Source organism: Nuphar pumila, chromosome 10 (genome assembly GCF_984573655.1).
Source record: "Nuphar pumila chromosome 10, dmNupPumi1.hap1.1, whole genome shotgun sequence".
In the NCBI taxonomy this organism is placed as follows: Eukaryota; Viridiplantae; Streptophyta; class Magnoliopsida; order Nymphaeales; family Nymphaeaceae; genus Nuphar; species Nuphar pumila.
This window is the reverse complement of record NC_143258.1, coordinates 105137982-105210070: the sequence shown is the minus strand read 5'-3', so window position 1 is coordinate 105210070 and position 72089 is coordinate 105137982. Positions and strand designations below refer to the sequence as shown.

Sequence of the window (72089 nt, the reverse complement as noted above, 5' to 3'; positions counted from 1 at the left end):
CCTTTTTACTTTCCTAGTAGGTTTATGAGTGTCGTCTGAATGGGCCAATATCTGATCCATTTTCGTAATCCCGCCTCAAACCAGGATCTGAGTAAGATCTGGTGAGGTAAGGTTGAATCTGAATCCAAAATATAGCGGTAAGACTGGATCTGGTAAGGAAAGATATGAAACAAGTACTTTACATGAAAAAAAAATGTGATTGAATTTGATTCAAACGTGAATTAGATCCAACCAAAAATACTGATCCAAATCTGTAAATAATTCAATTTAGCAAATTTGAATCTGGACTGAATGCACATTCTGATCTTTAAGGATCCAAATCTGAAAATAACATGCCATATCCATATCAGATATCTGACTACATCCAATCCACCGGGACTCTCCTTAGGCGAAACCTTTACAACAACAACAACAACAACTACAACTACAACTACAACTACGCCTTCATCCCAAAACAATTGGGGTCGGCGATATGAACCAACAAAGAAAATCATTATGGGTCTTCCACATGAATCCTTCTCCTCCATTCATTTCTATCCAATGCCATGTCCTGGGTGAGGTTCAAAGCATTCATATCCTTAGGCGAAACCTTTAAACTAACAAAATAGTCTTATTCATATCTTAATGAAGCCTTGTAGGGCCTTGCGGGTCGGTGAGGGTTCGGGTTGCAGAATTTTATGCTCCTAGCTAGACTTGTGTCCATAAGCTCGGTAGGTCAATTACCCAACATGGTTTAGGTCACTAACTTAGGTCCAGTTTCTCCATGTATAAAGTACTAAAAAAGAAAATCAAGTTTGGTAAATTATAAAATCACTTTCTTCTGGATTCTACATTGGAGCACTGTTACATTCTGCATACTAGGGAAACTGCAAAAGATGTCCATGTTCCCAAATTGGACAGAAGTCCCCCACAAACAAACTAGACATTAATGAGCTTTTGGACCAGATATATAGTGAATCAATCCAAAACATCTCCACCCAACTTATGGCAAGCAGAGGTACAAAATTTAACACCCTTGCTGAAACCACAGTGAAAGTAGGTCAAGTAAAAACTAAAAGAGTACGTCTCGGGGAATTGATTCACACACAATCTCTACACTCAAACACGCACAATATAACCTGGTTCAGATCAGTATGATCTTATGTCCCTGGAATCAACACTTCCACACTGTGACGGGTCGTTCTCTATTATAATGTGAATAGATAGAGTACAGGGAGCTGGCCATGGATAATGACTTACAAGAGTTGGCGATTTTCAGAGTGTCCTTGGATGACTCCATTTGATTAACCATAAGAATCCCATTGGGATGGTTGGACGTTTTTTTCATGTTAAGAGTTCAAGAGCTTCATGACTTGACATCTCTCTCCTGTTGATCTTCAATAGGATGCTTGAGTTTTATCTTTCTTGGACTGGTTAGCTTTCCTGATTTTATCTGCTGGACTCCTTAATGGAGTGGGTCTTATGGAACGTTCTTGGATCTGAATTCAATAACTGGATCTGGATCTGATACTTTAACAAAAACAACCAACCAAAAGCAAAGCTAAAACCTATTATTTCTTTCATTTTCAATCTAAGTTTGATGGGTTGGTTGTATTAATTGATTGAAAAAGAACTGCCCCACTTTAATAAAGGGAAGGAACAGAAAAAGGAATCCAGACTAAATGTTAAAAGGTATGTTGTCCATTCAAGGTGGGGGGCCACCATCATGTTCTATGCCACAATTTTGATGCAAACCTACCAAAACACATTTGATGGGAGACATGGTATGGTTGGTTAAGGTAGCTCTGACAACCCCTGAAAAAACAAGCAGATGCTTCCAAATCTTCACACCCAATTGAGGTCACTCACACAGACTGCATTTTGATCCTCTTGTTGGCTACCAAATATCACATGAATACAATATTCATTTCACATCCTTTAGATCTTTACCTACCTGCTATTTTGGTATGATTCATGGAGCTCAATTGCAGCAGAAACTGTGTCTTGGTGGTGGTATATGCTTATCAAAAATCTTAGCTTTGAACTTGATAGTCCTAAAACTACAGTTTTTTAGAGTTATCTCAATGAATAGTTTTTTAAAATGAAAAATCCCACAACATAGGCTTATACATATCCATATATAAGATTTGCCCACAGGCACTCTCACGCCCAGCTAGGTGGATATATGGGCTTAATTAAGAAGTTTAAGCTGAGACACGTGTCAGTTTGATACTCAGGGTGTGCATTCCTTGCCGCAAGGCCAAAGCAACAGGCTCTCTAATGGCAAAGGTGTGGTATCAGTTTTTTTTTTTTTTTACTCGGAGAAATCGATCCAGGTGCAGAGACCTAGCCGCGCTGTCTCATAGGCAAGCTGGCTATAACCACATGTGTTTCGAACCCAAGACCCCCCATGATAATGCAACCTAAAAATATATCACTTTCTCACTTTCCAAAAGTTTATGGGATCAAGATGATTAATACTGGTCCTCAGAAAAAGAAAAATTTTCTGTTTAAATGAAATAAAAGACAGTTATGTTGAGGGGGGTGGGGAGGATGAAAAAGGCTATTCTTTCAACTCAAACACACTCTACTCTAGAAGAAAAGAAAGTGAAATTTAAGGATTACATTCATTGCATAATAAACATAGTCACTGCTCCAATAACAGTTTCCCTTACTTTTCTCTAGCAAATGTTCTGTCCTAACAATTCATTTTACATATCTTTTTTGTAGGGCCCACCACTGAACCCCTAGGTCCCACAAAAATACCACCAACAGTTGATTTTCCAAATCATGGGATAATGCAGACAAGGCCATGTGAATGATGGGCCATTTCAGAAAGCAAATGTACAAACTTTTAAAACAAATATACATTCATTTTTCTTTTCTCATATGTTACTGAGAAAGGTAATGTAGCCCATGGTACGTAGGCCATTTTCCTTCTCTAGAACTCTTTTTTTTTATGGTCACTTCTCTATAACTCTCTCCACCTTAAAAAATTTAGGAAACAACCGTTAGATTAAATGGAAAAAGAAAAAAAAAAGTTAAATAAGGTTGGCATATCTGAGATCTCCTAATTGATATTAGTTAATAACATTAATTAGATGGATGCCTCTAAATCTTTTGTTAACTTTGTAACATATTGAAGTTTTTTTTTATTAACTTAAAAAATCAAGTTAGAAAGCCAATTTTGTCACTTTATGGAACAAGCCATTTGATTGGGAGGCCCACATCATTTTTTCATATTTTTTAAACCACGGAATATTTTATTAAAATGTTGTACAATAAGACCCAAATCTTTACTGTTGCCACCTATTGTACGTGTCCCTCACATTATAGAAAGGAACCATATTTTAATTGAAGTGGTTGCTTTTCATAATTAACAGTATTAACTTAATTTTATCCAGCCCTCAAGACCCAAGTAATACATGGTGTTTTAGAGTTACTGAAATAAAAATATGTATTTCTAGTGGATTGGGTATTGAAGGCAATTAATACATGGGAAATTGATTGGTACAAGCCACCATTTATATAAACTTGACATGAATTTATTTCTAGTGTATTTTTTGAAAATTCAACCTTTCATATGTGTTTTCTTAACCAATAAATAAATTTTTTTGAGGCTTGAATGTATATGAAATTTCAATCCATTGATTTTTCAGGTTTTTGAAAACCTGCTCACATTTCATAATGAGTCTATTTCTACATTGTTGAGCATGTAAAACACATCCATATGATCTGATTTTACAAAAATAAAAATATGAAAAAATGCCAAAATAACGCATTGTCTGGATGTGGTTTGTTCAAACTCATTGCTATATATATGTATTAAATAAAATATGCTAAATAGGTTTTTCAGACATTTTTTATTTTATTTTTAAATTCTGACCATCCAGATGTGATCTATGTACTTGATTTTATAGGGATCAACTCATGAAGTGTTTGATTCCAAAATCTTTGTGGTTTCAAAAATACATGATTCAGGTGTGGATTCCTAGTAAATTAACCATGCCCCATACATTTATGGGGTCGAAACCGCGAAAAAAAAATGAAAAGGTCAAAAAAACCATTTAGCCGGTTGCATTTAGCACGCATGTATTACCCTATATATATCTTACTACTTAAAGATGGACATTGGTAAACCAACATAGTTGGCTTTAGAAACTTTTTTAAAAATACATAAAAGTTTTGTTGGGTCAAATGTTTTTTTATATATTCTAAACATATTATGTCATAATGCCCCCATCATGCAAGAGAGAGAGAGAGAGAGAGTAGGGGGTGGCTTACCAAAATTAATTGGAAGTTACCTAAAGTTATAGATAATTTTAGAGTTACTAGAAGAGAGTTTTGTGGGGAAAGTGTGTCTCAAAAGTTTCATGTACGTTTTTATTGAAGGGTACATCTAAAAATCTTGGTATGAGTTTGTAATAGGCATTGATACAAGACTTTTAGTATGTGGTTTTCTAGATGAAGGTAAGAGTTTCTGAAAATTAGATATCATCATTTATGTTATAAGATTAATAATACAATATATATTATGATAAAAGAAACACTAAGAAAACAAAACCCTAAAAATCAAAATATTACATAATTTCACCATGTATAACTATAACAATGGGCCAATGTCTCAAGCTGCATGTAAAAGCAAAATGTTTTAAGAAAATAACAAAAAAAAAATCTCAAGCTAATATGGTCAATGACGTAAAGGCTGCCTCTTGTAAGAATTTGTGAAAAGTATATGCATGATATCTTAAATGTATTCTCAAATCTCAGTTATAAAATTGATATAAAAAGTACAAAAATCAGGTTTAGATTAAAGAAAAATAAATAAAAAATAAAAAAACTAAAAAACACATCAAGCATGTATTAATGTTCATGCACATACGCTCTACTATATATATATATATATATATATATATATATATATATATATATATATATAGGGATAATATTGATGGATATCTCGCATTAAAAAGCTTAAGAAGAACGAACTGACATGGCTGTCAAGTAGTTATTGTATGACGGTGTCATTGCATGAAAGGATTTCTCTTACATCTAACGCTTTGAAATTTTTTTTAGATATAAATCTAACGCTTTGAATTAGTTCTAAAATAGACACCTTGCTTGAGTTTGAACATCACCATTTAGATAAAATATGCTACTTTTTTGTAGGTGAAAATGGTTTAAAACAAAACCTCCAATTATTCCATGGTTAAAGGGCAACCAACAATAGTATATAATAGGGGAAATTGGGAAAGGAGAGATACTTAATGTTGAACAATGGGCTAAAGGATGGCATCCAAATGTTTCCATGAACAAAACACTTACTCGCTTTAATTCAAGTGGTCCTCTACATTTATGCAAAGCATTTATCCAAAGCAAAGAAAAGCCATACTTGCTACTAAAAGAAGAACACTATACTTGATCAACACAAACTTTCATTAGACAAGGGCTCCCCTTGTGTGGCAGAAGCATTTAGTGCACGTCACCTTGTGTTGGGACCTTGCGAGTTCCAATCCCTATGGTATAGTTGTATAACTGGTAGGGGTCTGCGGTCAAATAAAAAAAAAAACTTTCATTAGACCTTCAATATTCAGTAAATTGTAAATGTTTCACTATAACCAAGTGTTCAGTTTTTTTTTGATAATCCAAGGGACAAACACCCATCACCGACCTGGCCTCTGGTTGGTAAAACCCTTGAGGTCTCCCCTGCGAGTACACCCAGTTTTGACCTCGCGGCAAGGAGCACCACCTGTGGGGTTCGAATTTGTGATGTTCAGTCAAGTTGGTGACATTTACAAGTCACCCCTACCAGATGAGCAGAGTCCTTGTGGGCAGCAAGTGTTCACTTTGATGAAACTGAAAATCAGTAAATTCTTTGCCATCTCTAATGGTAGCCGGGAACTTACAAATCCAGGAAATTCCGGGCTTGTTTTAAGGATGTAAAATTGGTCGGACTCAGTTTCAACCTAGGCATGAATAAATCCAACCTAATCAGATATTGTTTAATAGCATTCAGAGTGAGATGGGAAAAAAAATCATAGGGGATCCGTATCCAATTAGCTAATGAGATACATTTTATATGCAATTGGGTCCGAAGATTCAGATTTGGATGCAATTTTGCATATCAGATCTGAATCTGGTCATTAATAGAATAATGTCTGGTTTACCAAAACCAATTCAGATTTGGTTGGATATTCAATCCAAACCTGATCCATTGACATCCCTAACGACAAGAGACAGTGCAGTGGGGAAATAACATCAAGGCCTTCTTAGTTGCCATCTATGCAACTGGCCCATTTGCAGTATTTTTTTTTCCTTCAATGAAGAAATCACTTATGGTAGCCAAAGGTGCCACATTGACTATGGCCTTGTTTCTGTATATGTGGTATAAAACTTGAGTGCTTTACCGGCGGGGGCTCCGCTTTGTCTGGTAAGAGCAGCTAGTGCACATCACCTTCTGTTGGGGCGTTGCAGGTTCAAAACTCAATGGTATAGTTGTATAACTGGTAGGGTTCTGCCTAACCCCAGCTTGCCTAGCTATAAAAAAAAGACCCATCTAGTCAGGTGTGCCGAGACCTTATGGGCACCATTTGCAGTGTCCTTGGCACAAGATAATTGTAAGAATCACTATGCACGATGGCATCTCTTTATTATACAACAAAACTAGAGTTCTTCCATGCACACATGGAAGCTTGCTTTGCACCTCCTTCCGATAAAGCAAAAGGTCGCAATGGTCTCTAGTGTGCTGTGAATGAGGGAAGCAGATATTCCCCTCCTTTTTTTAGGGTCTAATGCCTTCTTGATTCTAGTTCTCTCTGACAAGCACATTTACAAAAGCTCTCTCTCTCTCTCTCATGCTTTTGCATGTGTTTCTTCATGGAGACAAAGATAACATCAGCATTGAAGTAGGGCTGTCAACCGGTCTGGTTTATCCAGGGTGATAAATATGAAGACCCGATTAAGATCCGGGTCCGAACCCGAAGGATCGATTAATACATGGAGCCGGGTATAGTTTGTGACATTTTATACCAGACCCAGGTCCCACCTGAGTTCCGATTAAGACCCACATTTTTTTTAATGTAAAAATTATAAAAAAATATTAGTTTACTGGGTATGGCTCAGGTCGGGTTCATGTAGTTCTTATGGGTTCTGGGTATGGTTTCTCTTATAGTGAATCTGATTAGATCTGGGTCCAGACCCGATACCATAGCCGAACATCGGGGCCAAATCTAGTTCCACTTGGGTCCGAAACCAAACCCAGCCCAACCCGTTGACACCCCTAAATTAAAGTGATAATCTATTGCTCCAAAAATGACTTGTGTGGGCAAGATCCATCCCATACTTCCAGGAATTGGCTGAAAGGATTGGTGGGCCGGCTAGTGTAAGGCCATGGTGTCTTCTCCACTTATTTAGCCCCTCATGAATTAGGTTTGACCGAGAAAAAGGTGCCCTTTTTTGTTGACAATCACCATTATCACCTGCATGTGACGAGTTCCTATCACCAAAAGAAAAAGGTCTGATGAGGTTATCTTATCGTTTTCTGCCTAGCAGGTTAGTCATACAACCCATACCTAATTTGAATATTTTGTGACCAAGATCTTAACTGGGGTTGGACCACTGTAGATAGCAAATAAGAAAAAAGGTTACATGATTACCAACGGAGGCTTAGCTTGTCTGGTAGGGGCAGCTAGCGCATGTCACCTTGTGTTGGGACGTTGCAAGTTCTAATCCCAATGGTATTGTTGTATAACTTGTAGGGGGCAGGACTAACCCCAGAAAAAAAAGGTCCATGATTGATTAAGCTGGTGGCCTACTGTATCATTGCTGCATCCAGTATATTAATTCCTGTACTTTAACTTGACAAGATTGTTTTCTTTTTAAAAAAAACCGTGGGATATGAACTAGCAAGCTGGTCGGGTAGGAGGGTTGGTGGGTCGGGTTAACGGGTTGGTGAGTCAGAATACCTCAACACGAACACGACCCATTTATTAAACGGGTAACCCGATACGACACGGTTAACCCGTTCAATAAATGGGTCGGGTCTACACGAAACGATTACACGACACGGCGACCCGTTTATTAAATGGGTCGACCCGATAACATAGACACAATAATCGACCCGAGTAACCCGAATAACACAATTAGAAACACAAAAAAAAAATACATATACTTTTTTTATACAAATCTCAATATGAAATTGTACTACCAACATTAACATAAAACTTCAACATAAAGTCATAAACATAAAGACAACATCAACATAATTGTCTTACAAGTTACAACCCTACTACAAACATATCCACCAAGTTGTCTTACAATCATCAAGATAAAGATAAATAATTAAACGGATTGACCCGCCTAATCTGTTTATTAAAAGGGTCAAACGGGTTGGCATACCCCTAACACGAACACGACCCATTTAATAAACGGGTTAGGCAGGTTGGCCTGTTTACGACACGAACCCGTTTAAGCCAAACCCTAACCCAGCTAAGAAGCGGGTTGGTGGGTCGGGTCAGATTTTGCCACCCCTAATATGAACACATGCTACTTCTAAAGATGACTAAAGACTTACCCATTAATGTTGAACTTCAAAAGGGTAATAATCACGCTTGCTGGTCAATTGCCATTAAAATTGAGACCTGATCAGGTCAGTGTGTCCGTCAGAGCACTTGTGGATGCTGTTGATATCAAGATGAATGTCATACAAAACTTGTCCGAACTTGTTCACTGTTTTGATGGGTGCCGTTAATTTTTAAGATGAACCTCATCCAAGGCACCTCTGACGGTGGTGTTACCGTTAGAAGTGTCTTGACCCTCAGTAAATTTGTGTGGTAATCCTGCCTTGCTCATCTCTCACGATATGTAGCTAGGGGTGGCAAAACCTGACCCGACCCGCCAACCCGCCTCTTAGGCGTGTTTGGGTTGGGCTTAAGCCAACCCGTTTAATAAATGGGTCAACCCGCCTAACCCGTTTATTAAACGGGTCGGGTTCGGGTTGGGGGTATGCCAACCCGCCAACCCGGCTGACCCGTTTAATAAACGGGTTAGGCGGGCGGGTCAACCCGCCAACCCGTCGACCCGCCAACCTGACCCATGAACCTGAGAACCCGTTTACCCGACCCAACCCATTTATTAAATGGGTTGGCGGGTCGTGTCGGGTTATCCGTTTATTAAACGGGCCGGGTTCGTGTTTGCCACAGCCGATCCGTTTAATAAACGGGTCGGGTTAGGGTTGAGGTATGCTGACCCGCCAAATGTAGCCACATAGTGCAGTGGGCTCGTCATCATGTCAAACGCTGGGTGAGATTAGCAGCGTTTACAACCACAAACCCCACCGCTCTGTTGGTCCCACATATGTACTCAGCTACAGTACAGAGGTGTGGGGTTTGATGCATTTTCTCAAGGACAACATTTTCCAGAGACCGAAAAACTATAGTACTGGACCTACTGCAAAGTTGGTAAACTGAGGTAATAGTATTTCAGCTTTTGTTACATCACTCAACAATGCTTCCATTAAACTATACCCTTAAAGAAAACTCTAGAATCTCTATTTAAGGCTGACAATGGATCGGGTATCCAACCCATGAAAGTGCACCCAAATAACAATCACTAGGGTGTGAGTTCGGATTCAGGTTATGTCAGGTGAAGAAGATGGAATCCCAAACTTGGTCTACATAATTTAGAGGGCATTTAGAATATATTTTTTAAATAAAATGGGTTGCCATTTTTATGTCCATACGGGCCTATCTATACCATTAAGGAGATAGTAGTAGTTAACCATATGGAATAGCTTGGCATTATAGTATTAGGGCTGTAAAGGCATCAGACTAGGCTCTGCTTAAGGCAAACCCGGATCTGTGCCCGATCTGCAGTATCCCTGTTGAAATCCTTGACCGTACCCAACATGGGTAGGGTAACCACCAATGCCCATCTTATTTGGGTTTATCCTAATTTTTTCGATGAATTGGGTTTATCCTAATTTACTTAGTATTCCTTACATAGGTTGAAAAGACCCAACCAGATCCATAATTCCAAACAGGGATCCACCTCAACCTGCCCAGCCTTGTTGAAATCCACAGGTCCACACAAGACTGGTTTTCATGGATTAGATTTAGGTCAGCTTGCTCCGATCCGTTTACAGCCCTAGGTAACATCACAATACAAGCTTAAAATTAATTTTACATTGATGTGAACAACTAATAAACAAAAGTGTGGAAACTTGCAGTGGCAACACGTGAATGAGGTGGGAAAGGTGTCATGGTGTGGATCATGGATCTCAAAATATCTTGGTTTAGATGCTGAGTGCAGTCTAAATTTCTATAGAGTATACTTGTCTAGAATAATGTAAGTTTGAATTTTTGGGGAGTTGTTTATTAATGGAGGCATGGAGGTTGAAACCCATGCTTTGGAAGAGTAGTTACTTGTCTCTAAGGACTGTGTAATAATAAATTTGGGAACAAATACCAAAAAAGATTTTGAGTGTGGATCAACTCCTAGTAGGCAACCCAATTGACCTAACCTGCTTAACTTAGATATGGTTCTCAAATCTGAGTCAAACAAGAAATGGCTGGTCATACTAAACAGAAAATCCATTCTGGCATGGTTCTAGGCTGTGGATTAATTGGAGTTGAGGGCCACACATTGAGTAAAGTGAAGAATGCTCTCTCTCTCTCTCTCTCTCTGCACATGTGCATGCACACGTGTGTGTGTTTTGTATGCAAGTGAATGCGTGTACCTGGATCAGCAAAGACTAGTTCCACTGTTACTATGAGTTTGCATGTGGGGTGTGCATGTTAATGTGTATATGCATGCCTGTGCATGTGCACGTGTGTGTGCATGTGCACGCACACATGCATATGTGTGCGCTACGCATGCACGTGTGTCTGGAGGATGACAGCCAACATTTTGTATCTAGATCAAAGAAGACCCACCTACATTGGTGCAACAGATATCAGATAATTAGCAGGTTCATATTTCTACCCAAAGGCAGGCATGGAAACCTTCTGAAGACAGTAAAAACTCATTTGTGACTAAAAGTATAGGAATTACAGGCACTAAGTGATTCGATGGCAGTAACACTGGTTCATTTCTGAAATTCACTGGCAGTTGTGATTGCCTGCCGGTAAATACGGATACTAGCCGCACAGGTTCTTTAATGCTGGAAATCCAGTGCTCCCTTGTAGTTTGGCTTAAGTAAATCCCAGTTCAAGATGATAAGATCAAACCCAAGTCTCAAACACTTAGGTTCCAATTAAGAACCAAGATGAATCTGGCTCAAGTCAAACCCTTTTACAGTTCAACACTGTATACTATATAGCCTGTTTTCCATTACAGCCACCTTGTCAATAACCTTTGCCCAAATGGTTTACTTTGGCCCTTAGTTCTTATTTTTCTTGCACATAATAGATGGTTGGTGAAAAAAATCAACTTAATTGTGATTTCACCCATGGATCATACTTTTTGTACCTAAGATATGATCCAATCCTGCCATCTACCAGTGCATAATCTCGAGACTATGGTCCATTTCAGTTCTTATTCACTTTGAATTGGGTAAATTTTAAATGGCCACAGCTTATAGTCCTAATTAATACATCCACCAAAGTTATTTTCATTTTTCAAGTACTCCCCAAACATTTAACTTGGTTTAAGAAAATAGCCTTACAATGTAAACACAATTAAAATATATCGAGATGATCAATCTACCTGTATAAAAACAACTAAAGCTCATTTCAAGAACAACCTCTTAACACATCATTTTCTTGACTTAAACAATCAAAACTAACAATAAATAAAAAGCTTACATTGTTGTGATAATCTTCAACCCTAGACAACAAAAAACATTTAGCATGTTTTAAAGATGGAAAAAAAAGTATGTTAAGCATAAAAAAATATATGGTTTTATAACATGAATGGTGATCTTACCTTAATAGTGAGCATTAACCAAACAAAGCTAAGGGTGGTAGACAAGTGGGGCTTTTGCATGAAAATTGAAGTTTGGGATCCATTTCAAAAGCCAAAAACGTACCTTAAGATTTTACTTTAATGGCTTCAACGGGACTTGTGAAGGGAATTGTTTTTAACATTTTCATTTAACTGCAAATGTGCAGCTTACTCACCAAGATCTTGAAGCACTATATGCATCTATCAACTGTGATAGACAAACCAATGTCAGAATCTAAAATCAACTAGATCGTGTAACACTATATGCATCTATCAACCATATTCCTCCATTTGTAAAAGTCATGGTGCATTGAGAAAGTTTCAAGAAGTTAGAAAATATATTTTGGGGCAAAAGGGAAGCAACACCAAACATGCGGACCCAAAATCATACTCTGTGCCAGGACATGAAGCTTTGATTTTTCTTTTTATTTTGCTTTCTTTTGTCTTTTCTATCTTCATGTGGTAAGTAAATGACCCAGCTTGGCGTTTACCACACACACACACAAGTATCTGCCTTATTATGTAGAATGCCTTCTGCCATGTGTTATCGGTTTACTCTTGGTACATGAATGGGTTCTTTGCAAGAAAAAGTTACTTCCACCAAAGAGGGATCGATAATTTTTATTCAACCAGCTTATGTAACTTATGAACCATTCTACTGTTCTTGCTCCTACCACAAATTTGCACATTTAGATACTAATGCCGTACTATCAAAAGGATCAGTTGCAAAGTTATCTATCAGCAATACATCCTTTAGATTCAATGTCAATTATATGCTCCAAACATAGCGCTATACATATAACCTTTCTTAGCATACATAAATGGAGGTATGGAAAGTCATGCATTTTCAAGGTCATCCCCCAAAAATGGAGCAGCAACTTCCACCCAGCCGAGCGCCTCTGACCAGTTTCCCAGTAGACACCACCCTTGGGCAAGTCTGTTTGGGATAGGCAGAATAAAGGAAATAAATATCAAGGATTTGTTTCAAGGTGGATGCTTGCATTCGAGATGGTCCATTGATACAGATAATATCACACACACACACACACACACACACACACTATTAATGCCTAGGTATTGACATGCACCTTGCAAAGAGTGGGTATCTTTACCTTCCCTCTTTCTCACATTTTTTTATAACATATGAAAGTCCTTTACTATAAGGCAACTGAAAATGGCATCACCCATCTAGATGAACAGGTAACAGCTCCCCAAGTTGAAGACTTTGAAGGCTGACTACACATAGGTCACATCACCTAGAGGACTTTCCTGAGAACGAGGGGCTTCTCTCTCATAATCAAAATGCACCACAACAATGTATTAGCCCTAAAAGAAATGCATGACAGTGAGTACAAGAGATACAGAGGATAGAGTTTTAAGTGACAAGGCTTGTCTGTTGTGTTTGATTGGCTGGACGCAATTGTCCATCAGCACAATTGTGTCCTGTCCTGCATGGGCCCCACACCCTGCATCAAATGAGAGACCAAGCGGGGCAGAAATAACACTTGCATCCTGATTTGGCAGGACAATTGCCGGACACCCCCCTAAACATCAAATCCATCAGGAACACGTTTTTTCCCCTTTATGTATAAACCAGAGTTACCGAAAGCTTCTTAGGTAGGTGGGAAGCTCACTTCTCAAAAACTCACTTCGAAAGCGCGATACTCCTCGCTTCTGAAACTTCATGGGAATCTCAATTCTCCCACACTTCTTCTATGCTTCTCATACACATGGTCTATGCATACTATATACTTTTCTCACATTTTTTTCATCTTGTTCATGTATTTTCTCTCACGCTTTCGCTCACTTTTCATGTACTTTCTTTAAATTGGCAACCATCATTGTTGGTTTTTAACAAAAAATTAACTATTTTACAGAAAAATCATGAAATAGAAGAATAATCAATTTTATTTTAGTTTTTATTTGTTTCTTGTTTGATTCCATATTGCTTCATTTTTTATTCATATTTTGCTTTTAAATTGAAACTTCACTTCCCGCTTCGTATAAAATTTAAAATGTCTCACTTCTCGCTTCCGCTTCCCGTATCGTTGCCCGCTTCCGCTTCCTAGTTTGGCAGCCTTGGTATAAACTCAGCAGGGATAAAAACTACCCTAACCGGTACAGGTATCTTATCCGACCCCATCACACCAGGAGATTGAAGAGCAATTGTTTGAATTGAAAGCATAGAAATCAGTTTGAACTTTCACTTTACTAATCAAATTTTGATACTTCGATCAAATTCTAAATTTGTTACAACATGTGGAATTCACATTTGAATACAGCAATAGCGCAAGCAAGTCAGTTGGATCTTTCAATTGTATGGTGCATTTAAAGTGCTCCTCACCACGAGTAGCCCATATAATTGAAACTTGAAAAGACATGGCACTTAGATTATTACAAGAGTTCTAAACATGAAGTTTTCTGGAGGACTAATCAAATGCCAGAGGTGGAGACAGCGTGAGCAACAAAATCAACCTTTTCAAGCCAACCAGTAGCTGGAACATAGATTACAAGTTTACAATATGTGCCTTAAAAAGGAATTTTAACAGCAGAACAGTTTAAATAGATAATCAAAAAATTTCATGGCAACATATTGGCCAGATTGAACACAAAAATTTGAAAATCTTATTTATCCCTCTCATTGTTAAGCAAGATTTAACAGCAGATCAGTTTAACAATTAAAATCAAACCTCTTCACAGGTTAAAAATGGTAATATATTGGCTAGTTTGACCACATAAATCTGAAAATTTTAATTTATGCCTCCAATTAGAAAAACTTGAAAATAAATGAAAGCAACAGCTCTAACGAAAGTGTGATAATGGTATTTAGGGCCTGTTATTAGTACATTTAAACAGTCCCTGTAAGTAAGATGTAGAACAAAGATTTATTCAGTTTTGTGAAAAGCTCCTGTCCCTCAGGGAAAGAACTCTAAGGCCTAGGCTGCTAAAGTAAACACTTCTTAAGCTGTTTGCATGAAAAACATTTAACAAACAAAACATTTACTAATAGATGCAGAACCATCAAAAAAGTCCCAAAAACCTCATGAAGCACACCGCACAAAGCTCCAAAGAAGATAGGAGCTGAAAATTGATCACATAGATGCACATGGATCATCAGAATGCCTTTCTTTGGCACTCAAAGACAAGATACAAATAATCCTTACATAAATACAAAACAGGTTAGGGCAAGAGAGATCAACTCTACAATGTCTCTTATTATTTGAGAAACAAAGAAGAATAGAGAACAATTAAGGAACATTGATCACCTGAATAGACTGCAACATGTCAGAGACAGCAATTACCAGGTCTCCTGACTGTATCATTCCCCTGGCTTTTAGTAATGAGAACGTCCTGTTGAGGTTGCTCTCCATGTCATCAGAGAAGCTTAGCCTAAAGGGTATCAAACCCCATTGCAGATTCAGTCGGCGCCGCACAAAGGGCGTGGTTGTGAAGGCAAATATGGGGCAATCTGGTCGGCACTGTGACAAAAGGGAAGCCATATACCCAGTTTTTGTGTATACAAAAATGGCATCCACTCCCAAGCTATTTGCTGCATGTCATTATCAAACACCAACATCACCATCACGATCCCTGCAGTTTTGTTAAATCTCCTACTTCCTACACATAATGCAGCAGCCAACACACACAAGTGGGGTGCATGGTTTGTTGGAACTTAACACATGCAAGCATCTCATTTTGGCAATGTAGAAGACAGAATGTATTGTCCAAGGGTTTGTAGAAGTATCTCTGATAAGATACTAAGATCAAGACCTTAATATTCTTGATAATAAACCCGGCACAAATGCACAATAAGAACACTTTAGAACACTTGTGCATAAAAGCACAACTCACAAAAACTCACAAATGCACAAAGGCATAAAAATAATGGAATCACTTTATTGAGCACTTGGGCTTTGACTCAAAGCCATGAAGAAATACAAAGGGGAGAACCCCTATTTATAACAACACAAAGGGGGCCTTGGAGGGGCTCCACTCATAGACGTTGGAGCCCCTCCTCCAACGGTCACAAATGTGACCGTTGGAGGGGCCCAACGTCTATGTTAGTGGGCCCCCCAAGGTACCTTTTGGTACTTTACATAAAAGAAATAAAAAAACAAAAATAAAGAAAAATAAAATAAATTTACAATCACATTCATAAAGTGAATGTGCGTAAAACAGAGGAAAAGACTAAACTACCCCTACGGCTAAACAAATAGAAATATATATTTTATATATATAATAAGTAGATACATATACATATATATTAATATATGTATATGTACTACCTTATATATATATAAAATATATATATTACATTATATGATTATGTACATAATTTAACACCCCCCCTCAAACTTAGGGCAGGATGACCGAGAGTTTGTTAAGAAGGAAGTTAAAACACGGAGCACACAAGGCTTTAGTGAAGAAATCCGTCAACTGATATTCGGATGTGACATATGGAAGGTCAATGATTCCTTTGAGGTACGCCTCCCGAACATAATGACAATCCATCTCTATGTGTTTGGTCCGCTCATGAAAAGTGTGATTTTTAGCAATATAAATCGCACTTTTGTTGTCACAGCATAGCTTGGTAGGCCCTTCAATTGTGATCCACATGTCTTCCAGCAACTGATGAATCCAAACATTTTTCATGGTAGTAGTCGTCATGGCACGATATCCAGCTTCAGTTGATGATATAGACACCTTTTGCTGCTTCTTGCATCTCCATGAGATCAATGAGTCTCCTAAGAATACACAAAAACCAGTGGTGGAGTGACGGTTATTTGGGTCACCTCCCCAATCAGAGTCAGTATAAGCAATTAATTTTAACTCAGAAGAGGAAGATAGAAAAATTCCCTTATTAAGAGTGTGTTTTAAGTATCTTACGACACGTAAGATAGCACCCATCTGAACAGAAGTTGATGCATGCTGAAACTGACTTGCAGTATGCACAGCATGTGAGATATCTGGTCTGGTAATACTTAGGTACATCAACGATCCTACTAGTTGCCTGTAGGGAGTAGGATCGGAGAGAAGAACACCATCATCGATATTCATTTTAGCTCCTACTATAACAGGAGTTTCACAAATTTTGTTGTCTGTAATACCTGACCTGTCAATAATCTCAGATGCAAGCTTAGTTTGAGACAAAAAATATCCTCTATGAGAGTATGCTACCTCAATACCCAAAAAATAAGTTAAGAAACCCAAGTCAGACATTTCAAACTTATCCTTTAAAATGGATTTTATGCTTTTAATCCCTTTAGAATCGCTTCCAATTATAAGCATGTCATCCACATATAGTAGCAGAATAACAATCCCTGCATTAGATTTTCTAACAAACAAAGCAGTATCAGTGAAGCAGGATGAAAAACCATTTTCTAACATTACGGAGTTAAACCTATCATACCAAGCCTTGGGGGCTTGTTTCAAACCATAAAGTGCTTTTCGAAGGCGAAACACTTTTCCTTTAGGAGACTCCATTCCAGGAGGAGCATCCATATATACTTCTTCGTTTAGATCTCCGTTTAAAAAAACATTCTTAACATCCATCTGATAGATGTTCCACTTATTGATTAAGGCAACGGTTATAAGACATCGAACGGTGACCATCCGAGCTACTGGGGCAAAGGTCTCCTCATAATCAATCTCATATTTTTGACCATATCCTTTTGCAACTAAACAGGCCTTGTATCTCTCAAGAGACCCATCACTCTTAGTCTTGACCTTAAACACCCATCTACACCCTATTGCTTTCTTGTCTTTAGAGAGGTCTTGAAACTCCCATGTCTTTGATTTTCTTAGAGCTTCAAGTTCATTATTCATAGCGACTATCCATTCTGGACATTTTCGTGCTTCCTCGAAGTTCCTAGGTTCTATGTAAGAGTGAATGGCGCTTAGACAGACTCTATATTTAGGTGAAAAAGACTCATATGAGATGAACCTAGAAGGGGGTTTTCTTGGTCTTTCAGTCCTACGAAGGTTTTCCTCACTCGGAGGAGTAGTCTCACTATCATCATATCTTTCGAGGGCACTTCTGAAAGTATTCCTATCTCTATGAGAGTAGGTTATGGGATTTTTATGCGGTTCTTCGTTGATATGTTGATGAAGCGTTGAGGGCTCAGAATGGGTTCATTATTACTTAGGTCATTTTGATTTGATTCGTCATCACTAGAATCATCATCTTCTGTCAATAAATCAAACAGAAAGGAATAGTCTATATTTTCGTCATTAGATTCAAGTTTTTCAAAACCACTAATATTTTCCAAGAAACTAACATTTCTGGAAACATATAGTTTATCACTTTTAATATCATAGCAACGAAAGTCTTTTTGAGTTTCAGAATAACCAAGAAAGGCACAAGGAATGGCCTTAGGGGAGAGTTTGTCATTTTTATCAGTAAGGACAAAAACTTACATCCAAAAACCCTTAACCTGCTATAATCAAGTTTTTTTTCGTATAATTTTTCAAATGGGAAAATCTTGTTCAAGTTTTTAGATGGAAGTCTATTTATGAGATAGACAGATGTAAGGGCTGCCTCAGCCCAAAGTTTTTTCGGAATGTTTTGTGAAATAAGCAAAGTTCGTGTTGTTTCAATAATATGCCTATGTTTTCGTTCAGCCAACCCATTTTGTTGGGGAGTTTTAGGACAAGACTTTTGATGAAGAATACCATGATTTTCAAGATAACTTTTGAATTCATTGGAAAGATATTCGCCACCTGAATCGGTTCTAAGGATTTTTAAATTTCCATTGAATTGATTTAAAACCATCATATGAAATGTTTTAAAAGTTGAAAAAACTTCATGTTTATGTTTAAGAAAGTATATCCAACTAAATCTAGTGAAATCGTCCACAAAGATAACATAGTATGAGAAACCTCCCTTAGATAACACCGGAGCCGGACCCCATACATCAGATTGAACAATTTCAAAAGATTTTGTTGTAAACATGAATCTTTGAGAAAAAGAAAGACTTCATTTTCCCAAGAATACATTCATTACAAACAAAATTTTCATTACAAAGATGCTTAATAAAAGGCAAATAAGAGATTTTAGCAATGTTTTGATGACCCAATCTCTTATGCCATACATGAATATCTTTGTTTTGAGCAACATTACAAAATTGATTCTTGGGAATTTTGAGAAAATCAACATAGTAGAGGTCTCCTCTCCTAGAGCCTTCCCCAATCAACTTCCCCGACTGACGATCCTGTATCCAACATTTATCAGAAGAGAATTTTATATCGCAACCATAGTCCGAGAGTTGAGAAACGGAAAATAAATTTAAGTTTAGTTTTGGTATAAGACAAATTTTTGGAATAAAGAAGTCTTGTTTTTCAAAATTGCTCATTCCTTTAATTTCAAGAGGTGTTCCATCCGCCGTTGAGACAAAAGATGGAAGAAAATTTTTAGAATAATCAGAAAGAAAACAAGAACTTGGAGTCATATGAAATGAGGCACCGGAATCTAGGAGCCAAGATGTCTTACCGAGAGAGGAGGAAGATGACATAGCGGCTCCAGAAATGCCTCCTTTGAGAAGAGGTTGAAGAGCATCCACAATTTGTTGAAGCGAAAGAGACTCATTTGATGAAGAAGGTCGTTCTTCTGGTTGGGATGCTAAAGCCGCGACAAGAAACTTCTTCCATTTGGGACAAATGAGTTTGATATGCCCCGATTCTTTATAAAAATGGCAAGTTAACTTGCTATAGTCCCTTTTTCCATATCGATCATTTCCTCCTTGTCCTTGATTTTTGAAGTGGGGCGGTTTGTAGGTCTTCAAATTATTTTCGGGTTTTGACACAGCATTAACCGCTTCATAATCATTTTGAGGTGTAGCAAGGATGCTCGGATTATTTTTACTAATCCCCATACAGGTTTCCTCACCACTTAGCTTGGTGATAACATCTTCAATAGAAGGAGATGTGAAGGCAGATAGAAGAGATGACCAAATTTGCTCAAATTCGGGTCTAAGACCATTTAGAAAGTTGAAGAATCGATCTTCCTCTAGTTGTTTGTGTCTTAATTCAATAGCTTCTCTGCTCCATTTTGGTTCGAGCATAGCAAGCTCGTCCCAAATAGATGATAGTTCGGCAAAATATTCCCGAATAGACAAATCGTTTTGTTGAAGGGTCAAAGCTTTCTTTTGGAGATAATATTTGTGAGATAAGTCCCTTGAAGTATACATTTTTTCAAGGTACAACCAAGCTTCAGAGGCCCTTTTAAACTTAATGATGTTGGCATTGATCTTGGTTTCAACGAATGAAAAAATCCAAGACAAGATTTTGAAGTTCTTCATCTCCCACTCATCATGCCTTTTGGAATATTCTTCTAGGGCCTTTTGTCTATCTTTACCTTCAAGAATCTTAATATCCCCTTTCTCTATGATAGTAAGTTTGGGTTCGGGTTCCGATATGGAACCTTGAATGTAACCCCAAAGGCCTTTCCCTTTGATATGGGCCTCCATATTGCTGGCCCAAACATGGTAATTCGAACCACTAAGTTTAAAACCAAGGAAAAAATGGGAGTCTTTTTCACCCATTAGAGAGGAAGAAAGATAGAAAATAATGTGTACCTTAAAGGATTTTCAAACCTTTCTTGACAAAAGTTGCTTCTAAAATATTGCACGAAGGATATGGTTAACTTCAAAACTTCACCAACTTGAGAGCACGTTTTTCGAGGTACTTTGCAAGTGAGAAGATGCACGATCCTCCTTCTTCAACGAGGCTCTGATACCATGTAAAAGTATCTCCGATAAGATACTAAGATCAAGACTTTAATATTCTTGATAATAAACCCGACACAAATGCACAATAAGAACACTTTAGAACACTTGTGCATAAAAGCATAACTCACAAAAACTCACAAATGCACAAAGGCATAAAAATAATGGAATCACTTTATTGAGCACTTGGGCTTTGACTCAAAGCCATGAAGAAATACAAAGGGGAGAACCCCTATCTATAACAACACAAAGGGGGCCTTGGAGGGGCTCCACTCATAGACGTTGGAGCCCCTCCAACGGTCACAAATGTGACCGTTGGAGGGGCCATACGTCTATGTTAGTGGGGCCCCCAAGGTACCTTTTGGTACTTTACATAAAAGAAATAAAAAAACAAAAAGAAAGAAAAATAAAATAAATTTACAATCACATTATGTGCGTAAAACAGAGGAAAAGACTAAACTACCCCTACGGCTAAACAAATAGAAATATATATTTTATATATATAATAAGTAGATACATATACATATATATTAATATATGTATATGTATTACCTTATATATATATAATATATATATATTACATTATATGATTATGTACATAATTTAACAGGGTTAACATTAGGAACATTCAAAACATTGTAAGAAATAGAAAAGAAAAAAGGTAAAAAACTGAAACTACAGTTTTGCTCCTAAGGTTAAAATATATTGATCATTTTTTATTGTAGATTATGCCTTTGAGGAGGGGTTTCGACCCGACTAGTGCCAGTCCCAAACCTGTATAAAGGAGGGTTGGCGTCAGTGGCAAACAGCTGTGAAACTCTAGCCACATCCTATGAAAATGAGTCCTAATAGAATTCCTACGAGATTATGCCTCTGAGGTAAATTGTAGAATATATTTCACCCTGATTCCTGCTTCTCAACAAACACGTAAACCAGGAGCTCAGAAAATCTCGAAGGCATCTACACAGGACGGTGATAGAACAGAGATATGGCTAAAGGAGTAAACTAATGGCAAGGCAAGAATATGTAGCAGACATGCATGGTTGTAGATATTTGACCAGGTTGCAATAATTTTTCATTAATCAAATGGACAAGAGCACAATATAATGTGAAAGCAAAAATGACAAATAAAACAAATAAACAAATAACTGTACAACCCCCATTTTGGGCTTCAGAAACCCAGAAAGAAAAACCTAAAGGTTTATGCTCAGTGTGTATTTTAGCAGCACTCAGATGCCACTAGGGAAATAAATAGAAACACATACACGCAAAGGGTGTTGAGTCTTCATGTTCATATTCAAACAATATGGCAGCTGGAGCAGAGAAAACTGAATTTCCTCCAAGATGACAGGAATAGCCTAAACTAATTTGCCACAAAAAATAAGGTAACGAGGTTATATGAAGAGTGATGAAATTTTAAAATAAAACTCACCCATTTTAGCAGCCGAATGGCAGATTGCTTCTGAGATTTGATCCCCAAAGGAAGCAGCAATATCATGAAGGATTGTTGCTTCATGGTGCTTCTCCTCTCTCCACCACCTCTCTATACGCAGACTCGCACTTCTCAGCACAGCTAGAGCTTTCTCAGGATATTGACCCATAGCTGACTCTCCAGAGAGCATGAGAGCATCCGCTCGTTGTCTCACCGCTTCAGAAACATCAGCAACTTCAGCCCTTGTGGGTGTAGGGTACTCAATCATGGACTCGAGAAGTTGTGATGCAACAATCACAGGCCTGTTGAGCTGCCTGCACAGTTGCACTATATTCTGTTGTGCTGAAGGAACTTGTTCCAATGGAATTTGTGCACCAAGATCTCCTCTAGCCACCATGGCTCCATCAGATGCACGAATGATCTCCTCGAGGTTCTTCAATGCGTCAATACTTTCAATTTTAGCAATCACTGCAATATCACTGTAAAATGCATAGTAATTTAGCAGCCCTGTAGGTGGTACTGATAGACCCAGATGCGGGTCCATGAGGAAGTGAACGTGAAATGTACATATGGCTATGATACTATGGTGAAGTGATGCATGCTTAAACAAAGAAATCTGCCTCCTACTCACACACATCTATGGTAAATATTTAGTATTACTGTGGTGCCATACTATCTAGCAGTTATTGAGAAGCAATGCACTATCTAGTAGTTATTAGTTTGACTACCTTTCTCAATCTTTTAAATGACTTAACTAAAAGAAATTTGAGCTTAACAAAAAATGCCTCTTATTTGTAAAAGATTAAGAATGGATATCATTTACTGTTTATCCCTCAAATCAACTAAAATAAGTCAACCAGAATTCCCTTATGATACAAATCACAATTCCTTAATCCTGTAAGTGTGTTGCTTTTTAATGAAATTCTAATGCATTTATCCAAAATCTCATGTTCCTGATGCACAAAGAACCGAGCCGCCCCAAGCTTGGCTCGGCTCGTGGCTCGTTCATGTCGTAAATGAGCCAAGCTTGTACATCGCTCTAAGGCTCGGACGATCAAATGAGCCGAGCTTGATCGGCCTACTGAGCTCGCTAACGTTCGGTAGGCTCAATAAGTTGCGCTTTTACAGGCATTTCAGAACCTCTCTACCTTGTCCCGCCCCTTTAACCCCTTGTTATTACTGTTACGTTGGAAAGGAGAGTAAGGGAGGCTGTTTACCTCCCAATAAAGGAGAGAAGGAAAGAGACACATCAAACTGACAAAGCTGCTAATTGTATTTTTTAAAATATTTTTATGTAGAAGGCAGGAGGAAAGGGCACATGTATTTAAAACTTTGAAATGTTTACCTTTTCAAAATTTTAACTTTTTCCAAAAAGTGTATAAATGTATAACGTTTTTTTTTTCTTTTTTTGACATATAAAGGAGAGAAGGAAAGAGACATGTGTTTCTCTTTCCTATTCTTCTATCACATCATATTGGCAAAGCTACCAGTTGTACTTTTTTAATATTTTATGTAGAGGGCAGGAAGAAAGGACACATTTATTTAAAATTTTAAAAAGTTTACGTTTTCAAGTTTTAACTTTTTACAATGGGTGTTTAAGTGTATGTTTTTTTTCATGTATAATAAGGGCCCGACACTGCTCAAGCTCGGCCCGTAGCTCAGAATGAGCTTACAAACCGGGCCGAGCTCAAGCTGAGCCTGTACATCTGGTTTTTTGGGCTAGCCGAGGTTGTACATGCCAAGCCCCGCTCAAGCCCAACTTGTGTGCATCCCTACTAGAAGTATCACACAAAACATTAGGAAGAGAACTTCTTTCCTGAGTTTCAACTTTTGAAGCGACTTTCAAGGAAGCAGCTTGAGGATCTGTAAAAGCTTCAGTAACGATACTCACACACACACACATGTTAAGTTATATATATATATATATATATTATTTATAATGATGTAATAGGTAGCAGAGTTGCCAGTCGAGGAAGCGGGAAGCGAAAGTGGGAAGCAAGACACTTTCAAAATTTTAGGACGCAGGAAGCGCATGACGACTTAGAAGCGAACCAGGCATCGTCTCGGAAGCGACCTAGGAAGCGAGGGGGGAAGTGAAAAAAGAGAAAAAATAAAGAAAAATAAAAATATGAAAAAAAGGGGACGCTTCCTCTAAATGGGAAGCGTGCTTCCCAAATTTTTTTGGCACTTCCCAGCATGTTTCGGAAGCGCCATGTTTTGTGCTTCCGAAACGTGCTTCAGGGAAGCATGCTTCCCCATGTACAATAGCGCTTCTGATAACCCTGATAGATAGTACCCTTTAAGAATATTTTCATCATTTAACATTGTAATAGGAAGTGTCGTTAGGGACACTTTAGTCTTTCTTTATTTCCTTTTTTTGTCTTTTTAGTTTTGAGCAAAGGGCATTATGGTCCTTAGCTCTTAGAGTCGTTGGGGGTGATCCCAAGGGCTCTAAGTCCTCTCCTTTTGTCTATATAAATGGGGCAATTCTCCCTCTTGTACCTAATGTTTCTCTTAAGCATTCATGCTCAATAAGATGAATATTTTTTACATTCTTGTGTTCCTCTCTTTAGTTCTTTGATGTCTTGAATGCACTTAGTGTTCGTATTATGCCTTTGTGCTCTTGTATTGTCCCTTAGTTGGACTTGTGTACATGCATATGCACTTTGTGTTTATGATCTTGTAAGCCCTTAGAGACCCTCATTTTGTATTTTTACATATTTCATTAGATGGTTTCAGAGCCAAGAAATCCTTTTTAGTATTTTTCCTTTTTGGGTTTTGGGATTCTTTGGTTCAAGTTCGTGCTTTGTGAAGGCTCATGATAGTTGTGTGGCTTGGATTTAAGTGAAATCTTGACCTGGTATGTATCTTAAATCCTTAGTGTTTCTTGAGTTATCTATCTCATGCATTATGGATGAGAAAACACTCATTTCTTATTTTTTGAAAAGTTATTTGTTACTTTTGTTAAAAACTAAAATCTTTAAATGCTTTTCAAAATTATCATTGGGTTTATTTTTTTTATAAGGTTTATAAATTTGTTTGATCTTATGAAATGATATATTTGTATGCTTTTATGAGATCTAGTTTGAACCTTAGATTTTTTTGAATTTGATTTATTTAATATGTACGTATATGATCTAATAAGATTGAGCACGTGGTGTTGGCATTAGGATGCTTTATTTGAACACTTCATGGTTATAAATGTCAAATCCTATTTGTATTTATTATATTAACTTTTTTTTGAAATTTTGTCAAATACTTTAAAATTATTTGAAATATTTATTTTAAAATAGTTTTGTTTCATTCACAAGAACGATTTTATGAAATTTTGCTTAACTTGTGTTTGAATTCTTTCTTTCCTTTCTCTTTGATGCATTCTTATGTGAAACACAAAATATTTTATGAAGTATTAAAAATTATATGTGGTTAGGATCTTAGTGATCATGGTCACCTTGTTATTTTTGAAATTTGAATAAATGATTTCTTTATATTGATATATGATCCTTGTACACTTATGGTTGTCTTCCATGCACTTTGATGAATGAGATTGTCTATTCGTGCATAAAATATTGAGCATGATTTCTTCTTATGGGAATTATTCACTTTTATGAATGCCTTTTAAAATGATTAAAGATAGTTACGTCATTGTGAGTTTCTCTTGTTGACTCCTTTTTTGTGTCTCTTGTGATTGTGTTATTTCTTAGTCTCATGGTTCTTCAATGAACATTATCTTACATGTTTTTTCATGGGATTTAAGTATAATGTTTTTTGCATTTATGGTATCAATAAAATACTAATTTGAGAATTATGAGAGTCTTCTTTGTTTGTGTATGCCTTTTGTGGGTGTTATAAATGTTTCTTTCATGATTCATTTTTGTACTTGCTTATTTTTTCTATTGATGGATATGCTTGGACCCATTGAAAATAAGATGAGAGAGAATCGTTTACGGTGGTTTGGACATATTCGGCGAAGGCCTAATGATGCTCCAGTTAGAAGGATGGAGAAATGGAAAAATATATTAGTTAAAAGAGGTCGGGGTAGGCCTAGGAAGACATGAATGGAGGTGATAGGAAAGGATATGAATGCTTTGAACCTCACCGAGGACATGGCATTGGATAGAAATGATTGGAGGAGAAGGATTCATGTGGAAGACCCAGAATGATTTTCTTTTTTGGTTCATATCGCCGACCCCAATTGTTTTGTGATGAAGGCGTAGTTGTTGTTGTTGTTGTTGTATGGATATGCTTGGACGAAATTGAACTCTCATCGGTGGACATTTTGTTTTATTGTGTGATTGCATTTGCATCATGATACCTCACATGAATTTTAAGTGTTGAAGTTTTTTTTTGCACACTTGTGATATTGAATGAAATATTTTTTTTATATCGTGCCTTGTGTGAATCATATAGTGGGTTTCTTGTTGATGTTTGACCATTTTTGTATCTATTTGGTGGACCTTGTTTGTATTTAAAGGCCTATTTATTCTAAGTTTTTCATCTACCTTTCTTGGATTTGATTTGAAACTTTGGTTTTTCAAATCGGTTCTTATATATGAACCCCCATATTTGGAAATTGATTTCCATGTGCTTGTATCACCTTTTTTATGGCATTTGTTTTGTCCATCACAAATTTTTATATGATGCATCATTTCTTTTTTGTCTTATTGTTGTTTGGTCAGGGTTAACCGTTGAGGTGAGTTATGTGTGCACCTCATGTTACCTTAACAGTCTAGATTCCCAAGAGTTATGAGTGACGTGTTGTCACTTGTCTTGGGTCTGATTGATAGTTGATTGGCTTCTGGATCCTTGTTGGCTTTGTTGAACCAAAGATGTTTGTTGAGGTGAGTTGTGTGCACCTCGTGTTTTGTCAGTTCAGATTGTTGGCTTATAGTTCGGCTCTAACTGACGGTTTTTTAATCTTTGGTTCTATGAGTGTTTTGTATCACTCATTTGTTTATTTGAGCATTATTATTATGTTGGATGCTTATAATTAGGTGTATCTATGATGGCTATCTATTTTTGAAACATGGTGTTTCAAAAGATTGATAAAATTGATATCCTTATTCTTCTTGGTGACATTAGTTTGTTTTCATTACAAGCTCTCTTACCTCGCGCGTTTTCTCCTATTATGCCTCTTATTTAAGTGTCATTTTATGTAGACAAGAGATCTTTGTGGTGAGTTATGTACACCTGTTGGTTATTTACACTTGTTTGTGTTTGTATTATGTTCTTGTTCTAATAGCTGATACACTTGAATATTGATGTTTGTCTCTCATTTAAGTGTCATTTTATGTAGACAAAAGATGCTAATTTTTTAATGTTGTGAGTAATGTGCACCCATTGGTTATTCACACTTTTTTTGTGTTTTTATATGCACTTGTTCTAGTAGCTAATACACTTGAATATTGAAGTTTGACTCTTATTTAAGTATCATTTTATGTAGATAAGAGATGTTTTTTTAATGTTGCGAGTTATGTGCACCCATTGGTTGTGTGTTTGTTAAAGCCCATAAGTGGCATTGTGATTATGCTCTTGTTCTAGTAGCTGATACACTTGAATTTTGAGGTTTGAAAGTTTAGTGAGGTGATTGCTTGTGGTGGTCGAACTATTGTTGAGGTTTGTAAAATATCACTTCTTGATATTTGTGGGGTTTTAAAATCTTTTCATATTTTTCGCAAATTGGTGTTGATTTGCAAATATCATTCCCTTTGTTATTTGGGATTTTAAAAATCTCTCTATGAAATTTTTAAACTTTTACTTGTTTTTTCCTTGTAAGGAAAATGTTTATTGATAAAATTTCATGCATTTCATTAATAACACATATATATATATATATATATATATATATATATATATAAAATCGTTATTTGGTCCTCTATATTTAAACTCATTCTAGGTTGTGTGAGTAATGGGTTGTGATTTATGAGATTACTCTCATTCATTATTATGTGCATTAAATATATATATATATATATATATATGTTTCGAATTGAAAATCTTGTTCACATTGTTATATGCATAAATTTAATTAACTCCTCTTTTCATGAGGGTTCTTTTTTAAAGTGTTATACTTTATATACATGTTTTTAGTATAAATTGATGATTTGCTTTATTTAAAGTATTTTTCAAAAAAAATTGGGATATTATTAATACATGATTGTTTATCTTTTCTTGATAATTTAAATGTTATTTAGTGATTAAATTCTCTTGTGATCAATATTTATGTTTTCTTGAAAGATATGTTGATTATGGGCTTATGCTTGTCTAAAATTGCTTTTATAAATTTTATATTTGAGGTATGCTCCTCTTATTTTGCTTGAATTGTTACTAATGTTTCTAAAAATCTTAAAATTATTGCTACTTTGTTTAAAACTTCTACTTGAGTGTTATTCTTGTTCAAAATATACATATTAATTTTTTTTAACTATATAACTATTTGGTTAAAATATCTTCTTTTGTGTAGTTGGAATCTATGTTTTGTTCTCTTTGCAAGTTCTTGAAGATGTGATGGATCGAAAAAGGAATATCTTTGATACATCATATCATGAAGATGGATATAGCCGATGAAGGCGTTTGAAGATGATCACCAACGAAGACATTTGAAGACTTATATTTGCCAAATTCTTTGATGTGTCATAAAGATGGAGATTCCCAATGAAGACACTTGAAGACTTGGATTCTCCCTACTGATTTTTTTTTGTATTTCCAAACTTTCGGTATATCACATCGTAAGTTTAAGGGAGAGTATTAAGTTGTACATGTGTGTGTATATATATATATAGATATATATATATATATTATCATACATATATATATTTGTTTCATAATGTACATATATATGTATATATATTTTATTTATAATGATGTAATGGGTAATACCAGAGTTACCGGAAGCGCCTAGGTAAAAGGGGAAGAGCGCTTCCGAAGCGTGAGGGGAAGCACCACTTTTAAATGGGAAGCGCACTTCCCATCACGCTTCCCCTATTTTTTCAATTCTTTTGTATTTTTTATTTTTTATTTTTATTTTTTTTCGCTTCCCCCTCACTTTCGAGACGCTTCCTAGGTCGCTTCCGAGACGCTTCCCGATTCAGTCCTAAGTAGTCCCGTGCTTCCCGCTTCCTAAAATTTTGAAAGTGCCTCGCTTCCCGCTCCCGCTTCCCGTATCGCTTCCCGCTCCCGCTTCCTCAACTGGCAACCATGGGTAATACCCTCTAGGAATATTTTCATCATTTCACAGCATTATAATAGGAAGTGCCCGTTAGGGGCACTTTAGTCTTTCTTTCTTTCTTTATTTGTCTTTTTGTTTTGAGCTAAGGGCATTATGGTCCTTAGCTCTTAGAGCCGTTGGTGGTGGTCCCAAGGGCTGTAAGTCCTCTCTTTTTGTTTATATAAATGGGGCAATTTCTCCCCTTGTATATAATGCTTCTCTTAAGCATTCACACTCAATAAGATGAATATTTTTTACATTCTTGTGTTCCTCTCTTTAGTTCTTTGATGCCTTGAATGCACTTAGCTATTGTGTTATGCCTTTGTGCATATGCACTTTGTGTCTATGATCTTATAAGCCCTTAGAGGCCCTCGTTTTGTATTTTTGCATATTTCATTACAACACATACGTGAAGTCAAATCTAATTCTGGCCGTTTTGTGTTTGCAAAATCCTCAACATAAGCTGTATGCAAGAAATTTAATCGTCTTTACCAAATATATTTCATAAGTATAGTCCTTGTCATTGTTCTTAAGGAAAAAAGTTACTACTGAAGTCTTCATTATATGCATACAATTTCTTTATTTGAAGCAGGTCTCTCCTTTACTTGGCATAAATCCTCGTTAATCCAGCCAGACATAATTGAAAGGAGATGAAACAAAAAGTTGACATATATAGGAAAAGGGCCAAAAGGCGTTTATTTTGGACCTGTCATGAGATCGAGAAGCAATGTAGCTCTTTAGATGATGAATTACTTCAGCTGACTTGACGAATGAGATTGCAATGAAATCTACACCTTCAGCAATCCCAAAATCAATATCAAGCCAATCCTGCAGGGATAAAGAAAGGTAGACCATGACTTTCAGTTCAAGTTAAAACAATATCCCACGGTACTAATTCCATTCCTTATGAGTACAGTAATTCAATTATCACTTTTTCCTAACATATCATCGACTGTTTGATCAAAATTGACCAATTTGACTTGGTACACCTAAAAGAAATACTGCATGGGAAAGTAAGAGATGATTATTAAAGGTAAGTTGAATGGAAGAAAGAAACTCATTCAACTGTATTATCATACAGACACGGACTATAACCACCAAAGATAAGCATGTGGCGTTTGACTCCTTTCAAGATACATAGAAAGTCAACAATTGCAAGACCTAGACAAAGCATCAAGTAAGCAACAACCTTAGAAGAAATAGTTGGAAGCATCGCATTGCTTTCATGAACAAGACTGCCATCGCGCCAAAATGTCAGATTAGCCCGAGGTAGCAACAGGCCAGGATCTGTACAACGACATATGACATCTGGACCAATCTTATCGATCACATCAAATCGCACCATTCCTCCATCCACAAGAAGCTCATCTCCCACATTCACATCTATGCTAATGCCAGATGTATTTAGATGGATATAGAGAATTGCTTACGAGTATACATGCAAAAGTTCATTAACATCTTCAATAGAACAAAACAGTCCAAGAAATCAGACCTTCAGCAAAGCCATCATAGTTCACAGTAATAGTGCGCTCTGGGAGAGGTGAAGTAAAAGCCCGGACATTGAAAGTCCAGATCTCACCATCCTGCAAAATCATATAGATGTTTAGACTTGGAACAAATAGCCAAAGAGAAGCACACACATTTGTCTTACTTTTACCATATACTACATAGGAGACAGAAAAAATATGAAAAGGACAAATATTTGTCTTATTTTTTACCATATTAGGAGACTCAGCAACAATATTAAGTCATAAACATACTGTGTGGAACTGTGAAAATGCAGTGCATAAATTCATGTAAGCCAATATGATGGACCCTGGCTGAAACCATTTCAGGGTTGTAGCCTAGACATATCATGCATATCATACAGTAAACTTCGTGTATCATGAGTTATACCCCAATATAAATTCTTACTTTTCAATTCTTTTTTTTTTAGATTCTAACCACTTTTAGCTAATCTTGTTTCTTGTATAGGGTTCACATTGACCTTCCTATGCTACCCAAAAGTTCATCTACCCCTTTGTACAGTGCCATCCAGAGTTTTGGAGATGTGGAGATCTATGTTTCATTTTGTGGATATGATTCCTATTGAAGCTTTGGACTTCTTAAGTTCCAAGTTCTTACTGTAGTTTTAAAAACTATGGTCCATCATTTATCATAGCTATATATGTAAAATTCATTTATATTTTCATCTCTTTCTTTAACTATTGTGTATCACTGGAATATTGATAATGCAGATTTCACAATATGCAGAGGTAGAAGCATAAAAATGCTATTTCAGTCATTTTTAAGGAAATTTCAGTCATTTTCTATTTCATTTGCATCACAAATTCTATATCTATACATTATTTTCATGATTTCCTAACTTTCTAAATTATTGTACAGATTATTCAATTACAACACTTTGCATTAGGGGTGTCAACGGATCGAGTTTGACCTGTACCAGACCCTATAGGGTCAGGATGCGAACCCTTAGTTGTAGACCCGAGTCCCAACAGCAAATTGGGTGGGGTCAGCTAAAGTCCGATAATAAATGGATCCAAATTTGGTATGAAAAAGTAAACATAATCGGACCATTGTACCGGTTATTAATCGGGTTTGGTTCATTGCTCAAGGATCCGATCAAATCTGGATCCAGGTCTGTTATCAATTAAAGATCTGATCTATTCTTTATTATTTATTTAAATTTTTAAATACTATTTTAATGCAACGTTCAACCCTTCAAGAAAATTCATGATGGCTATGGTCTTTGCACTTAATGCTTTATTTAGAAAAATGAAAACATTTTGAAGGGTCTGACCACCACATTTAATGTTGTTTTGAAAAACAGTGAATGAAAAATCTTATTTTACAAGTTAACATGATTCTTAACATTTTGTTAATTACAAATTTAAGGTTTGAGAAAAGCATTTTTAAAGGACATGAAATGATAAGACCACATTTAATGCTCTTTGAAAAATGGGAAATGAAAATTCGTTCTGAGAAGTCATCATTATAGCCCCCAAACCATTTTAAATTTTCAAAAAATTTATATCATAAAAATAGTATTAAACCTACTTTATGTATCTGTCATGAAAAAGGAATAATGATGAGTGTAGAAATTTAATATTTAATAAATTTATGTCTCATAAAAATTGTAAAGTTAACCGTTTGAACATAAAAAAAACAGAAAGGATTGGGAATCGAACTCAGGCAACTCACAAAACCACAAACAAAACAACCATTGTACCATTAGACATGTTTGCATAAAGGATTGGAAAACATTATATTTATAAATTTAGTAGATGAGTAGACCCGAAAACTCACTTTTATTTATAATTGACAATGAAAGGATTTTATTTTTTTAATGTAAAAAAATATAAATTTATAATGCACTAAGTTACGAATCTAAACCAAAGTTATCGAAAACGCCTAGGTAAATGGGGAAGCGTGAAACGTCGCGCTTACGAAATGTGCAGGGAAGCACTGTTTTTTTTGGGAAGCGTGCTTCCCTTTAATGGGAAACACACTTCCCTTTTATGGGAAGCGCGCTTCCCCCTCGCTTTCCCCATTTTTTCAATTTTTTTTTGTATTTTTATTTTTATTTTTCTCTTTTTTCGCTTCCCCCTCGCTTCCTAGGTCGCTTCCAATTTGCTTCCTAGGTCGCTTCTGAGACGATTCCTAATTCGCTCCTAAGTCGTCCCACACTTCCCGCTTCCTAAAATTTTGAAAGTGCCTCGCTTCCCGCTCCCACTTCCTCAACTGGCAACCATGATGTAAACTATGTAAGTTAATCACATATTACTATATAAAATTTGTTAAAAAGTTGTATCTCATACTATGGAATATGGACAACAAAGGTGTAAATATTAATATGATACTGCAAAGTCTTTTATTTGTAAACTTTAAGGTTTGTATGATTTGATTAGCTAAAATAGATACATCATGAAAAAAAAAAGTAAATAAGGCATTTTGTAGTATATTAATGTAACTTTTTATATATCGAATAAAATATTTTTTCATGTACTAAGACTTATAAAATATTTATTACTAAGTAGTAGTGTACTAAAGAGAAATTATAAATTATTGGTTTAAGTAAATACATCATGAAAAAAAAAAACTAATAACCTAATAAATAAATAAGACAAATGACAAAAATATGGAATAAGGCATCTTATAGCGTATCAATGTAATTTGTTAAACATTAATAAAATTATTTTATTACACATTAATTATGAATAATTTAGTCTTAAGTTGTAATATAATAATGAAAATTTACAAATTACTTAAGCTAATAATATTTCTTTTATAGGATTGTAAGAAATATTAACAATATGACCCCACGAAAGAAAATGTTGTTAAATTCTATTAGCTTAACATGTTTATTAAAGTTATTAAATTTAGTGATTAAAATCAAAGGTTGACACCAAGGTGCCACCAAACCCACAAAGACTTTAGCTGAATAAGGCTGCTGCTAGTTCGACAAGACATGGGACTTCAGATGGAGTCGAGCTAGGCTTGTCTAATGCCCACTCCCAAGTAAACTTACTAAGATATCATCTTCTCTTTTTTGGATAATCCCCCCAATCACTGATTGCACATTGGCTGGCTTTCGGTTGGCAACCCTTGAGGTCCTCCTTGCCCATTGGGGATTACATCCAACTTTGACCATGCATCAAGGGATGCCAACAGTGGGTTTCGAACTTGTGACGTCTTGTCAACTTGGTGACATTCACAAGTGACCCCAACCGGAAGAGCGGAGCCGTTGTGGCCACTAAGATATTATCTCGAGTAGTTAACTAACATCCTACTATTAAATAAAAGGATTTAATATTCAATTAGTAATCATAAGTACCAAAAGCTAATAAAAATTAGGTTACTAACAAATAACTTTGATTTCAAAATTTTTAATGATTGGACCAATTTATTTTTTATCATTGGATAAACATTTCTAATAACATGATAAATTGCTCACAACTTATAAATGTAACTATTATCTAGTTAACAAAAGAAACTAGAAATGCACGATTGTAATTTGTAACCAAGTAGACTTAGTTTTAGTATGATACACAATATTACTAATTTGACATTAGTATTACTACAAAACATATTAAATTAACATCGATGAAAAAAATTAACATGTAATATTATGAGGTGCTATAAACATGTAATTTATAAGCATATAAGCATGCAATGTTGGCATGTACATATAAGCAAATATATGTTTTAATCTATTAGCTTGTATTATATTACATTAACAGAATCAACACATATGTATTAGCTTATATATTTAATTTGTTACATAATAACTAATATATAATTATATATATGCTACATATATATACTAAATTAGCTTACATTCTTTTTTTTTAATAGTTCATGGAAAAACCCACAACCACCTCTCAATTTTTTATAAAAGTCTGCTCACGTGTTGTAATAGGGTGATTTAGTAGTTGATTTCGAACACAGTAACAAATATCAGCGATATTTTCAAAATATCGTGATATTATAGCAGTAAATTCAGCAAACGATAATATAGGTAAAATACTGCGATATTTTGAAAATATCGCAATATTATCACGAGAATATTATCAATTAGTTTTACTGTTTTTATTTGTTTTTTACAGTTTAATTTTCTTCTTTCTTTTACAGTTTTTACTTATTTATTTTATTATTTATGTATTTTTGTCTAAACATGATATTTTCTTACTCATTTTTGTTATTTTTTATAATTTTGTAAGTTCTGAGATTTTCCCGAGATTTATCACCAAACCTATAATATCACGAGAAATAACCTCGCCGAGATATAGCCGATACCGTTGTTTGTGACTCTGATTTCAACTTAACCAACCATGTAGATTACATTTATAAGGTCATATTCCACACCCATCTAGGTCGCCCAAGTGGCAGTGGGCCTGAGGAACCAAGTCACTTAATGGGTGCCATTAACTGGTGGGCTCCATAAGGGCTGGGTTTCGGTGACCCTACTCGGGGTTTACCTCGCAGGGAGGCGAGCCCATTAAGTGACTTGGTTCTTGGTAAGGGTCCCTCATCATAAAAAAAATGTCATATTTCAAAAGAAAATTCGAAAAAAAGTAGAACTAAAAAAAATTAAAATTAAAATTGTTGGCACTATCTAAGTTGGAACCAATCATTATATATATAGAGAGAGACACACACACACATAAATAATATCAAATTTAATTAAAATTTTTATGACAATACAATTAATAGAATTTGGGATTGTTAGTGAATAGTGAGTATCTCATGAAATTATGAATCACTAAACAACCTAATTATAAATTATTGGGATTTGTTTCAGTTGAAGTTCTATAGAACTAATAAAATGGCATGGGTTGTAAATTTCATGTAAAATGTATAAAAAAATATAGACATTAATAATGTATAAAGGAGAGAAAGATCTGGAAATTGACAAGAGGCAATATCCTTTCTTAGTTTCCCTTAACGTCTAAAGGCCTCACCATTACCTCAATGTCTCAAAGCTCTCAACCCTCATTACGTGAAGGATTTATGGCTACCTAACCTTCTGCAAGTCTTATTGCCTCCAAGGACCTTGGTGAGTGGATGAGCATGTCACCATCATCATCATCATCTCTCTCTCTCTCATCCTTAATCTACCTCTTATTCTTTTTCGTCATCATCATCTTATTCTTCTTATATTTCCTCTCACACCTCTCCATTTCTTCTCTTTTTCTTTTACTTATTACTCTTCTCATTCCTGTTCATTTCTTTCTTGCAGGCCTAGTTATCAACTGAATCCTCTCCATCTACTCCCATAAGCATAGGTTACAACTCACATGTAATACCCATGAATTTTATCCGATAAATAAACTTGAAATGTATGCCCTTGAACAGGTACAAGGATATTTTTAGTATTGTATGTGTTCTTTGTATTCAAATATTGGATATTTTGTTTGGATCTTTAATGTGGATCCCTAATATCCTGTTCAGAACTCCGATATTCCATTCGGATCTTAGGTATCGGACTACAAACCTTAAATTGAATATTTAATAATAGATTTTGGTCAAATGGATTGGATCCTCGAAGTTTTAATCGAAATTATAATGAAATTTTTTTTATATGGGGTCTACAATACTTTAGTGAGATTGGTATAGCCTAGGCGATGTTCGGATCCACAATATTACATTTGGATCTTCGACATCAGAACTTCAATATTAATCGGGATCCTTGTATCGAAATTGTAAGAATCAATGTATATTTAGTTGGATCCATAATAATTCTTTTGGATCCATGGTTCCAAATCATATAATCAAAACTTCAGATTCTTGGATCTAGATTTATTAAAAGGATTGACGAAGCACAATGGATCTTGGATCCATATTAATTTATGTCAATTTTTGGATAACGTAAATGGATCTATATTAACCTATGAAAGACCCACAAAATCGTATCGAAAAATAAACCAATTGTATTAAGAATATAGTATTTTAAAGCTTATAATATATTGAATCCTCAGACGGATCCAAATTGCCCAACTAGGTGGTTTCATTAAAAGATTTGGGTTGAGGGTCATGAGTGTGGCCAAACCAAAACCGTACCAAAATTGGGAGTGTTAATATATATATATATATATATATAATATAAAATAAATGATAATAATAATAAAAACATAATAATAATATATATACATCTAGATCTGCGGTTGGACCCGTATGGGCCCAAATGCATGGGGTTCGTGGGTTGCGGACCCAATCGAACTGAGCTCGCACCCCACTGGTGCATTAAGTAAAGAAAAAAAAAATACAAACAGACACACATTTGGACCCGGGTCACATCCGGATCCGACCCGAATCTGCCAACCCGTTAGGGTTAAAACTCGCATGGCCAGGGGTTTCTTTTAAAACTTCCCCCTGTGCCGCTCTCCCTCTTCCTTTTTCTGTTGGGGTTTCCTAATCAACGCCCTCTCGCACCCATAAAATCACGCAAGGGTGAGGGGAGGCCTTCACCCCTGCTCTCTCTCTCTCTCTCTCTCTCTCTCTCTCTCGCCTCTTCTTTCTCCTCCCGTACTCAGTGTCTCACTGTCCCTCTCGAACCCTTGCTCGGCAACGAAGAAACCGAGGTTGGCAGACTCGTCTCTCGCAGCAACAACCTCCTTCTCGCAACAGCGTCAACCATATCTTCCTCTGCTGCATCTCGGTAGACCTCTGCAACATCCCTGCCTCTCCTCTCTTCTCCCTGTTCCTCTCGATCGTGCTCGATAGTGGAGCAGTGAACGCCGGCGACATCCTTCTCGCAGCAGCGTCAGCTACCTTCTCCTCTCGTTGTAGCCTCCTCAAATCGTCGGAACAGGTAGGATGTTGTGATTTCTTTTTGTGGGTTGTGGAATGTGATTGGGTGTGTGCGTGGGAAACAAAAAGGAAAATCCCCAAACTAGAGGTTTTCCTGTCAACCCTAAACTGGAAACCCCAAATCTACGATTTGGGGGTTTCAGATTGTTATTAGGAAGGGAGTTATAGATTTCGGATTGCCGAGAGTAGGGATTTGTAAATCTTCCGTATACTGTGTTCAAGAATGCAAGGGTACCTCACTGTTTCTTTTTTTTTCTCTTCACATTACGGTTGTGTTAGCTGTCATTTTAATGCTTCATGGTAAACGAGTAATGAAATTTGGTTGTTAGCATACCTGTTTCATATTAGCCCTCCACTTCATGTTATCGCTAAGCAATATAGTTGTATGTATGGAACCAACGATACACGTTAAGAAGGTCCTGACTTAACATTTATGTTTTTTCCTTTTCATCAGACGCTGTAGTTGATCAGGTATATAGTATCATTTTGTACTGTTCAACTATTCCTCCTTCTCTGGGTAGAGACCAAACACAATATAAAACTACTTAATACTACTGAGGGCAAATAGTCGTGTGTTGATCTGGTGGATAGTTTATTGGCAGAAAAGGAAGCATGGTTTGGAAAAAAAATGTTAGATCAAAATTTGCAAGTGACTTTATCATGGTTGACACGACTCCAAGTTAATTATTTCCTAATTCTATAAGTTTGTGTTGATTGGGTCTTCAGTTGTATCATTGACTGCCCTGTATCATTATGACTGAGTTGGCTATCTGTTTTGGAGTTTTTGCTAGGATGCTTGGTTAGTTATTTGCCTAAGTCAAATGTAGATTTACGGTTTACAGCGGGGGGGTCATAAACTGAATATAATGTAAATTTCTGTTCAGGGGTGTTTATATATATGTTGGCAATATGAGAAGTCTGCCTTCATTTTTAACATACATAGTCTCAGTAAACTTGCATATTCAAAAACATGTACAAGGTATTATCTGAAGTATTCAATGGCATTAGGTATGTTTAGTTTTTCTGCATTTGATGAAGCACCAAATATGTTCGGATAATGGGTGAGAACTTGGGCTTAGTTGTTAAATGGCCATACAAACTCTTTAAATGTTTTTAGCAAACCTATTATTTCATAGGATGGCCTCCTCACATTGTTTCCTTCCTCATTCGATTAAGTGGTGATCCTTGGTTCTCATTGATAAATTATGTGTTTGTCTTCCCTATGGAATTTCTGAATTTCTCATTAGTAAAGAAGTGATGTTTTAGATGTAGAGGTCAGAAGTTCTTTCTTTCTTTGTTGTGCATGTAAGATTTATAATAAATGTCAGTTGCGGTTTGTGTTCTGGAAAGGGGGTTGCACAATCCTCTCAATATCATGATGTTGTAATAGCAAAGAAATAGTTGCATTTATATCCTATGTGGTTCTTGATAATATAGACAATATATAGATGTATCAGCGTTATGACTTAATTAAGATTTCCTTTTCAATTGAGTTCTGAAAATCAGTTTTGACTGACCCTGTTAGAGGATGTCAAGCACTCGGTTATAATATACATAATCTGAGTATTGGACCGAAAAGTAGACCTTGTTGGCCGAATGAAAACTATTGTGCAGGTTCTAATATGGTATGACACAGGTCATTATTCCGACTTCTTAAATTTTTATACTTGTCACGTGTTCTGAAAGGGTTAATACTCAGAGTTTGTACGATTATTTCTCAGTTTAAGTACCACAGATTATGAAATTGTAATATTCAAATTGTGGCATGTTCTGAATAGTTTCTCCATGATTAATTCAGTTGCATATTATGATGCTATTATGTTTTATATGAAATTGTATAATAACCAGATGCTCATTGCCTAGTTAGCTGCCTAATTGATGATAATATTATGTTTCATGTGAAGTTGCTTACTAAGCTGATACTTAGTACCTTTTTAAATGCATATTAAATTGTTAGTTGAGTTGATATGTAGCTGCATATGAAATTGTTATATGTTAATGAGTTATAACACTTTTGAGATTACATGGCATGGTCCCTATATGAATCAGTTGGGTCTGCATAACTAAATGGATACCCGATGCGGGTACTTGGACTGTTAGCTTGTGTGCTATGGCAATGCAACCAATGAAAAACGTAATCTTAAGTGTTGTGTGCCCGACTGGTTTAAAGGTACCGGGGCATCGGTACTTACCGGTTTAAAGGTACCGAAGCACTCTGGGTAATAACCATAAGACTGATGAAAAACTTAAATTTAAATTATGTGGTCTGACTGGTTTAAAGGTACCGGGGCTTGTGTGCTTGACTGGTTTAAAGGCACCGGAGCACTTTGAGTGGGTTTATGCAATCAATATGATAAAGGGTTGGGACTGTTTTATACACCTTGGTAAAATAACTAAGGTTGAAAATTCTACTGCTATGATAGTAGAAGGAAGTTGGAGAAATGCCCCATATTTCGGAAAAATAATTAAATGAAAAGATTAACCCACTCAGATTCGAGCTTACCTTGGAGAGGGTAGGTGGTACAAAACTCCGAGGACATGTGTTTAACTGTTTTGAGCTAAAGTGACTCGCTGGTCCCCAGTCCTCGGAGTTGGGGAGACCCGGACTACCAATATGTCCTAGGTGGTAGTTATTTGTTTTTCTGCAGATGTTAGGGATGCATCCTGTTTTGGTTTAGCCTTTGGGAGGTTCTCTCGGTCACTAGCCGCTCCCTTGGGATTTCAGTCTCAGTTAGAATGTTCGGGTTAATAAAATAACCTTGAATAATATACCCTCGAACGTTCTCTTCTGCGATGGTTGCCTCGGACCGCGTGTACCCGCGGGATAAGATAAAATAATCATTATTTAAAACGGTTAGGTATCACAGTGAGTGGAGTCATTAAAGAGACATTTGCATATTCTTTCAGCATGCTTTATATTCTGAGCTTGTGATGAAACGAAATCCTAAAATGTGTAGATATGAGATAATGGAATTCATATTGTGGTTGTTATAATGAATATTATGCATGTTACTGTTATTGTTGTTGCAGAAGATGTTTAATGCCTTACTTGATTAATTGTTGTTGTTGCATAAAATGTTTTACTTAATTATTGTTGTTGCATAGTCTTCTTTACGTGATTCTATATAGGCTAAAAATCGCACACGGCACCCACATCACATACTTGACACATGATATACCTACATTAAGAGTTACAGTTTTCCTACTTAGACGTGGTAGTCTAATTCTAATCAATTTACTATTTTCAGGTAAAGAATAGGGTTTATAAGCGACTGCGGGATGAGGCATCGGATCGAGATTTTTGGATTTACTGTTCCAGGGATCGCTTGGGTTTATTGTAATTTAATTGTTTATATTATTTAAAACTCTAACGTTAATTTTCAATGATAATGAAATGGAATAAATGTTTTGGGTTTGCTCTTCACGGTAATGTTCCGGAATGCTTAACCCTATAATATTTCTTGTTTCCGCTGTTATATAAAAAAAATCCTCCTAAATTTGGGTTAAAATTTTGGGGTGTTACAAATGGTATCAGAGCGTGGGAACAATAAATCAAAGATCACGGTCGTGCCACACCCTGCAAGCGCTCTGTGAGTATAATTTATTTTATTTGTTATTGGTCATGTTACTTGTTCTTTTGTGATGCTCATAATAGTATATAGGTGAATTTACGCCTATACATGATTAATTTTGACCTATTAGGTGAATGATACATCACGCCTATAATGATTAGTGTTTAAGTCGTTGACTTTATCACGCCAACAAATCATTAGTGTCAACCTACTAGGTGGAGGTACCACGCCTACGTAGTTTCATTGTAGATGACCGTATTATGATTGTCTGAATGGATATAGCATATGTGCATAGCAAGATTGATGTGTGTATCATAGATGTCTGACTAAATTTCTTAGTAGATATGTGTGTGTGTTTCACGTCAAAATAATCGAATCTGATATGATGTAAGAATTATCAATGCACGTGAAATGATCTGAATGTCTTAGATTCATATATGATTTGAATCCTGTGTGCATAACTCGAACTACGTAGAAGTTACGTATTTTGAGGTTTAGTTGATTCTTGATATATACAGGATCACATGGTATTCAATTGTTAATTTATTCTTAATTTGTTTGAGCAAGTTAATGTTATGTACTATAATTGTTTTACAGTGTTCAACAACATATTATTTGTCTATTGCTTATTGTTGATTGATTTTATGTTGTATACATGTTTGTTATTATAACTCCGCCTGTGTAGTTATACACTGCCGGTCCCAAGCCCGGATAAAGGAGGAGGGTTGCGGTAGGCCTGTGACAGCCAGCATAAAAACTTTGTCATATCCTATGAAAATGAACCAATATGAGAATTTCGTTGGGGCGTTCCCTACTGAGCGACGCGCTGTACTCTCTAGGCCCGGAGGCAGTGATAAATGTGCAAGGGTTGCTAGGTCGTCGCCCAGAAGCGACGCGTCACACCGGCGCCCGGGTGTGGTGTCAAATAGGCAAGGGTTCCCTCACTTTGTTGGACGGGTGGGGGTAAAGAAGTTAGTCCAAGACCATAAAATTAGGTTAGCCACTTGGAACATAGGGTCTTTAACTGGTAAGTTGGTAGAGTTAGTAGATGTTATGTGTAGGAGAAAGATTGATATTTTATGTCTTCAAGAGACCAAATGGGTAGGTGAGAAAGCTAAAGTGATAGAACCTTGGGGATATAAGATTTGGTATACAGGAATAAATAGGAATAGGAATGGAGTAGGGATTGTTATGAGTCGTCAGTTTATAGATAATGTAGTTGAGGTCCGTAGGAAGGGTGATAGAATTTTACTTATTAAATTAGTATTAGGTACGGATATTATTAATATTATTAGTGTTTATGCACCTCAAGTAGGTTTAGATGATTCCATTACTTGTGGAGGGGTGACAACCAATTTCCCGATAACGGTTGGGTTACATCAAGGATCTGCTTTAAGCCCTTTCCTATTTGCAATAGTGATGGATGAGCTTACGAGATCAATTCAAGAAAATGTACCGTGGTGTATGTTGTTTGCTGATGATATTGTTTTGATTGATGAGTCTAGAGCTGGGGTTAATGCTAAGTTAGAATTATGGAGACAGACATTGGAAGCTAGAGGTTTTAAGTTGAGTAAGAGTAAGACTGAATATATGGAATGTCGGTTTAGTAAGCAACGAAGTAGTGATGGGAGTGTAGTGAAGCTTGGTGAGCAAGATATACCGGTGAATGATTATTTCAAATATTTGGGATCCATCATTCAAAAGTATGGAGAAATTGATGGAGATGTAAATCATAGGATAAAGGTTGGGTGGATGAAATGGAAAAGTGCTACTGGAGTGTTGTGCGATCGTAGAATGCCATTGCGGTTGAAGGGAAAGTTTTATAGGACGACTATTAGACCCGCTTTACTATATGGTACGGAATGTTGGGCTGCCAAGAGACATCATATTCAAAAAATGAGTGTAGCTGAGATGCGGATGCTTAGATGGATGTGTGGAAATACAATAAAAGATAAGATTCGGAACGAAGAGATACGTAAGAAGGTAGGTGTTGCACCCATTGAAAATAAGATGCGAGAGAATCGTTTACGGTGGTTTGGACATATTCGGCGAAGGCCTAATGATGCTCCAGTTAGAAGGTTGGAGAAATGGGAAAATATATTAGTTAAAAGAGGTCGGGGTAGGCCTAGGAAGACTTGGATGGAGATGATAGGAAAGGATATGAATGCTTTGAACCTCACCGAGGACATGGCGTTGGATAGAAATGATTGGAGGAAAAGGATTCATGTGGAAGACCCAAAATGAATTTCTTTTTTGGTTCATATCGCTGACCCCAATTGTTTTGGGATGAAGGCGTAGTTGTTGTTGTTGTTGTTGTTGTTGTTGTTGTTGTATACATGTTTGTTATTATATTTTTAAATTTTTTTTATTTAGGGTACCGCCTAGGCCTTTTTAGGAGCTCACCCCCTAGGCTCAGCCTAGGGAGACAACTAAGTTCATAACTTTGCTAATAACACCAATTTAAATTAGTAACTAAAGAATGATACTTGGTGGGTAATTGGTGGCTAGCTTCTAATCACCTCCGGTAGTAACAGCAAACAGAATTAACAAACAAGCTATCAAAAAACATAGCTGTTATGGGGAATCAATTAAGTGAAGCAATGAGTGGAAATTGTCTACAACAGATTTAAACGAAGGCACCAACACCAACAACAATATCAGCAACACCAACAAACGAGAACAACGAAAGCAATGAGAATGGGAGCTCAATTTCAGTAACAGGAGAAGGACTTATACCTCCGCCTTGACAGAGGCGGCTCCGCCGAGATCCCCCATGTGGATCTCGCTCCCCTCGGTGTCCATCATGATGGCGACGGCGTAGCCCTTCTCCTCATTGAGCGTCCTGACCTTGCGGATGACGTCCCTATGCCAATCCCGGGTGCCATGGCACATGTTGATCCGGGCGACGTTCATCCCACCCATGGCGAGCGCCTCTATCTGCGAGAACCCGCTCGTCACCGGGCCGATAGTGCAGACGAGCTTCGTCCGGCGGGTGCTGCGAAAGCCGTTCTCCTTCATTTCCGCCTCGCTCACCGCGTCCACCTCGATGACGGCCGGCGATGCGTCCGCAACCGAATGTCCCCACCCAATGGTTGCGACCGGCGAGCTCTCGAGCTCATAGACGGCCGAGACGAGCCTCCCAGAGGGGAGGCGGCCCGGGAAGCGGGGAAGTTGGGGAATGGCGATGAAGGACTTGTATTTGGAGATGGTGGCTGCGGATCGACGGTGGAAAGAGGGGGATGGGATGAGGGCGTGGATTGCTTGCGTCATCTCTATCTCTCTCTTCTCCTCCTTCCTCTTCTGCTTCTTCTTGTGGCTTGTTGGGGGAAGAGAGAGAGCAGGGGAGGTTGTAGTACAGTTGTGAGAGAGGGTTTGGCGCGTGCAGTGAAGTATATATGAGCGGGGGAAACATGGTAAATGAAATATGCTAAATCAAACGTGATAAATGGGTTTTTCGGATTTTCTGTGCTTGTTACGTGAGTTAGATATGTTTGGCATGGTCCATTTACTAAGAAAACGACGTTAACTTTTTTTCTAAAGACTAGCAGGGTTAGGCAGAGGGATTCGAACCTGGGCCCTCAGGACCCCGCTTACCACATGGGATACCACCTCGATGGTAAGAAACGACTTCATGACCATATGTTTTGGATGAAAATTTTTAATATTTAAAGCTTTTAAAAATTTACAAATATTTTAGACCGTTGATTTTTTTGTTCCTTGTAAATACCTATTCATGCATAGGAACTACTAGGGTTGCCTGATCGTATAGTGCTTGCAATGCAATGGTTAAAGTCATGATGATGTGGACCATAGTGACAAAAGTTAAAAATGGCAAAGTATCAGTTTTCAAAAACTCAAGAGAATTTAAAATTTGTTATAAATCTTGCATTTTTTTCGGCAAAATCTCAGCAATAAAAAAATTAATTTTATAAAAAAAACATTAATAAATTTGTTTAAAAATAAAAACATATTTTTCATGATAAACAGCCATTTAAAACATAAATATCACATTTAAGTCGCGGTATTTATGTTTTTTCATAAATCTCACGATATTTTTGAAAATCTTGAAAGAAATTGCCATTTTAAACTTTCAGGCAACTTCTCACCATATTATCACCAGATTTTCATAAATCTCACGATATTTGTCACTATGGTGTGAACTAGGATTAGGGGTGGCAAAATCTGACACGACCCGCCAACCCGTGTCTTAGTCGGGTTCGGGTTTGGCTTAAACGGGTTCGTGTCATAAACAGGTCGACCCGCCTAACCCATTTATTAAACGGGGCGGGTTCGTGTTAGGGGCATGCCAACCTGCCAACCCATTTAATAACCGGGTTAGGCGGGCGGGTCAACCCGTTTACCCGAACCCGACCTGCCAACCCACCCACCAACCCGTTTACCCGACCCGCCCGCCAACCCGTTTACCCCTTTACCCGAACCTGACCCGCCAACCCGTTTACCTGAACCTGACCAGCCAACCCGTTTATTAAACGGGTTAACCGTGTCGTGTCGGGTTACCCGTTTAATAAATGGGTCGGGTTCGTGTTTGCCACAGCCGACCCGTTTAATAAACGGGTCGGGTTCGTGTTGAGGTATGATGACCCGCCAACCCGACCCGTTTGCCACCCCTAACTAGGATGTTTCAGAATGCCTGAAGCATAGGGTTAGCCGTATTAACATGAATTAGGAATCGGATCTTAGGCAAGAAAGGAAATAGTTTCTTTTCGTGCACCAGGAATTGCAGCCAGATAGCCTCGCTTCAGTGCTCTTTTGGTAATATAGAGGAAATTAAGGTGAAAAGATCAGGTGCAATATGATTTTACAAATATTTGTGCATCAAGGTCCTGATCACCCTCCATCTTAAGTATCGGCCCTGTCAGTTGTGGGGCCCAAGGCCTGATGGAGGGCAATCAGGTGCATAATTCTCAAAATTTATGCCATGTGATTGCACCCGGTCGGGACTCGAAATTAAGTCATATCTTCCAAAGGGTTTAATGGGCGAAGGGAAAGTAGGAGGGAATGACTTCTTGCCTGAACTGGCCATACTGGGCTCATTGTCCCTGCTCGGCTCAGGTCACCGTTGCATGTCGCGGCTTGAGCTCCAGTCCTCGCCCTTCAGGGGCTTGATTAGTCACATACCACTCGATCATGTCATCTCTATCTGCGATTGTTCATCCTTCGGCCCATAGTGACAAATATCGTTAGATTTACAAAAATCTCGTGAATTGCCTGAAAGTTTAAAACAGCAATTTCTCACGAGATTTTCAAAATATCTCGAGATTTATGAAAGGAACATAAATACCGTGATTTAAACGTGATATTTATGTTTTAAATGGCTGTTTATCGCAGAAAATTTGTGTATTTTTATTTTTAAATAAATTTGTTTACATTTTCTTATAAAAATTAATTTTTATATTTTTATATTTATTTTTTTATTGCCAAGATTTTGCCAAAAAATGCAAGATTTATGGAATTTTTTCAATTACTCACTAGTTTTTTGAAAAAACGAGAAATTGCAGATAAAAACGTTTGTCACTATGCTTCGGCATTCTTGCCCACTCATTCGTACAGTGGCACTTGCACCGGAACTACTCCTTGCTCAAGTGGGTCCTTCACCTCACTAGGATGCTCATCTCAAAGAGCTGATCCCTAAAATTAGAGTACATAGATCACATATGTACTGTCAAATAAAAGAAAAATGAAAGAAAAAACTAAAAAAACCCAATTAGCATGTTTCCCTCACTCTATAGCTAAGTATTGTTTTGAACATTGCAAAAAAACAACAAATCTTGTTCTTGGGAAAATTCATGATATTTTAATTATTCTGTTTTTGAGAAAATTAAAAATATATCATAATATAAAATATACATTCAAATTCCAATATCATAAATGAAAATGTGAATTATGTGAAAAGTACCACAAACTCATTTAGCACATTAATATTGTGATAGAAACGTAATATTGCCAAAATAAGCATCAGTCTTTTGCAAATAACGCTTCTTTTACTTTATATTAAACTTTGAAAGAATCGCCACAAAATTGTGATTCAAACTGTCGGCGATATTTGTGACAAAAAAGGTTCCAATTGGTTCGCAACCAGCGGTGGACATGGGGCCGATCCGGGGCCCATTATAGGGCCTGGCAAGGCCAACCTGGACCGAGGCCCACACCCAACTGTTATTGGGCTCAGGCTAGGGCCAGGTTCTTAGTGGGTTGAGCTGGGCCCTTTAAACACAACCAATAAACAGGTCGGGTAAGACGACGCTCCATTGGGTTTACAGTTTAGCCCTGGAACCCGACTTGTTTATTAGTCAAGCTAGGTCAGGCCCAACTCTTATCAGGCTTGGGCTGCACAAAGACCGGTTCATACCTGGTCAGGTATAGACCATCTGGTACCTGGTCTGATGTCCACGACGTTTGGCCTAACCTACTTGCCCAACTTCTATCGGGCCTGGGCTGCACCAAGCCCAGAGCATACTGGGTCGGGTATATCCGCACGGGGAGCCAGCCTAGTGTTGCAAAGCGGCTAGGACCGTTCACCGCCGATGAAGTTCTTTTCTAGTGCCATCCCTCAAGGATGAAGACAATCTGCTCAGCGCACGCAGGCGCTGACTAATTTGCGCACACAAGCGTCGTCAGGTGCAGTGAGATGTGCGTTCGCAGACGCGTGCTTAGTATCGCACACAGGCGCTGTGAACGTTGCGCACGTAGGCGTAGTTCTAACAGATTACGCACAGGTGATTGCAGCATACTGTTCACGCAGGTATTCACAGAGCTTGCGGTGTGCGCACAGGAAGATAAGTGTGCTGCAACTTGCCGCGTGATTCCATTGCGATCATCCTGCAATCAAGGAATGCGTATAGATCCAATTGAATAATCTACTTTAAGAAATTATGAATGCACTTAGCTGTTCAAGTGATTTCGACGCTAAGAGTCTGCACTCATAGACGTCAGATGCTTTATGCGCTTGATCTTGAACTTGCTGAAGCAAATTTCCAAGGCTCAACGTCTTGATAATCGTTTGTAATGATTCTGCAGCTATAATGCAGTGGATCAGAAAGAATAAGGATTCACTAGATCACTGTTCGTGCTTGCACTTATCTGTCAATCGGTTTAGACGAGCATGAGCTAGAATGCTCATGGATTTGTCTTAAGCAGTGCCCAGGCTAGCCTGTGCGGTATTCGGTTCACACGAACAGACTGAGTGAGTAGAGAAGCCGATTCTCTGCTGTGATTTCTGATTAGTGATCTGATCGCTGATCTGTTGATCCGATCACTTGAGAATATCTGATATCTGAAAGAGAAGTCAGGAGAAGAAGTGTAAAAGAAAAATATCTGCTAGTCATTGGCTGGACTAGAGAGCCTGTCCTCAAACGAGGCAGTCTCCAATTGGAGCAAAAAAAAGAAAGAAATTTTATTTCATCTGATTCAAATTTTACATACTCAAATCGTTACACAGCAACATTTATTTATAGTGTTGACTTCTCATTTGGCCCCAAGCCATGGGCGGCCCACATATCAAGTCCCCTTGCTGTCAAACTTAAACCTACAGCTGAAACCACTCTGTTATTCTGTCCATTGCTGCCGCTGCTGTCCCTATGGCTGAATGTTGTGCTACTCTTCCCTTGACCTGTCCCACTTGTATGATGTCCATGTACCCGTGACATACTGCCCAACTGAAACTTACCCGGTTTGCCTTGCTTCCTGCTAGAGCGACTGCCTGGCCTGTGGCCTTTCCGTTGTGCAATACCCGAGTCCTTAGCACGGCTAAGTCTGGTCTCAGTAGGGTCCGCAACACTAGTGTCCAACCCTAACCATATTGGACCTAATCCATTTTCATCTGCTTGTGTAGGTTTGTGGATTTGGATGTTGGACCAAACCTACTATGCTTTGCGCTCACTCACAAGGCAAAACATGTACCAAAAGCCAAAGTTTCATAATAGCATGCAGCCATCAAAATTTTATTTGTGCATATTTTATTCAGAAAATGATCATATTTTTTGAGTAATTTGACGTGATTTCCTAAAAAACTCTTCAATTTTTTATATTCTCCCGATATCCAAAATCACAAATATCTGACATCATTAAGACACTTTTGTCCTTTGCAACTGCAATTTTAAGCATTTTTGTGATAAAATTGTACCGTCCCTCAAATATGTCCAACACCTACTTAAGTCCAAAATCATTTATTTATTATGTGAATTTAGACCTCGCGAACTCGCATAAATTTATTTTAGAAATCTCGGTGAAACTGAAACCACCAAAATCGTAAATATCTGACTTTTTTGCATATATTTCATATTTTACATAAATATATTTGTAAAACTCCTACCGCTAAATTCAAAAATATCATAGTTTGCATATACTTTTTGAAATTACATAAATTTATGTGTGAAACCGCACTTACTACTTACCATCAAATTCACAAATATCTTACTTATTCGCATATATGACATGATATCACATAAATTTATAACATTGTTCTAAAACCTCACTAAATTCGCAAATATCTTACTTATTCGTATAGACTACATGTTCTCGCATAACATAATTTGTGAATCGCCTTATATTGCAAATATTGTACTTAATTATTTGTGAAAGCATGACACATATGCAATATTGCTTATTTGTTGCAAAATATTTTCTTGAATCATATATAAACTCATTGTGGTCCTCAACCTAATTATTTTTGCATAATGTAGAGTTTTTTTTTTCTTTTATCCCCAACCAGTGGTCCCTGCTTCCCTTCCAACAACTATTTTCATCAAATATTTTTGGAAACTATTTCTGGCTATTATTCATCGAATGCATTTCTTCATTGAACCATCGACCACTTGTTTTTTTGATAAACACATTGTGCTCTTTTGTTTAACGGTTGAATCAAACACTGTTCCATTTTGTTTAACAGTTGAATCGATCATTGCTCCATTTTGTTTAACAGTTGAATCAAATAATATTTTATTTTGTTTAACAGTTGAACCAAATAGAGTTCACTTATATTTTTTTTTCTTAAATGATGCTCCAGTTAGAGGGATGGAGAAATGGAAAAATATATTAGTTAAAAGAGGTCGGGGTAGGCCTAGGAAGACTTGGATGGAGATGATAAGAAAGGATATGAATGCTTTGAACCTCACCGAGGACATGGCATTAGATAGAAATGATTGGAGGAGAAGGATTCATGTGGAAGACCCAGAATGATTTTCTTTGTTGGTTCATATCGCCGACCTCAATTGTTTTGGGATGAAGGCGTAGTTGTTGTTGTTTGTTTTTTGCAATGCTTGTTCAATATTCCCTGTATTGTTATTGTAAAAAAAATTGAATCTATATGACCAATAAGGAGAAGACTATGTCAAAGGGTACCACACTCACATCATCTAAAATTTCTCAAGCACAACAACAAAAACAAACGAATCTTGGTAATTTGGAAGCACGACTTAGTGTGCATAAGTGGGTAAAGACGGAGACACATCCATTGCCAAAAATATGTGTGGCCAATGTTTTTAAAAAAAAATGCACCATTGATAATCACATACAGTTGCATTCAAGCAGTGAGCTGAAAAAAAAAAAACTTAATTGTCGTTCAATGAACAACTATAAATTTCAAATTGGCTTGTATTTAAAGCATAATATACAAAAAAAGTTAAGCAATTTGTAGATACCATTTTATCTCGCAGCCCAAAAGCATGTAAGGAGGGGGAGGGTGACCCATTGACTGGTTATGAGGTTGTTGCTAACCTTAATGCCCCAAAAAATTAAGCTAGAGATGCGGCCGCCAGTATTGGCAGTGGTGAGAAGGCGGAGGAAGTACCAGACCAAGGGGCTGAGGTTAATGTGAACTCTCCTTAGAAAGTAGATGTAAGTGTGGGTCATGTGGCTGGGTCAGATGTGAACACAACTCAGGAGTTTGATGTTGCTCTTTGTACGCAGAAGAAAAGTTCATACTTCGACGAAGAGGTTGTAGTGGGGAAGAAGGTTTGATATTAATAAATAGGTAAAAATTTATTGCAATTGATTGATTTTATTGATTATATATTGCTACTATACATGAATGCAATTGATTAGTTTGTTATGTATATGTGCAAAATATAAAAATTCATTGTAATTGAATGACTTCATTGATTAAATTGATATATATATATATATATATATATATATATATATATATATATATGTGTGTGTGTGTGTGTGTGTGTGTGTGTGTGTGTGTGTGTGTGTGTGTAGGTACGAAATGATAGGTGCTAAATGAGTTTTTTCGAAGTTTTTCATTTTATCTTCAAATTATGACCGTACAGATGTGATATATGTACTTGATTTTATAGGGATCAACTCTTGAAGTGTTCAATTTCGACACATGGGTGGGTTTTTATAAGGTTCAAAAAATCAACAATCCAAAATCTTTGTAAATTTTTTAGGCTCCAAATATCATTTTTTTCATAAAAAACACATGATTCAGGTGTGGATTCCTCATAAATCGCCCATGACCAACACATTTATGGGGTCAAAATTATGAAAAAAATACTAAAAGGGCAAAAAAATCCATTTAGCACATATCAATTTCACACCTACCCATTTATCTCTCTCTCTCTCTCTCTCTCTATATATATATATATATATAATATATATATTGCTACTAGGCATGAATGCAATTGAGTAGTTTGTCATGTATGTATGCAAAATATAAAAATTCATCATAATTACTAATTTCATTAACTAAATTGATATATATATATATATAAATAAATAATTTTATTGTTACTATTCATTAATGCAATTGATTAGTGTATCATGTACATGTGCAAAATATAGAAATTCATTATAATTGATTGATTTTATTAATTAAATTGATATATATATATATATATATATATATATATATATATATATATATATATATATATATATTGCTACTACACATAAATGCAATTGATTAGTTTGTCATGTACGTATGTGAAATGTAGAAACTCATTTAGATTTGACTGTTTTCATTGACTAAATTGAAATATATATTGTTGTTATACATGAATGCAATTATTTAGTTTGTTATGTACGTGTGCAAAATGCAAAAAATCATTATAATTGATTAATTTTGTTGATTATATATATATATATATATTTATATATAATAATGCAATTGATTAGTTTGCCATGTATATGTACAAAACCCATGTACCTTGGGAGCAGGTATAGCCTCTTGAGCTCTTCGACTAGCTACCGATGAGCATTTTGCGGCTCCCAGCTTACAACCAGCGAGTAAGTTGCAATGATTGTGAGTTCATAATCTGTGTCAGTTTGAACTATGTTATTGTGAGTTGTTCATATGTTTGGCTAACACCATATATTTTGAGTTGTCTATATGGGTTGCTACATCCAAGAAGGTTATTTTCGGAATAGCCGATTAAAGTAGAATGTGAATTCCTACTTTGAGAATGAGGATAGAGAAACAGTAAAGAGGGATAAAATTCAAAAATAACATATGTGCTTAGTTAGCAAACTAAACTAAGATTAGGAGCTTTGAGCTCACTATAGTTGTAACGATCGTGTCTTATTTATAAATATAAACTTGCTGAGTTGTAGACCGAATCCCTCTATTGGTTACAATTGTTGGTTTAGAGTCTACTGTCAACTGAAGGACGTGATCTTGGACTTAGATTCAACTGCTACCAGACTTCTCAGCATTTGAAGTAGTTTTTATTTTGTATTTCCTTTTTCAGTCTGAATATATAATTTGAATACTTTTTATTGAGATGGTGATCATTGAAATTAATAGATGAATAGACCTTACTATCATTAGCATTTAAAAAAAAATTGACATGATTTTGAGGTTATTTTGGTAATTTTTCTCTGAAAACTAACATCCACGAACCCGAGCTCTAGAGGCCCCGATTTAGGTCATTACAATTGGTATCAGAGCCAGGTTTTAAAAAGGAACAGGTTTTGAAAAAAGAATATTATGAATTGAGGTCAAGATTACAAGGTCCTACAAGAAAGATAATTTATATCATCCAAGTTTGAATCAGTAGCATCAAGTAGTAGGAAAGTCTACATAGAGGCTAGATCCCAAGATTATTAAGTGTTTCATGTTAGCAGGTATGGATGCTAACAACAACGATGGGAACGACCATATAAATGATAAGGATGCAAAAAGACAGGGGCATCCACAGATTATCCATATGGACCATATGGTCGTTGTCCTATCTCTCTTCATGACAACCCTGATGGATGTGTCCAAGGCAATCAAGAATATGACACCTCCTACTCCTCCCCCCACACCAGTCATCATGATAATCAACGATCAGGATCAAGGGTATGAAGCTGAAGTGGTAGCACCACTTCAACCACCCATTGGTGGGTCACCAGCATCACAGGGACATCCTCCTTATAGTCATATCAGGAGAGGACCAATGAGGAGCCGTGGATACAAGAGTGCAGCAACTTGTGGTGCAGGTTGTAGTAGACCCTACTACGACCACTATGGGGTAGGGTCGAGCAATGCTACACCTGCCAGTAGCAGTGGAAGGAGCAACAAAGAAAAGGCACTGGATGTTATGCAGTGCCAAAAGGACCAGAAGGCTTGAGTTGCATCATCCAACCTAGTAGAAAATTGAAAGTTCCGGTGGTGATCCATCAAACATATTGTAAGACCCGCAATTTTTCAGAAAATATCTGAATAAAATTCATGAGGCATTTACCGCTAAAAATAACATTTTTCTCAGAATGCGAAATGAATCAATTCCTGCGAGCCAGTTATACTTAGGATATTCGTCGAATCGCGAATATATGCTCAAACACTCTAGAAGCCATAACTTCCTACCTGAACGAAATCAAAGGATTCCTGCGAGCCAACTTTCTTAGTTACGTCAATACGAAGGGAATGGCGTACTCAGAATTTTTCGGAAAAAATCACCGAAAACCCGAAATTCTTGTGAGACCCACGAAAATATGGGTGAGACCCACAGAAATATTTCTCAGAAAATATTCTAGAAGATTCTAGAATATTCCAGCACCTTCCATCACCTTCCAGCACCTTCCATAGAAGGGATTCTCATAAAAGCCCAAGGGTAAAGAGGGGATTCTGAAACTTGGGGCCCAAGTTTCAGAACCTATAAATAGAGGACCCCCCCTCCTTTAGAAAATCGCCAACCCCTCTCTCTCTCCTCCTTTTTCCAAACCTCCCCTACCTAGCCTAGCCCACCTGAGCCCACCTAACCTGGTCTGAGCCTGCCTGACTTAGCCTGAGCCTGCTTGACCTGGTCTGAGCCTGCCTGACCTGGTCCTAACCCACCTGACCTAGGTCTGAACCTACTTGACCTAAGTCTGAACCCAGTTGACTTGACTTGAACCTGGTTTTGTTCAAAGTCAAAGTCTAAGTCCTTTTTCGTCCGAAGTTCGAAGTTGAGCCTTTTTCGTAGTCGAGCCTCGTTCGAAGCGTTTGAAGCAATCGGAGTCGTTTCTTCCTCAAATTGAAGTAAGTTCGCTTCATTAAACCATCTCTCTCAAGTATTTGATTGTTTGTATATAGCATATACTTTCTGAAGTAGTATCTTGCTTTAGTTCTTGGTTGAGCCCTCTAGGACACTTCGGTGTTCACGCGCTCGCCTCGTAACTATCGTCGGATATATATGTTCGAATATGCAGTATATGCGTTCTTCAAAATAGTATCTCACCCTAGTTCTTGGTTGAGCCCTCTAGGACACTTCAGTGTTCACTCGCTCGCCTCGTAACTATCGTTGGATACAGATCTAGGTGTATATCTGCTGATTCTGCCGATGCGTCTTATATAGCACATGCTATGTAATTTACCTTTGCCGTCGCGTCGTATGATGCCAAGGCTCCCTGCTTTCTATACTTCCGATTAAAGCACTTTCGATTATGCATTTACTTATGCCGTCGCGTCGAACGATGCCAAGGCTCCTATTTTGTTATATATGTAGAATATTTCATTCAGTTACACACCCTGAACAATAGTATATGCATTTCCTTTACGCCGCCGCTGTATAAAGCACAAGCTTCTGCTTATATTACATATATGGCGCGTAAGTGAGCATTCAAATGGAGATCAAATCGCCAATGCGATTCCCTTACCGCTCCTCGTGCAAGATTCTGCTTGACGAATGAAGCCCCTATTGGAAAGGCTTCGCCTTTTGGCAAAATGCTCTTTATGTAAAGACTAAATCAATTACGTATGGCCTGGCTATGGCCCAAGGTTCCTGTAATCTTGATGGATGCAAAGTACGCACAACGGTGCGCATCCATTTCCCGAGTTAAGCATAAGCGATTTCCCACCAAAGAGGGGAGATGCCGCTGAAATGGATAAAAGAAAACGCACGCTTTCTCCGTTAAAGAGAGGAAGTGCTGTTGAAATTCCTGAAGGAGCTAAGAATGGCTCAGAAAGAACGTAGCAGAAGTACTACTTAGTTATGAAACGCCTTCTACGATGTAGAAAGGATCGTCGCACCACTGCCGGTAGAGCAGAGAAGGTGTTGACAGAATGGTTGGCAGAAGAGCTGCCAGAACCAGTTAAGTGGCACAATGATGTCCTTTGTTGAAACGATGTCAGAATGACTCGTCTCTCTGGCATCTGCAAGGGCACCATACTTGTAAGAGTCGTTGCGCCAAAGTAGTGGTAGCACCTTGACGAGGTCTTGAGCTCGTTGCGTAAAAATACGCCGAGTAGCCGATCCGTAGAGATCGAGTCATGTGCATGCTCATTAAGAATTATCAGACAACCAGACTCATAAGGGCCGCTGAGCCAGAGTGTGTTGTTTCCACCGAAAGAGGTGAAGTGCTCGTCAAGGCCGAAGTGCCGAGAGCAGAGTTAAGCATGCATATGAATAAAACCTTTGTTCCATGGTGAAAACCGTGTGGTTGATTGGGGTCGGGTACATACTTCTTAAAGGCTGCCCTATAGGCATGCAATGTTCGTCAAGTAATTGTAAGACCGGCAGGCCCCTTTCAGAATTTCTCACCGAGGAAGACAGTGATGGCGCAGCCTTGAGTGACATATATTTCACCCGAACCTGATAGAGTTCATTGATGGCCTTCGTCACTCAGAGGTATGGAGGTCGTGGTTATCCTTAAATATCTAAGGATTGAACCCAACTACTGCAGTAGCAGAATGCATTCGGATACCTAGTAAGGATCTCTTCCGGTATGCTGTACCGTCCTACTAGGGGGATGGGGTCAACATGCCTCTGGGGTATCTAAAATAGATAGAATAATCAACCCCCAGATCGTCGCGTTGTCGCCCAGATATGAGTCTCCTAAGCCCAGGGGGAGGTGCAATTATCGAAACAAAGCATTAGCTTAGGTACATCGCTACTTTGAATGTATGAGTGGATGACGTTGTTGAGTCAGTCCTGCATAACCTTTGTGAAGGTGTCATGGTCGGTATACTACTATACCGATTGGGAAAGAACACCATTGATATACGTACGACTAAGTGAAGCTCGAAGAGCTGTCCTTAGATTCGTAGGATACGGATATGCCAAGCATAAAGGCTTGAGCTAGACATCCATTCGTGACTCTGAGGAAGTCAAGGCTAAGTCGTAGAGACTTAAGCAGTTATTCTAACTCACAGCCCTGAAGAGGCTTATGCGAAGTCATGAAGACTTGCGTGGATGTTCAACTCATAGCCTTGATGAGGCTTTTGCGATATATGCTAAGTCATGGAAGCTTGAGCGTCGTATTACGAACTGCGACCCTGAGTGGTCTATACATTTGCTTGAGTTGGATAGATAGGTGTTTGCTTGCTTACCAGACCATCAGTGGTTCTGACCCCGTTTAATGGGGATTTCAGGTGTTGGACCTGCGTGGCAATATGCGGAGCAAGGCGGCATCGAGTTCCAGGGTTTCTCTAGACAGAGTTGTACTGCTTCCTTTTATTGAACCTATACTGCTTTCCTAAGCAGTAGTGTTGTAATAAACATATGTTTTCGATAAAATGGAACACTTTGGTGGTCAATGAGTTGCTTGACCACATACCTGCAATGTGCCCGGAGTTTTCTAAAACCGACGACTCATTATCGTCTTATTCCGCTGCTAAAAGCTTTTGTAAGTTCCGCTGCAAAGAAAAAAAATTCATGAAAATTTTAACTTAGCTTTGTTTTGGAAATCCGGGGCGTTACACATATCTTAGGTAATGAAGAGTTTGTTTCCTAGATCACTTTCAGGAATAATTTCTATAAACAGTTTTTTTCCAGGATCGAGAGAATGAAAAAATACGAAGAGTTCAAAAAATTGAAGCAAGGAAGCATGAGTGTGGCCACCTACACCGCCAAGTTCGATTTGTTGTCCAGATTCATAGAGGCTTTAGTCACTATCGAGAAGCAAAAATGAAAGCTCTATGAGCATGGACTAAAGCCCGAGATTTTGAGGATAGTGGGACCAATGTAAATTCAAAAGTTTGCTAGACTGGTGAAAATGACATCTCGTTATGAGTTTTGAGATGCCCAAACATCAAAGCCAAAGACAGAGGAGAAGCTAAAGCAAGTACAATAGGGACAATCCAGTTCGTCATCCCAAGGTTTCTTCAAAAAGAGAAAAAATAACAACAATTTTTTGAAGGTGCAAGAAGGAAGCAATGGGAGAAGCAACAATAAGCATCAAGGGAAGAAGCCTAAGCATCAAGAGGCAAAGAAGCTCCAGCACCAAGGGTCACCTTATAAGAACAACAACAATTGTAGGACTTGCGGCCTCAAGCATAAATGTCGTTGTGTTAAGAAAAATATCAAGTGCTATAATTACAGACAATCGAGATACATCGCCAAGAAGTGTCCCCAACTAGTATGAAGAGATGGAGCAAAACCCAAAGACAAACCAATTGCTCCAAACCAAGTTTATGCGGCAACTCTACAGGAAGCTTTGGCTAGTCCGAAGGTTATAGAAGATACACTTCTTATTTCTGGTGTTTATGCTCATATTCTTTTTTACTCGGGAGCAACACATACCTTTACTACTACTTTTGTTGCACTATTACCTGTTCCACCTATACCTCTAGACATAAATTATCAAGTAGAAACACGAGTGGAAAAAACCGTTTATGTGGATAAGGTTACCAAAGGATGCATGGTGCAATTTGAAGAACGTCTATTGCCGGTAGACCTCCTGATTTTAGAATTTAAAGGAGTGAACATTATCTTAGACATGGATTGGTTATCTAACTATCATGTGACTATCAACTGTCAAAGAAAAAATGTCAGTTTTCAACACCCGAAAGCCCCGATATTCACCTTTCAAGGTGTTAGAAAACTAATGAAATTGACAATTATTTCATGTCTTCAGGCCAACCGTTACCTACAAAATGCTTGCCTTAGGTATTTGGCTTATATGAAGACAAAAGTTAGTGATAACCTTATAATCACAAAAGTTGATATTGTACTAAAATTTATGGATGTTTTCCCTGAAGAACTACCAGGACTTTCACCAGATAGGAAAGTCGACTTCCAGATCGACCTAGTTCATGACACAACACCCATCTTTATTGCACCATCTAGGATGAGACCTGCATAACTTAAAGAACTTAAGAATTAGTTGCAGGAACGGTTGAATATTGGATTTATCCGACCATCGGTGTCATCTTGGGTCACGCTGATTTTGTTTGTGAAAAAGAAAGATGAGTAACTGTGGATGTGCACCGACTAAAGGAATTTGAATGTAGTGATAGTAAAGAATAAGTACCCACTGCCAAGGATAGATGATTTATTTGATCAACTCCATGGGGTAGCCAATTTTTCTAAGTTGGATCTATGCTCTGAGTATCACTAGTTAAAAAATTGAGACGAGGACATGGCCAAGATAACTTTTTGCTCAAGGTATGGACATTATGGATTTTTAGTCATGCCCTTCGGCCAGACGAATGCCCTTGCTGCATTCATAGATTTAATGAATCAGGTATTTAGACTATTTTTGGACAAGTTTGTGGTGGTGTTCATGGATGATATTCTTATCTATTCGGCCAATAAGGAACAACATGCAGAACACTTGAAAATAGTTTTGCAAATACTTAGGGAACATAAGCTATATGCTAAGTTCTCTAAATGTGTGTTCTAGCTAGATCAAGTCTCATTTTTGGGACATATCATTAGTAAAGAGGGTGTGATGGTAGACTCAACAATAGTTGAAGCAGTGACCAATTGGTCTAGACCCAAGAATGCCATTGAGATTCAGAGTTTCTTGGGTCTAGCAGAATATTACAAGCATTTTGTCGAAGAATTTTCAATATTGGCAGCCCCAATGGTCATGCTTACAAAGAAGGATGTGAAGTTTGTGTAGAAATAGAAGTACAAACAAAGTTTTTAAGAAATAAAAAACAATTAACTAATGCACCAATGTTAGTTCTACCTTCTGACACTGACAATTTTATCATTTATAGCGATGCATCGCATAAAGGATTGGGTTGTGTCCTGATGCAGCATGACAGGGTTATCGCGTACGCATCTTGATAATTAAAGGTGCACGAGATGAATTACCCAACTCATGATTTAGAGTTAGCGATAATAGTGTTTGCACTTAAAATTTGGTGACACTACTTATATAAAGAACAATTTGAGGTTTATACTGACCATGAGAGTTTGAAATATTTGTTCTCCCATAAGGAATTGAATATGAAATAGAGGTGATGACTTGAGCTACTTAAGGATTGTGATTTTCAATTAAAGTATCATTCGGGAAAAGCTAACGTGGTGGTTGATGCACTTAGTCGAAAAGTAGAAGTGGCTATAAGACTATTCGTATCAAACCTGCTTGTCAGCATTATAGAGAAAAAAGTAGAAGTGTTGTGTCTATCAGGTCGATTGATGTTTGTCCAAACGACCTTAGGGTCTGAAATTTGGGACAAGATCAAGGAAAAAAAACTCTTAATCAAGAATTACATTAGCAGTATCTAAAGGTAAAGTTCTAGATTTCAAAGTGGATGACCAAGGTATTCAGAGGTTTCGAGATCGAGTGTGTATTCCTAAGGACGAGGAACTTAGGAAACAACTTCTTAATAAGGCTCATCATTTCAGGTACTACATTCACCGTGGTAGTATGAAGATATACACAGATTTGAAGAATAACTTTTGGTGAAAAAGAAGAAGGTTATCGCTGATTTTGTCAGCAGATGTCTTATATGTCAGCAGGTAAAAATCGAACATCAGAGACCGGGTGGACTTTTGCAACCGCTACCCATCCCTGTATGGAAGTGTGCAGATATCCCAATGGATTTTGTCACAGGCTTTCCTAAGACCAAGGAAGGATTGAATGAGATCTGGGTGATTGTCGATAGGTTGATGAAGTCTGCACATTTTCTTGCATGCAAGACAATGTGTTCCTTCGAACAATTGGCTCCTCTCTTTATTAGAGAGATAGTGAGATTACACGAAGTTCCCTACTCTATTGTCTCCGACAAAGACTCGAAATCCACTTCAAAGTTTTTGACAAAGCTTTCAAGAAGTAATGGAGACACAATTAAAAATAAGCACAACCTTTCATCCTCCTTCAGATGAACAGTAAGAAAGGACCATCCAAATGCTAGAGGATATGTTGTGAGATTTTGCATTAGATTATCATGATTCTTGGTACAAGATTCTGCCATTAATGGAATTTACATATAACAATAATTTTTAGGCTAACATTGGTATGGCTCCCTACAAAGCTTCACATGGGAGATATTGTAGATCGTCTTTGTGTTGAGACCAGGTAGGTGAGAGGAAGACATTAGGGATTGAATTGGTTCGACAAATGAAAGAGCAGATCAAATTCATTCGTGAAAGACTCCTAACAGCTCAGAGTCATAAAAAAAGTTATGCAAATAAGATGCGACGTGAGTTAGAGTTCGAGGAAGGTGACCATGTTTTTTTCAAGATATTACATTTTAAAGGGATAATGAGGTTCAGAAAGAAGGAAAAGTTAAGTCCAAGATATATTGGACCCTTAGAAATCTTGAAAAAGATAGGTTCTACAACCTATCAATTGACATTACCACCATCGCTGTTCAGGATGCACAATGTATTTTATATTTCTATGTTAAGGAAATACGTGTCAGATCCTTCACACATACTAGATACGGCCGAATCAGTGATGGATATTCAAGAAGACTTAAATATTAGTGAAAAACCAATCAAGATTTTAGAATTCAAAGAACATAAATTAAGAAAGAAGGTTATTCCGATGGTCCTGGTAAGATGAAAGCATCATAATAAGAATGAAGCTACGTGAGAGTATGAGGCAAACATTCATGCATAAATTTTTTTTATTTATTTTTAGGTAAAATTCAAATCGAATCTTTTTTTAAGGAGTGTAGAATTATAACACTCACTAGGTGAGGATTAAACCCACCTAGTTCAGTTATAGAAATGAAGAGGGTAGGACCCTCTCTCTCCCATTAAATGGGTAATGGGGGAGAGAAAGGGGTCCCTTGCCTCCTCAAGTAAAGAGAGTAACCCCTCTCTCTCATGTATGGGTAGTGGGGAGAGAGTGAGGAGCCCCTCTTAAAGAGGAGAGATGATGGAAGAGGGATAACACCCATCACACATGGCTTATAAAAGCCATGGGCCCTCTCTCTCTCTCTCAGTCTCATTTTCGTGAGAAAGAGAGATAGGGGGATTAAGAGAAAGAGGGAGGAGAAATAGAGGAAAAGAAGAAGGGTCGGCGAGGAGCGTGTCACAGCCAGAGGAGGTAAGTTAGTTTCCTTTTCCTTTAGAGAGAAAAAAAAACCCGACAACCACATGATTCCTTGCGATGATGGTGGGTTGTCGTCAAGGAGAAAAGAGGGGTAGAGACAAGGAGTCAATCATGTCCCTGTCGCCCTTATTGAGGAGGCACAGAGCGTCGTTCCTTCTGTTCTCACAGCCGACAACCAGTAGGTTGCCAGTGGCTAGAAAACAAAACCGACAGCCATGACAGCTCAGTACAGAAAAAGAAAAAGAAAAAGGGGAGGGACAAGGATCGATCCTATCCCTGCCGCCCTCAATAGTGAGGCACAGAGGGGATCACCCCTTTGCCCTAACCGCTAGCAATATAGTTAATTAATGGCCTATTGTTGTGAAAAAAAAACATAAAGAAGGAGGGGGGGGGGGGGGTAGACTGTCGCCGACAACTGTTGTTATCGACGGTGCCGCCGCGTTCACAGTGTGAGGCAAGGGGGTTGCCCTGCCTTAGCCACCAGCAACCATAGAGTTGTTGGAGACTGCAATAACAGAGAGAGGGGGAAGACAAAGAGTTTTGCTCTCTGTCTCAACCCAAAAAAAAATACCAGATTGACACGGTCTGGATATACTCCAGACCAAATCGGTCCTGCTATTGACAGAACCAACTCGATCTAAACTGACTCGGCCAAGTTTTAAAAAAATAAAAAAAATATATTAAACAGAATGAAAATCAATATGTAGAATGTGTTAATTTTTTAATACAAATCGGATCTAGGTTTGGATCCGAATTGGACCCAAACTTAGACCGGATCTTGTCTATATACAGTAGATCCAAAAGAAATTGGATCTAGTTTTTTAGCATTGATAACACACTTGCACCAAACCTATTATGAACAAGGTTTGTATCAGTTATACCAGATTTAGGATCCAGTCAGGTTTATGTTTGAAAACTTAAATGATTCGCTTTAGAATAAGATTGGATTTGGATCCAAAACTCAAACAATAGATCCAATTGAACTAAATCTGGATCAGTGTGAATGTGAATTAGGTGTGGTGTAAAGACAAGATGGAACTCAACACAAAATGAATCTGGGATAAAGTTTCATGAGCCCAAGGATGGTCGAAAACTCAAAAGACAATTTTGCTCATGATATGCCCGATTAGTAGATTTGGCATAACTTTTCATCCTGATATTAGATTCAAGTGATTTTTAAATCCTTTGATTCTTCTTTTTTGAGTAAAATCCATTAGCAGGAGACATGATGACAAACTCTGAGAAAATAGAGTCAGAGTTTGGCATAAATGCCTAAGGGTATTTTCATAATTTTCACAAAAATGAGACTTTAAATAATGATACATGATGTTTGTCTATTTCAGATCAGAATTTGTGAGAAGACTAAGGTTATTCCTTAGAATTGAAATTTAAGTGTTTCAGGTAACTGAGCATTTATAAATTCCTCATTAGTTAAATAAAATACATGCTAGTTAACTTAGGCATCTTACGATGTGATTCCATGTGTTATAGGTATGTTAGTGTTATCATGTTTTGAATATAATAACTGAGTAGCATGCTTATAAATCTATAATTTTGATCTTCAATATGATGCTTAAAAATATTGACACATATTACATGTTCCTTGCCTTATGACATATATTATGAATGTATCTTGTATGGAGATAATCATGTCATTGATGCATGAAAAACATTGTTAAATGATAATGCTTGAATTTGAGGAATAAGCGTAGAGTTTCAGAGTTTCAAGACAGAACTTGTTCTGAGAATATCATGCTTATACCTTGGGAGGAGCATTGTAAGTATCATGACATAATGAGTTGACTTTATGGTGGGTTGCTATCCTTAAAAATGTGACATGTGTTTGTTAATACATGTTAAGAGTAGTTAGTGAAAGGACCTCGATGGCTGTATAATGCATTAACACCAAGAAATGAAAGTTGATGAATAATGTACATAGGATAACAATACAAAGCATGATAAGGAACTCTACTAAGTGAGACATGGTCTAGAGTATTGTTTGGGGTATGTATACCTCATTAGTATCTTAAAATTTGCTCAAAATTTTTTTAGGAAACCCTTAAGGGTTGAAAACATTGCCTACTAGACACATGTAGGATATAGCATGAACCACAAACCTTGGAGGCAGATATAGCTCCTTGGACACCTTGGGGTCAGGTATAACTCCTCGTGCACATTGGAGGCAAGTATAGCCTTTCAAGATCTTCGCCTAACTACCGATGATCATTTTGTGGCTCCTGACTTACAGACGGCGATCAAGTTGCAGCGATTATAAATCCATAGTCTGGGTCGGTTTGGACTATGTTGTTGTGAGTGGTTCATATGTCTGGCCCACACCGTAGACTCTGAGTTGTCTACATGGGTTGCTACGCTCAAGAGTGCTATTTTCGGATTAATCGATTAGAGTAGAATGTGAATGTTTACTTTGAGAATCAGTATAGAGAAACAGTAAAGGATGATAAAATCTATAAATAATATTTGTGTTTAGTTAGCAAATTAAACTAAGATTAGGAACTTAGAGCTCATTACAGTTGTAACAATCGTGTCTTATTTGTAAATGTAAATTTACTGAGTTGTAGACTCACTCCCTCTCTTGGAGGTTCAGGGACTACTGTCAACCAAAAGACATAATCTTGAACTCAGACTCAGTTAATACCTGACTTTTGAGCACTTGGAGTTGTTTTCATTTTGCATTTCCTTTTTCGATTAGAATATGTAATTTAAATACTTTTTATTGAGATGGTTATCATTGAAATTGATGGATGAATAGACTTTACTGTCATTAGCATTTTGAAAAAAAAATCTTACATGATTTTAAGGTTATTTTGGTAATTTTTCTTCAGAAACTAACATCTACGAACTCGAGCTCGAGAGACCCCGGCTTGGGTCGTTATAAGGGTAGACTGTGAATGGTTATTCATTTACCTGCATTTTGAGAGAGAGAGAATACTTTTATCACACAATTAGTAGTTTGTTGCCTCAAATAAACTAAAGACCACATGCATGAGCCCCATAAATGGCGCGAATGAAAGAATGTAAGCATCAATCAATTCATGCAAACATGTAAAACCAAAGAAGCAAAAACGTTAGACAGCCAACGCAGCTTGGCATTCAACCGAATGATGTTTTTGAGAATAGCAAAAACGATAAGAACGTGGAGAAAGAAAAGGCTTATTTGCCATTGTCTTCTTGATCTGAAATGGCAGGAAAGAAAAATATGTTGTCAGGGCCATGGCCAGCAGCTATGCTTGGGGACAGGACAGAAGAGCCTGAAAAGCAAAGGAAACCCCATTATAGGGAAAAGGAAGAAAGACCGCCCTCACACTAAGGTTCACAAACAGCATGGAACAAAAACTTGAAACACAACAATCTCAGCAGCAGAGTTCCCCTGCTAAGGAGACTTTGGACCTCAAAATAGCAGGAATTGTTTTCACCAAGAATTCAAATAGCGTGTCTGCTGAGCCATTAAATTTGCTTGAGGCAAACTGCCAACAGGAATTACAACAAAAAATGACAATGCATCAAGGGATAAACCAAAAAGGGCATCAGAAAACAACATTGCTCCCATCTAATGATGCAAAGTCGTGTTCTCTGAATGGTAGTCAAAACTCAAATGAGCTACGAAAACTAGATGCAACACATTAGGGATCACCTCCACACCAAAATCGGGAAATGCCAGCAGGACAACAAAGTTTCAATCCACTCCCATGCTTCAAGAATGAGAACAGCACCAATGTTGGCTTGCACATTTACACGATCAGATGAAGCACATACTCCACGCACGGTGAGAAGGTAAACTTGTTAAGAATGATATCCTTTTGCAACACTTTTAGACCCATGGCATCACTGGGTTGACCCGGCCAGTTTTTAAACTATAAAGAACAGACAACATGCCATTTTTGTGAAACTTTACGTTAAGATTCTTATACAAGTGACCAACAGGGGCTCCTGTCTGTTTGGTGGGAGCAGTTTGTACAAGCCACCATATTCTGGGATGTCGCAAGTTCAAACCCCACTGGTATGCATGATTGAATAACTAACTGATTGTATAGCCACCAGTAATGGCTTGTCTACTGGAATGGAGGGTGGCCTTAATCCCCCCAGCTTGTTCATCAAAAAAAAAAAAAGATATAAGCGGACATGTCACGAAAGTGAATTAGAGAGTCCCTGTAACAGCCTATATTTTACCCCTTGATGCATAATAGGGACCAAAGGTATATTTTTGTGCAACATTGTGATGAACTGCAAGCCATACAGACCATTTGGAAGCCATACCACCGAGGGAAACAGTACCCTACTGATATGAGAATCTGCTGCCTTCCCCTTAAAACAATTGGACAAAGAAACAGGAGAAAATAAATAAACCGTGGCCCATGCCAAGGCACCAGCCGACTCAAGGCACATGCAACAAAATTCCCTCAATCATCCTATACAACAAATGCTTCATGACTAACAATATCAAGACCAATCAAACCACAATTGGCGAATAACAATGCTATACATGAGATTTCTCCTTAACTCATGACCACAAAGTAATCAAAACTTGACAATTAGTACGAGTAACATGGCCAGCCTCTGTATATCAAAATACACAGGAGAAATCATCTGCTGCCCATCAGGGTCATAGTTTTAGTACGTTCACTATTAAAATCAACAGTATCAAAAGCACCCACTACGCGCATCATCTGCGGTAGATCAAAAGCAGAAATAGACTGGCCATATCTAAACCCCAAGGACATCCATCTATGTGTGATACCTATAAATAAATCAATGAAAGTAGATAAAAAAGCAAACAGTGAAAAGTTTCTGACACGTCCGTTCAACCATAAATTAACAAAGTACTTGAAATGAATTACTTATGCACATGTCGTATCTAAGAACACAGGCAACAGAGTTCTACTTTAAATATATGTGTGTGTTGGTGCTCCAAGATGCATGCAACAGAGTTCTACTTTCAGCAGTAACTAACAAACACAACAGAATACCAACTAAGCTACATGACCAATCATATAACACGTTTTCCTGAGAAATGTGACCTCAAACAACATAGAGATGCACCGAGTCCCACCACGTCTTTAAAAAAATGAAAAATAAACAATTTGACATAATAGCTCTAAAATAAGAGTTCACAGACAACTCAATCTTTCGAGGACTTGTTGATCAGTGACTTATGAATATGAGGGATGACACCACCTCCAGCAATGGTGCCCTTAATCAAGGTATCGAGTTCTTCGTCTCCTCTGATGGCAAGCTGAAGATGACGAGGTGTAATACGCTTCACTTTCAGATCCTTGCTTGCATTCCCTGCCAACTCCAGAACCTCAGCGGTCAGGTACTCCAAAATAGCAGCTGAATAGACAGCAGCTGTTGCACCAACCCTTCCATTTGCAGCAATGCGTGATTTCAGCAACCGATGGATACGGCCAACGGGAAACTGTTTGCAACCAGTGGAAATTAGTCAATAGATGAGAAAACTACCCTTGTATGGGTGTATGCATCTGCATAAACCACATGAATCACAACCTCGCATTAGATTTGGTTTACATGTCAGGCTCAAACACCTTTGATTATTTCAGAATATTTTTAGATATACTTTTCAATGTATCAAGATTAATCAAACATGTATTCGTGAACAAAGAACTAGAATTTTTTAAAAATTTTCAACAACTATAGTGTTGGAATTTTTGAAAAAGGCTGAAGTAAAATTTCTCAGAACCACATACTTTCAAATCTTACGGGCCTTTTGGTTAAGCTGAAAAGCAGACATAAAATGCATATTTGGAAGCAAAGAGGGCGGCTGGAAGCAAAGAGGGAGGGGAGTGATCTTCACAAAGCCCAAGGGGTTCTTGTTCATGTAAAAAAGATAAGGAGATTTTAAAAAGATCAGGAATGCCCTAAGAATTCCTCCTTTTTCTCAATAGAGTAGAACATAAAGCTGGACGACTAGTGTTATCGAGAAAGAAAATTACCATAATCTGCAGCAGTCAAACATCAAAGACTAAATACAAAAAACGGGCATGCAGTTACAGAACCTTTTTTGGATTTATAACCCGAAGAAACCACACCCGGCATGAAGACCTGGTCGTGTTGGCTCAGCCTGCCATTCCTACGGTCATCGTGCCAGCAGCATAAAACTCCGAGACTATGACCCCTGCCCCCGTGGCCTATGCTACGCATGGCTTGGGCAGAGGGGCGATGCCCATGAGAATCGAACCTTGATTGCCTGTCTAGCAGCCAAGGCCCCACCCCATTACACCAAACCCCCTAGGGGGCACAGTTACTGAACCTTAGAAACAATTATCACAAAACTAGAAAAAGGTTGGCACCCACAGATGCATTGAAATAAATCAATGGAAAACAACTCTGAACTGATTCAGTTCAACTGAATAATCTGAACCCATAACCAATTTCTTGAATTGTCTCACAAAATTCTCATTGATAGCAAAGATTGAACAAAAATTCATAATTCAGGCATTAACTAACCATTACTCAAGTACATAACATCAGCATATGGATAAAATTTTTGCACTAAATGGGTAGTTACTCAACACAAGAATCAAACAATGACCATTTGCATACATCACCAAAAAGCAAGAAATGGCAGGATGCATTTGTGGAGTAAGAAAGCAAGATTTGAGACAGGATCAGAAGCACAAAATGAAGTAAAACAGAATCATATTTTAGGTTTTCATAAAACATCAAACACACTTGGCGCAAATAACATTCAATATTACTCTCCAAATCAGAACTAAAGATTTAAAAAATAAAATGCACACATGCATGGACAGAAACTGTGCAACATTTCGAAGATAATCAAAGAGTAGCAAAAAAATTAATTAAGTTATGTCCTATCTAGCAAAAACAGGAAGCATCCATGGAATAAAATGATGGTATTCCAGAATAACTAGTTAATGAAGTCTTCCAAACAAGTCAAAAATCACCAGCGACAGTGAAATCTAAGTCCAGGCCCACAGTAGTATGTAGCATGTTAACTGTTGCCACAAGATGTAGTTATTTTATCAGCTATTAGTTTCAAAGTAAGGGTAATATACCCATTCTCATTAATTTTCTCTTTTGGCTTAAAGCTTTATCTATTTCCCACTAAATTACAAAGAATGATCCAGAATATTGCCAATTTACCCTCTAAAGCTGCTTTAGAGAATAACAAATTGGGCCAACTTTGGTCCTCTTAAAAAAAAACGTTAAGGAAATTGAAACTTATTGATAACTTTCACAAGGTAATCACAACCCATATTCAATCAGAATCTTGCTTCTCCATTGTTAGAAGGCGCTAGTGATTCTGAAAGATAATGATTACAAAATAATGCCTCATGCAAGCCCCCCCTTGCAATCTTAAGTACATCAGGGACTGGTGACTGCAATAAGAAATTAAATGGAGGAAAACGTCTAGAAATAAAGTTGCTTAAGGAAGGTAAAGTGAACAGCCATTACTTCCATAGTTTCTGAAGAAGAGAGAGGTTACAAGATATTTAATTCAACATATGAATGTTTATGGGGTTCAACCAAAGGTATTTATCTTTAAATCTCAATCCATTAGAACTGGACCTACTTGGGTTCATACGAATTAGATCTAAGGTCACTATTATCAAATAAAATTTCATCTTCATTGGTTTGAGTGGATACATATTGCTTCTATTTTCATTAGGCGTAAGTGGATCCCATGTTGTCATGCTAAGGCCAATCAAACCATGCAATGTTTGATCTAGAACAAACACTGAAACAGATCTAGTAGATCCAAGTTGGCTGCATCCAATACGCTAGGTTTGTGTCACCCAATCTTGGTAGTCAAATCTAGAAAGACTAGATAATGTCTGTGGGGCTCTGGATGGCTATATGTACAGTATAAAATATAGAAGTCAAGAATTCCAGAAAACTATATGTCAGGAGTTGTTACTCATTTTCACCAACAAACATCAAATTGGAATTTATCAAATATAAATTGACAATTTGCAACAGCCAAACCAAAAAACCTCTGATGCCGCTCATGAACATTCACAACTTCTATCAACATCTCTGCTCCAACTACATGAACCAAGAGGGCGAAGAGTGAAACTGACGAATATGGAATCAAGGAGTACGCAGCCATGCAAAAGGAAATGACCCGTATTTCAATCAAAATATATTGTGTCTTTGTTGACAGGTATGCAGACAATCAAAATATATTGTGTCTTTGTTGACAGGTATGCAGATTCATGGATCACTGAACAATGATAAATAAATAAGAATGGCAGGTACATGGATTAGAATGTACGTCATAAAAAATCTCTACCAAGTGTTTGTCTAAGAACCTCTTCAACATTTCTTCAAGAAAACAAAAGAAGAAAAAACATATTATACATGCCAAACTCAGAGGTGTCAACGGATATAATCCGGGTTGGATATCCAATCAACTAATTCGGTTCACCCGGACCGGGTATCAAAGCCTCTTAGATAGTCGGATATGGTTTGGGGTGTTCAGTCCAAATCCAACCAAGATCCCGATCAGTTGATAATTAAACTAATCAAATTTATAGACGTTAGAAAAACACCAACATGCAGGACCTTAAAAAAGAAAAATCAAGCACCGAGTTGCCTCCTAATATACGTTTTGATTGACACCATTGACCAAAGCCTTCGTCTAAATAACGAGTCCCAAAGACACATCCATCTAGCAGCAATCAGAGAACCTTTGGTAAGCCTTCTTCATGAAGACCCAATTCAGAACCACTAGCACATATCACCGCTTCTAAACCGTCACCAACTCCCACCCAATGCTCAATCGAGCTCACTCCCCCTCATGACGAATCTAATCACCCGCATGCCATAAAAAACCAAGACCACCCACCACAAAAAAACGTTAAATCTCAGGTGCAAATGGATCGAAACACACATTCAACAACAGAAAAACAGAAGCAACAAAATAAACCGAGAAAATTAACCTGCAATCCCGCACGAGACGAGCGAGAAACGGGCTTCTTCTTCTCCTTATCCTTGTTGGCAGCGGAGTTCTTTCCCGTCAAAAGCCCCTTCGCTCCTTTCCCCGACATTTCCCCCCAATCTCCAAACAAAAAAACAAAGAAAGAGAGTCAACGACAACCACAAAACAATAATTTCAACTCTCCAAGAGAGAGAGAGAGAGAGTTATGCCCCTTCTCATCTCAACACCAAACGCTCAAAGACCGGAAGCAGAAAAACCCCAAGAAACCCTAACCCTAACTCGACCGGCAGGAACGAAAAGAAATGCTGTTTGCCTTCAAGAGAAGGGAACAAACTCAGAGACGAGAAATCCCGCAAACGAGCGAAAGAGGAAAGGAAGACCAGAAAATTCCCAACACTCGAAGGAGAAATCCAACAACGGACGATCTTCCAAATCGAAGAACAGAAGACAACACCAAAGAGAGGAAAAAAGAAGAGATCTTAGAGAAGAAGAAGAGAAGGAGAGATATAGAAAAGAGAGATTACCCGATGGATCTCTGAAGGGGAAGAGGCTCTCTAACGCCCTTTCGCTTCGCTCGGATGAGAGAGAGAGAGAGAGAGAGAGAGAGAGAGAGAGAGAGAGAGAGAGCGGGAAGTGGGGTATCTACATTAACGGGGTTGGGTGAGGAGGACGAGCAGAGGACAGACTTTAGTTAACAACCAAGGGATAAGGTAAAAACAGACCTCAGGGGTTAGGGTAGTTAAAACGGGCCTCGGCTGTTAGAGGGGGCAGTCAAGATTGGATTCTCACTGAGGGCGTTACCTAACGGGTCGGGTTTATCCGAATCCGACTCGGACCAAAACCTATAGGGTTCGGGTACAGTGACATATAAGAAGACCCGATTAAGACCGGACTCTAAGGTCTGATTAATACATGGACCCGAGTATAGTTTATGAATTTTTATATCAGACTCGAGCCTGACCTGGGTTCCGATTAGACTCACAATTTTCAATGTAAAATTGATAAAAAATATTATTTTATCGAGTATGGTCGGGCTCTAGTTCATGTAGTTCTTATCAGGACCAGGTATGATTTTTCTTATAATAGACCCGATTAGACTTAGATCTGGACCTGATACCATACCCGAAAATCTGGTTCAAGTTTTGTTTCACCTGAGTCCAAACCAAACCCGACCGGTTGACACCCTACCTACACCCCTATAGGATGGTTTTCCGTCCGTATGAAAAAAAATAGAAGGTTAAAATGAGTTGACTTGATTAGTGTTGCCAATATCAGTGCGTATTGGCCTGAATCGGTCGATATGTATCGTATCGACTGACTTGAATCG

At 37.6% G+C, this 72089-nt stretch overlaps 2 protein-coding genes across 3 annotated transcripts; both read right to left on the bottom strand.

The window, feature by feature from the left end:
• Positions 1–12016: 12016 nt before the first annotated feature.
• Positions 12017–44522, bottom strand: LOC149827760 (pyruvate kinase isozyme A, chloroplastic-like). Of its 2 annotated transcripts, none has more exons than XM_090019602.1 (7): positions 43900–44522; positions 30774–30864; positions 30471–30664; positions 29988–30109; positions 22075–22553; positions 15186–15469; positions 12017–12127 (listed from the first exon to the last, which is right to left on the bottom strand). In XM_090019602.1, exons 1-7 carry the CDS (start codon positions 44431–44433, stop codon positions 12092–12094), a joined length of 1740 nt encoding a protein of 579 aa, XP_089875728.1. In that variant the 5' UTR covers positions 44434–44522; the 3' UTR covers positions 12017–12091. The 2 variants fall into 2 exon arrangements, with proteins under 2 accessions (XP_089875728.1, XP_089875727.1); XM_090019601.1 differs by lacking the exon at positions 12017–12127 and adding an exon at positions 14304–14414.
• A 22270-nt stretch (positions 44523–66792) lies between these two features.
• Positions 66793–71428, bottom strand: LOC149827759 (putative histone H2A variant 3). Its single transcript, XM_090019600.1, has 3 exons — positions 71287–71428; positions 70764–70882; positions 66793–67258 (listed from the first exon to the last, which is right to left on the bottom strand). The coding sequence occupies exons 2-3, from the start codon at positions 70869–70871 to the stop codon at positions 66962–66964; spliced, it is 405 nt and encodes a 134-aa protein (XP_089875726.1). The 5' UTR covers positions 70872–70882; positions 71287–71428; the 3' UTR covers positions 66793–66961.
• Between the last annotated feature and the right edge of the window lie 661 nt (positions 71429–72089).

What these genes read in the sequence shown, in the direction of transcription:
- LOC149827760 (XM_090019601.1), bottom strand. Translation starts at nt 44,433, where the DNA reads ATGACGCAAGCAATCCACGCCCTCATCCCATCCCCCTCTTTCCACCGT. An exon ending in CCATTCGGCTGCTAAAATGG is followed by an intron (nt 15,470 to 22,074) that starts GTGAGTTTTATT and finishes AATGACATGCAG; the next exon opens with CAAATAGCTTGGGAGTGGAT. An exon ending in ACATGTTGCAGTCTATTCAG is followed by an intron (nt 14,415 to 15,185) that starts GTGATCAATGTT and finishes TCTATGTTCCAG; the next exon opens with CTACTGGTTGGCTTGAAAAG.
- LOC149827759 (XM_090019600.1), bottom strand. Translation starts at nt 70,871, where the DNA reads ATGTCGGGGAAAGGAGCGAAGGGGCTTTTGACGGGAAAGAACTCCGCT. An exon ending in CGTCTCGTGCGGGATTGCAG is followed by an intron (nt 67,259 to 70,763) that starts GTTAATTTTCTC and finishes GGTTGCAAACAG; the next exon opens with TTTCCCGTTGGCCGTATCCA.